This window comes from Rutidosis leptorrhynchoides, chromosome 3 (assembly GCF_046630445.1).
Source record: "Rutidosis leptorrhynchoides isolate AG116_Rl617_1_P2 chromosome 3, CSIRO_AGI_Rlap_v1, whole genome shotgun sequence".
Taxonomy (NCBI): domain Eukaryota; kingdom Viridiplantae; phylum Streptophyta; class Magnoliopsida; order Asterales; family Asteraceae; genus Rutidosis; species Rutidosis leptorrhynchoides.
In genome coordinates, this window is record NC_092335.1 from 333,706,550 (window position 1) to 333,778,638 (window position 72,089).

Here is a 72,089-nt window from a genome sequence, read left to right on the forward strand (position 1 = left end):
GAATGATATCAATAATTTCGGTCGCCAAACCTAATTTTATTCAATACCAATTTAATACTTTTTAGCGAACAAATTAGCGTTTATTATCAAAAGGTTAAAAATAAAAATAAAAATAAAAACTGTACAGACATACCTGTGAAATAGATTTCTTAGTTATATGATCTATCCCATTCATAAGATAGTCGGTTTAATTGGTTTTCCATGGCTACATAGGCGTAACCTCGAGCATTCAGTGTCTTTTCTACTAAACATATGAGCGGTCCGTCTCTGCATAAAGTAACAAATTCGGTATTTGAATAGGTTTGATTATTTGAACATTTACCTCCATGTGACCATTTTCCGCATTTGTGACATCGTTCTAGGTGTCGTGCTCTTCTTTTCGCTGCGGATTTTGATTTTCCTTTACCAAATTGTAACTTATTATCTTCGCATCTGGATTCTTTTCTAACTCCGTCCATTCTTTCTCTGATTACTGATACTATTTCACTAGGTAGTATGTCATTATTACGTTTAGTGATCAAAGCATGTAGCATTAGACCATGGTTTAGTTCACAGGCAGTCTTCATTTTGTAAAAACCTAAAAAAAATAAAAATTCAGAATGGGGGGAGAAGACTAGTTCTTTAAGGTCTGCTAGGGAAAGACCATTCGGGTTCCATTTTCGAGATTTACACGAAAACAGACAATCTAACTCTAACAGAAATACATATTATCCTTTAAAGACTTGATTCTCCCCACACTTAGTTAGCAGTGGTGTCGAAATTATGATTAACTTCGTTGTCGACTTCCATCGGACCATGTATGTAATGTTTAACTCTGTGACCATTAACTTTAAATTCCATCCCATTTGAATTTATCAATTCTATCGTTCCGTATGGGAAAACTCTTTTGACTATGAATGGTCCAGACCATCTTGATTTCAATTTTCCAGGAAATAGCTTGAATCGTGAATTGAAAAGAAGAACTCTGTCTCCTTCTTTAAATTCTTTTGAACTTCTGATTCTTTTATCATGCCATTTCTTCGTTCTTTCTTTATAGATTAACGAATTTTCGTATGCTTCATGTCTTAATTCTTCTAATTCGTTTAGTTGACTTAATCGTAGACGTCCAGCTTCATGTAAATCAAGATTACATGTCTTCAAAGCCCAAAATGCTTTGTGTTCAATTTCTACTGGAAGATGACATGCTTTTCCATAAACAAGTCTAAAAGGTGTGGTTCCAATTGGAGTTTTGTAGGCTGTTCTAAAAGCCCAGAGTGCATCCTCCAATTTAATGGACCATTCCTTCGGATTTGATCCTACGGTTTTCTCTAAAATACGTTTTAAAGCTCGGTTGGTATTTTCAACTTGTCCACTTGTTTGTGGATGATATGCGGTGGAGATTTTATGAGTTACTCCATATCTTTTAAGAACTTTCTCAAGTTGATTATTACAGAAATGAGTACCCCGATCACTTATTAAAGCTTTCGGTGTTCCAAACCTTGCAAAAAGACATTTTAAAAAGTTGACTACAACTCGTGCATCGTTAGTTGGGAGAGCTTGTGCTTCTGCCCATTTAGATACATAATCAATGGCTACGAGTATATATAGATTATTATGAGATTTTGGAAATGGACCCATAAAGTCAATACCCCAAATGTCAAATACTTCACATACTTGGATGACATTTTGTGGCATTTCATCACGTTGACTTATTTTTCCGTCCCTTTGACATGCATCACAGGATTTGAAAAGAAGGTGTGCGTCTTTGTAAATTGTAGGCCAATAGAATCCAGCTTCATAAACTTTTCTTGCTGTTAGTTGAGGCCCATAATGCCCTCCTGTTGGTCCTGTGTGACAATGGTTTAAAATTTTACTAGCTTCATCTCCAAATACACATCGGCGTATTATTCCATCAGGACAACTTTTAAACAGATGTGGATCTTCCCAGAAATAGTGTTTTATATCACTGAAGAATTTCTTTCGTCTTTGGTACGATAATACTTTTTCAAGGAATCCACAAACTAAGTAGTTTGCATAGTCTGCAAACCATGGGATTTCTTTATAATCTATCTTCAATAGATATTCATCAGGAAAGTTGTCTTGTATGGCCGATTCATTTAGAACTTCTAATTCGGGATTTTCAAGACGAGAAAGATGATCAGCGGCGAGATTTTCTGCTCCTCTTTTATCTCGGATTTCAATATCAAACTCTTGTAAGAGTAAGATCCAACAGATTAATCTTGGTTTAGCATCTTGTTTTGAAAATAGGTATCTAAGAGCAGAATGGTCGGTATAGACCACCGTTTTTGCTAGAACGAGATATGATCGAAATTTATCAAAAGCAAAGACAATAGCAAGGAGTTCTTTTTCAGTAGTTGTATAGTTCGTTTGTGCTCCTTGTAATATCTTACTAGCATAATATATAGGTTGAAATCGTTTTTCAATCCTTTGTCCTAAAACGGCTCCCATTGCAAAATCACTTGCATCGCACATTAGTTCAAATGGTAGATTCCAATTTGGTGTTATCATGATCGGCGCATTAGTGAGATTCTCTTTAAGAATATTAAAAGATTTGATACACTCATCTGAAAAGATGAATGGAGCATCCTTTTTCTAGGAGTTTATTCATAGGAGTGGCAATTTTAGAAAAATCTTTTATGAAGCGTCGGTAAAAACCGGCATGCCCTAGAAAACTCCTAACTCCTCTAACATTGGTGGGATGTGGAAGTTTAGCAATTACATCTACTTTAGCTCTATCCACTTCAATTCCTTCTTTTGAAATTTTATGTCCAAGAACGATGCCTTCTTTAACCATGAAATGGCATTTCTCCCAATTAAGTACTAGATTTGATTTTTCGCATCTAATTAGCATTCGTTCCAGATTAACTAGACATGATTTAAATGTATCACCGAAGACTGAAAAGTCATCCATGAATACTTCCATGCATTCTTCTATCATGTCGTGAAAAATCGCCATCATACACCTTTGAAAGGTTGCAGGGCCGTTGCAAAGTCCAAATGGCATGCGTTTGTAAGCAAAAGTACCATAAGGGCACGTGAATGTGGTTTTCTCTTGATCTTCGGGTGCTATTGGAATTTGAAAATATCCGGAAAATCCATCTAGAAAACAATAGTAACTATTTCCGGCTAATCTTTCCAACATTTGATCTATGAAAGGTAAGGGAAAGTGATCTTTTCTGGTGGCGTCATTTAATTTTCTATAATCAATACATACACGCCATCCTGTTACAGTCCTAGTAGGAATAAGCTCATTTTTTTCATTTGTAATGACAGTCATGCCACCCTTCTTAGGTACGCATTGAACTGGGCTTACCCATGGACTATCAGAAATTGGATATATCAAACCTGCATCTAGCAGTTTAATAATCTCCTTCTTAACTACATCTTGCATATTAGGATTTATTCTTCGTTGGCGTTGCACATACGTTTTATGACCTTCTTCCATAAGGATTTTATGTGTGCAATACGAAGGACTTATTCCTTTAATATCATGAATCTTCCATGCAATGGCTGGTTTATGAGCTTTCAACACAGAAATGAGTTGTGATTTCTCATTTTCAGTAAGAGAAGACGATATTATTACAGGTAATTCAGATTCACCATGTAAATAAGCGTATTCCAAATGGTTTGGAAGTGGCTTTAACTCTAATTTCGGAGGTTCTTCTATCGCTGATTTGTATCGATATCTGTCTTCTTCTTTTAGCATTTGAATTTCTTCTGTTGTTGGTTCATATCCATTAGCTATAAGTGTAGCTAACATTTCAGCTTCATCAATTGGTTCATTACCTTCTCCTAAAGAACATTCTCCTGTTCCTTGTAATTCTGGAAATTCTTCTAATAATTCTGCATGTGCATCTATAGTTTGAATATAATAACATGTATCATCTGCAGATTGTGGTTGTTGTATTGCTCTATCAACTGAAAAGGTAACACTCTCATCATCTATACTTAGGGTCAGTTTCTTACCGAACACGTCTATCATTGCTTTAGCCGTGTTTAAGAATGGTCTTCCTAATATGAGAGGAACTTGAGAATCTTCTTCCATGTCCAAAACAACAAAATCTACTTGAAATACTAAAGTACCAACTTTAACTAGCATGTTCTCCATTATCCCTCTAGGATATTTTATTGATCTATCGGCTAGTTGTATGCTTATTCTAGTTGGTTTCAATTCTCCAAGGTCTAGTTTAGCGTATAGTGAATACGGCATTAGATTTATACTAGCACCTAAGTCTGCCAATGCTTCTATTGAACTAAGACTACCCAGAAAACATGGAATTGTGAAACTTCCTGGATCAGATAGTTTTTCTGGTATCTTATTCAACAGCACTGCTGAACAATTAGCATTCATAGTAACAGCCGAGAGTTCTTCCATTTTCTTTCTATTTGAGATTAGATCTTTCAAGAATTTAGCATATCTAGGCATTTCTGAAATCACATCAATGAAAGGAAGATTTACATTTATCTGTTTAAACATATCCAAAAATTTGGATTGCTCGGCTTCAAGTTTCTCTTTCTTCATTTTACTCGGGTAAGGAAGTGGTGGTTGATATGGTTTAACATAAGGTTTATCCTTAACTGTGTTATCTTCATTAACCTTTTCAACTACCGGTTCTTTTTCCTTATCTTGATCAGGTTGTGGTTCTTGTGGAGTAGGAATGGTTTCATCAGAAGTTACAGGTATTTCAGGTGGTTTAAGTGTTGTGCCACTTCTTGTGGTAATGGCTTTAGCTGTTTCACTCCGGGGGTTAGCATTTGTATCACTAGGTAGACTTCCCGGTTTTCTTTCACCTATTAACCTTGCTAGGTTACTCACTTCTTATTCCAGATTTTGAATAGAAGCTTGTTGATTTCTAAATGCTTGAGCATTTTGTTCATTGGTTTGTTTCTGAGATGTGAAAAACTGTGTTTGAGTTTCAACTAGCTTTGTCATCATATCTTCTAAATTCGGCTTTTTATCATCGGTTTGTTGTGGTGGTTTGTTTTGAAAATTAGGTCTTTGCTGATTGTAAGTATTATTGGATACTTGTTGATTGCTAGGACCTTGTTGGTTGTTGTATGGAATATTTCGGTTATAATTCTGGTTTTGATTGTAAATCGGTCTTGGCGGTTGATAATTATTCTGATAATTATTTCCAGGCCTTTGGTTTATGTATGAAATATTCTCTCTTTGTTCCATTGTTAATTCAATACTGAGACAATCTTTTGTCAAATGTGGTCCTCCACACTGCTCACAACTAATTCGTATTGAGTGAATATCCTTAGTCATCTTTTCCATTCGTCTCTCCACAGCATCTATCTTTGCGGAAATGGAATCTAAGTCATGGCTAGAATCGGCTCTAGCTGCTTTAGATGATCTAACGATATCTTTTTCTTGGTGCCACTCATGTGAGTGGGAAGCAGTATTATCAATAATTTTGTAAGCATCAGTTTCGGTTTTCTTCATAATAGAACCACCAGCTGCTATATCTATGTCTTTTCTTGTAGTGATGTCGCATCCTTGGTAGAATATTTGTACTATTTGACAGGTGTCTAAACCATGTTGCGGACATCCTCTTAACAACTTTCCATATCTAGTCCACGCCTCATATAGAGTTTTATTTGGTTTCTGTGTAAACGTAACAATTTCTGCTTGAAGTCTTATGGCTTTAGATGCAGGAAAGAATTGTTTAAGAAATTTTTCAACTAAAACGTCCCATGTATCAATCGCCCCTTCAGGTAACGATTCTAACCAATCTTTGGCTTCTTCCTTTAAAGTCCAGGGAAATAACATGAGATATATCTGTTCATCCTCCACTTCTCGTATTTTAAATAGTGTGCAGATCCTATTAAAGGTACGTAGATGTTCATTTGGATCTTCCTTCGGCGCACCACTAAATTGGCATTGATTAGTCACCATGTGTAGAATTTGTCCTTTGATTTCATAATCTGGCGCATTAATGTCTGGATGAGTAATTGCGTGACCTTGGCCAGTGCGTTTAGCTCTCATTCGGTCTTCCATACTTAAAGGTTCCAGATTCTCCATAATTGAATTTGTTGAATCGGTATCACTAGATGATTCTGATTTAATGGTTCGTTCCTCAACAATCTCTGTTTGAATGATTGGTGGTTCCGGAGGAAAGTTTAGTGGTTCAGGATCTACGAACCGTTCCTGAATATTTTCCGGATTCTCAATTGTGAGGTTGGGTTCAAAAAATGGATTATCGGAAATTTGAACTGAAGTACTTGGTCGACTGGATGATGATTCTAAAGAAAAATCAACGGCAGTTATATTTGCTAAATGTCTTGATCTAGTTACAGGTGGTGAACGTACAAAAGGTGGTGAGCGTCTTGCTCGGTGCATTCACTGAATATCCTATTAGTTTTAGAAAGGAAAGAAAAATTATAATAAGTTATCCAATTAATAGACTTTTCTGATTTTGCCCACGTTTCGAATAGCCAAAAGATGCAGCAGAGGGGCAGGATTCGTTTGGTCTCAATATAATTGAGGACTGTTTGGCTCCAATAACCCGGTCCACGTACAAATCCAACTATTACTACGAACCAGAAAATTTTGATGTCTATTAATTTAACCACTTAAAATAAATTTTCGTAATTTTAAGAAATTTAGATAAGAAGTAGAATAAAAATCTATGTCCTAAAAACTAGAATAGCGAGAAATAAGAAAGAAAAAGAGTTCGTCGAAAAAGGTCGAAAAAGAAAAATGGTTGAAAAAATAAAAGGTGACGGAAAAATAAAAGAAACTTATAAAAACTTAAAAATACCTGACTAACCTAACCTTATTACTACAACTAACTTAAAATTATAATCGCAAATTGAAATTACTAATTGGAATGATAATTGATACATAGGTAAAAGGTGTCTAAAAATATTAAAGCTTATAGGAAAAACTAAATCCCAAATGGAAATAACTTAAAAAGAAACTAAAACTTAAAAAGGCGTCGCAAAATTCTAAAGCACCTAAATCTTAGTCTAAAGAAAAAGCACTTAAGGAATTCTACAGCAAAGCCTAAAAATCTAGAAGTAAAAATAACTATGGCAAAGACTAAGTTTAAAATTAAATATGAGCGAAAAATACAAATATTATGCTACAACGATTAAAAAGGGACAAAATATAAAAATATACAAAAAGTTGTAAAAAGTACAATTTTTATAAAAAATATTATTTTTAAATTATTTATTTAATAAAACTACTAATTTTACAATTTAATTAAACTAATTTAACTAAAATATAAATTAAATAAAACTTAAATTAAAAATAAACTTAATTATAATAATAATAATAATTAGGGTTAATAATAATAATAATTAATAATAATCCGTAATAAATGCAGGATTAGGGCTTTGTCGCCTGTCAGAAAATCTCCGCGAGTCGCGGTAATCAATGCAGCAAACCCCGCGAGTCGCGGGGTTCAGAATTTCAACTGACAGGTTTAATTTCAACGCGTTTTTCTTTATTTATTTATTTTTTTTTCTGTTTTTTTTTTATATAAATAAAAGATATTTAAATAAAACTTATATTTTTATAAACTAAAATAAAAATAAAGAAACTTATAAAACTTAAATATTTAACAAAATCTTAAAAATACTTATATTTTTGTTTTTCTTTTTATATTTTCGAATATTTAAAACGTATTTTTACAAAAGCGACTTTTAATAGAAGTAAACTAAAAATCTTTTCTTTTTTTTTTATTAGCGTTGTGCTTCCGGCGTTTAAGAGAGTTCCCCGGCAGCGGCGCCAAAAATACTTGATGTGTTGCACGTGGTGTACGAAAATACTATTATTTTTAATACAAAATACTACAAAATATGACACAAGTTTTATTAATTTACGGATGGGATATACCTAAACCTTGCTACAACACTTATAGGCAGTGTACCTAATCGTACAGTAGTGTAGTTTTTAGTAAGTCCGGTTCGTTCCACAGGGAAATCTTTAAACAAAGCTTAACGCTATATTAGTTTACTTTTATAAAAATACAAATACATATATATAAGTAATATTATTATTATAAAGGGGGGTTTTTACCGTTTAAAGACCGGTTTGTCGATTTTAAAACTTTAGTCGCAGTTAAAACCAAATGTAAAATAATAAATAAATACAAGACTTAATTTTAAGCGTAAAGTAAATAACGATAATGAAATTGCGAATAATAAAAGTGCGATAAAATAAACTTGCGATAATTAAAAAGTACGATAATTAAAAGTGCAATTAAATACAATAACAATAAAAATGCGATAATTAGAAGTGCAATTAAATATAAAATAAAGGAAATTAAATATGAAATAAAAGAATTATGCTTATTTAAACTTCCGTAATCATGATGTTTGACGTGTTGATTTTAGTTTTATGCCCATGGGTTAATTGTCCTTTGTCCTGGATTATTTAATATGTCCGTCTGGTTTTTGTCCATAACAGTCCATCAGTCATAAATATAAAGTGCGAGTGTCCTCATCAAATTATTCTTATACCCGAAGTTAAATATTCCAACTAATTGGGGATTCGAATTGTAACAAGGTTTTAATACTTTGTTTAATGAATACACCAGGTTATCAACTGCGTGTAAACCAAGGTTTTACTACTTTGTTAGCAATTACACCAATTACCCTTGAATGTAATTTCACCCCTGTTTTAATTATTCTAGTGGCTATTAATCCATTCCCGTGTCCGGTTAAATGAACGATTATTCGTACATATAAATACCCCGCCCATCGTGTCCGATCGAGTGTATATGGTAATTTATAAGGACGCCCAATTGTAAATCTTTATATTAACATTAACAAACTATCATTTAGTTAAACAAATATAAAGCCTATTAATAGCCCATAGTCTAATTTCCACAAGTGTCGTTCTTTTGTCCAAACCCCAATTATGGTACAAAGTCCAATTACCCAATTTTAGTAATTAGCCCAACATCATGATTACTTCGTTTTAAATAAGCATAATAATAACTTAGCTACGAGACATTAATGTAAAAAGGTTGAACATAACTTACAATGATTAAAAATAGCGTAGCGTTACACGGACAGAGTTTCGACTTACACCCTTACAATATTCGCTAACATACCCTTATTATTAGAATTATAATTAAAATTAAAATATAAATTATAAATATATATATATATATATATATATATATATATATATATATATTTTACGTATGAGAAGAAGAAGAAAAAGATGGATGAAAATGATCAGAATTCGGTTTGCTTTATAGGGAGTTTCAAAACTGGGGGCTCCGCGACTCGCGGCCATTTTGGCCTTCAAACTCCGCGAGTCGCTGAGAATGAAATTACAGCTCAGTCCCTTGGAGTCTTTCTCTGCCGACGGTTTTTATTTATAAATATAATATATATATAATTAATATAATTAATTATATATTATATTATATTTATATACATAGTTAACTTGTAATTTTTAGTCCGTTGCGTCGAGCGTTAAGAGTTGACTCTGGTCCCGGTTCCGGATTTTCGAACGTCCTTGCGTACAATTTAATATCTTGTACTTTGCGTTTTGAATCTTGTACTCTTGTAATTTCGAGACGTTTCTTATCAATAATTGGAACCTTTTTGATTGTCTTTTGTACTTTTGAGCTTTTTGGTCGTTTGCGTCTTCAATTCGTCGAATCTGTCTTTTGTCTTCACCTTTTATTATTTAAACGAATATCACTTGTAAATAGAACAATTGCAACTAAAAGCTTGTCTTTCTTGAGGAATAATGCTATGAAATATATGTTCGTTTTTAGCATTATCAGGATCTGAGGATCGGCAACGACGGCAGGTGAGGTGGCTGATGAGTCTGTGTCGCTGTCCAAAATGATGACAGGTGGAATATCCGACATTTGAACAAGGAAAAATAACTTTTTCCATGTCAGTATGTCATTAAGCAAGCACGTATTAGGCAAAGTAACTACGACAGTCTAAATCATGTGTAACAGTAAGTAGCATGGCAATAACGACAAGTATCATGCAATCAAAAACAGATAATAGCATGCAGTAGTGAAGTCATTTAGTAGCATACGGCATATAGCAGTAAAAGTAAGCAGCAGCATGCAGCAAATTCCGCAGAAACAAGTAAACTAGCAAGTTGTAGATTAGTCCTATTAGTGAATCCTACTCGGGTCGGTCCAGACTCACTAATGCAACCTAATTCCCTACAACCAATGCTCTGATACCAAATGTGATGCCCCGTACAAAACCATCGTGTACGAATCATCAACAACAGGATCATTACCAGGTCAAATACTATATGCGGTTTCAAAAGAAGTTTGCATTCATGATAAAGGGTGACGTCATAAGCAACGTCAGTTGTTTTACAACCAAAAGTACGCTTCTATGAATAGAAGCAAAGATAATAGTACGTGACCCTTAGGTCATTACAAATCATTGTTCAAAAGTAATTGTAACAACCCAAACCAACCCTCGACCTTACCACGCGAAAATACAAAAATAAAAATAAAAATTCTGTGCAGCATACCCGCGCGGCGCGCCAGGTAGGGGCGCGGCGCGCCAAAGTGGACTGTCCGGAAAGTTTTAAATGCGAAAAAGATTGACTAGCTCCCGACACTTTTAGACGAAACGCTTTTTACCATACATCCAAATATGCAAAACTAACCTGTTTCAAACATAAAATCAATGTTTTACAAGCGGGGCCCACACGACCCAAATTACAAGTTTAGTACAAGTTAAGAGTTTCGACCACCAAAAAGTTTAAGTTCCAAACTACACAATGAGCATGGCGTTTGGGATTAAACTACCCAACTATCGGTCAAACTCCAAGAGCTACTAAAGCCAAAAGCGCCCCCTAGCATCAAGCGGGATCTCTAGTCCAAAACGATGCCCTTACCCTTGTCCAAAACCGAACCTATAAAATGGTAAACAACGAGAGGGTAAGCAAAGCTTAGTGAATGCAATAATTATACGAATACATATATAATTATACCTACTTGCATACACTTACACACCAAACCGCAAACACGCTAGCATACACATTTAGCTTATCGTCACAATAACAAGCTATAAATCTCCAATACCACAAGCTAGCATAACAACCGCATAAGAATATAACTCGAATAATATAATATGCTTACAACACAAATAACCATGGTTAACCAATAGTACAAGGGAACGGCGCTCGCGAAAACGCCATCGGTGTTCACAACATCCGTTAGGGCACTTAACACCTCGCACCACTAACCCCTAGGGTGGCACCTTAACACCTCGGCACATCACCCCGAGTGGCATCTTAACACCTCGATGCATCACTCATAAATTTACGGAGTGCGTCTTAACACCTCGACACTACACTCCTAGGTGGCATCTTAACACCTCGATGCTACACCCGAGTGGCATCTTAACACCTCGATGCTACACTCTTCACGTGAAACATGGTGTCTTAGCACCTCGACACTACACATTTCACGCTACAACAAATAGATACATTATATACATACGCATATAATTATTCCACTCACCTCAAAGTCTTGTGAAAAGATACCCGAGCTTGCAAGACCTCAAAGTAATGTACCTATCATATTATACACATCATCAAATGCAAACTCAAGTCGGTCAACCAAACCCTTTCACCATTCTAAGCCATTTTGACCCAAGGTGCAATTTCAACCCATTTGCACCCTTAACCCTAAATTGGGTCAACACACACCAAAACCTTAATCATTCGTCAAGATGGGTTTAAAACACATTTAGGTCACAAGGCTAACTCGTTTTCATACTTGCTAGGCCACTTAGGTCATTAAAGACTCATTTAACCCATTTCAAGGTCAACACACCCATTTGGGTCATCCATACCCAATAACACCCATTTACATACTATTAAAGTGTTCTAGCAACTAACTAACCAAATTTAAGACTCAAAAGTCCAATCAACACATTCAAACCCTAGGTTAGTCATCAATGAGCCTTCATAACCCATATTCACCCAAAATCCCAAAATACTAACAAAATGGGTCTTTGGTTCATCACTAGCCCAAACCCTAACCCTTAAAGCAATTAAAGTAAGAAATTGGGTTTTATAACTTACCAACACAATCACCACGTAGCTATCGACTAGATTTGAATGGAGTGAATGAAGCTCCAAAACTGATCCAAGGTATTAAATTCGAGCTCCAATGTGTTTTGACCAAAATGCCCTCAAAATATCTATTTTAAAAGAAGAGGAGAATCTGTCGCAGACAGATGGCGCGGCGCGCGACATTGCAGTTCAGAATTGTTTCTTGCTTTTAATGTATACAACAAAACCCCGTTTCAAGTATCGTACATTACTCGTATATACACTACCAATATTCGGGTCTTACAACTCTCCCCCACTTATTCGGATTGTGTCCTCGCAATCCAAGCCGCATGACACGAGGGAAGATAAACTAACATGAACTCTTCGGGATCCCAAGTGAACTCGGAACCTTTACTTCGTCGCCATTGAACCTTAAAGGTCCTCACCTCCTTATTCCTCAACATTTTCACCTTCTCGTCAAGGATAGCAATCGGTTCCTCGACATATTCTAACTTGTTGTTTAGCTCGATCTCGTCTAAAGGCATCCATGAGGAATCATCCGCAAGACACTTACGGAGGTGGGAAACATGAAATGTATTATGGATCCCTGCAAGCTCTTCGGGTAATTCCAATCGATATGCAACTTCACCAACACGAGCTAAAACCTTGAACGGCCCAATAAACCGAGGAGCTAACTTTCCCCATTTTCGAAATCGAATAATACCCTTCCATGGCGAAACCTTAAACATCACCATATCGCCTTCTTGGAACTCAATCAATCGCCTACGTCTATCGGCATACGACTTATGCCTATCTTGAGCCTTCTTCAAATGTTCCCGAATCAAATCGATCTTGCTATTAGTCTCTAAAACCAAATCAGTACTCCCGATCTCTCTTTGACCCACTTCTCCCCAACAAACGGGAGTTTGACACCTACGCCCATAAAGCATTTCGTAAGGTGGCATCCCGATACTAGTATGATAACTATTATTGTACGAGAATTCCGCCAAAGGCAAATGCTCATCCCAACTACCACCGAAGTCAATGATGCACGCCCGTAGCATATCTTCCAAAGTTTGATGCGTACGTTCGGTTTGACCGTCCGTTTGAGGATGATACGCCGTGCTCAACTTCAATTGCGTACCCATATCTTCATGAAACTTTTCCCAAAACCGAGATGTAAAACGGGTATCTCGATGCGAGACCACTTCCTTGATAAACAACTTAGCCAAGGCCTCCGATGATATCACTTCTTTAATGGGAAGAAACAAAGCGCTTTTTGTCAATCGGTCAACTATAACCCAAATCGAATCGAATTGGGTTCTCGCCATTTTAGGTAACTTTGTAATGAAATCCATGGTAATGTGCTCCCATTTCGATTTCAGGATTTCTAACGGTTGCAACTTACCATACGGCTTTTGGTGTTCGGCTTTTACTTGTAAACACGTGACACATTGCTCAATATACTTCACAACATCACATTTCATGCCCGGCCACCAATAATCTTTCTTCAAGTCATGATACATTTTCGTCGCACCCGGATGAATGGAATATTTTGACTTATGTGCTTCATCAAGTAGCACCCATCGGTAATCACCCATCTTAGGCACCCACACCCTTCCTTGAAAAGACAATAACCCACGCGAGCCCATAGTAATAAACTTCGATTGGCCCACGATTCGCTACGCATGCTTGTTGTGAACATACGCCACAATTTGGATCTCACCAAGCTTCTCAAGAAAATCTTTGGTAATAATCAAACGTAACGATGCTACTTTTATCACCGGATGTTGACTCTTTCGACTTAACGCATCCGCGACAACGTTCGCCTTGCCCGGATGATAAAGTATTTCACAATCGTAGTCTTTCACCACATCCATCCATCTACGTTGACGATAATTCAAATCTCTTTGAGTGAAAAGATGTTTCAAATTCTTGTGATCCGAATAAATCGTACATTTGACACCGTACAAGTAGTGGTGCCAAATTTTCAACGCATGCACCACCACCGCCATCTCAAGATCATGAGTCGGGTACCTCGTTTCGTGTTCCTTTAATTGTCGAGAGGCATAAGCGATGACTTTACCCCTTTGCATAAGAACACACCCAAGCCCATTTAAGGAAGCATCACAATAAGCCACCATATCTTCAACACCTTCCGGCAACACTAACACCGGAGCTTGGCACAACTTCTCTTTCAACAATTGAAAAGCAGTTTCTTGCTCGTTCACCCAATTAAACTTAGTATTCTTTCTCGTTAATTTCATCAATGGAGAAGCAATCTTAGAAAAGTCTTGGATAAATCGACGATAATAACCGGCCAATCCGAGAAAACTCCGGATTTCCGTAGGCGTAGTCGGTCGTCCCCAACTCTTCCCCGTCTCGATCTTCCCCGGATCTACTTGAATACCGCTTTCGTTCACAATATGACCAAGGAATTGAACTTCACTTAGCCAAAATTCACATTGGGAGAACTTTGCATACAATTTCTCCTTTCGTAGCGTCTTCAATACTTCACGCAAATGACGTTCATGTTCGTTCATACTTTTCGAATAGACTAGTATGTCGTCGATGAACACTATTACCGACTTGTCCAACATAGGTTGGAACACTCGGTTCATAAGATCCATGAATGCCGCCGGTGCATTCGTAAGACCAAAAGGCATCACCACAAACTCAAAATGCCCATACCGCGTTCTAAAAGCCGTTTTCTCAATATCTTCCTCACGGACCCGCATTTGGTGATAGCCGGACCGTAGGTCGATCTTAGAGAAATACGTTGCACCTTGAAGTTGATCAAATAAATCGTCAATCCTAGGTAATGGATAACGATTCTTGATCGTCACTTTATTTAACTTGCGGTAATCAATGCACATACGCATACTACCATCTTTCTTCTTCACAAATAACACCGGAGTGCCCCACGGCGAAGCACTCGGTCGAATGAAACCCTTCTCGAGAAATTCTTGAATTTGATTTAACAACTCTTGCATCTCCGTTGGCGCTAAACGATAAGGAGTTTTAGCAATGGGGGTAGCCCCCGGAACCAACTCGATGCGAAATTCAACTTGTCTTTCCGCCGGAACACCCGGTAACTCATCCGGAAAAACATCTTCAAACTCATTAACCACCAGAATTTCACGAATAGGTGGTGGCTCATTACGAGTATCAACAACATGAGCAAGGAAAGCCATGCCACCGGTAACAACATAACGACGTGCCCGTGCAAAAGTGCATATCGGCACCGGTCTCCTTCGCCTATCACCATGAATAATCAACTCTCCCCCACTTGGGGTCTTCACACGAATAAACTTATCATGGCATGCAATATTGGCTCTATAATGATCGAGCCAATCCATACCAACGACAATATCAAAGTCGCCCAAGGTCATTGGAATAAGATCAATTTTAAAGGTTTCAGCACCAAAAACAACATCACAATTTTCACACACATCAACCACTAGCACCGTCTTGCCGTTCGCTATTTCGACTTCTACCAGACGACTTAACTTAGCTAACGGTCTATCAAGTTTAGGCACAAATCTAGGAGACACAAACGACAAATTTGCACCGCTATCAAAAAGAATCCTCGCCTGATTAGAATTAACCATGAAAGTACCTGAGACAACTTCGTTCGATTGTTTGGATTCATCGTTAGTCATCAAGTAGTTGCGACCCCTAGCCGTACCCGCCGCCTTCTCTAACCGCTTCACATTATCATTTCGCAAATCGGGACACTCCGGCTTCTTATGCCCCTCTTTGCCGCAATTAAAACAAGTGATTTTATTTCTGGAAGATGGTTTCGGACACTCACGAGCCATATGACCCGGTTGCCCACAATTGTAGCACGTATAAGAAAACCCGCCGGTAGTGCCCTTCTTCGCACTATTGACACTTTCGGCCCCCCTCTTGCTCTTGCTCTTCTTGCTTGAGGTGTTAGAGTAACTAGAACCTTCAAACTTTCTTTTGGAAAACATGAAGTCACTCTTTCTTGGAACCTCCGGCTGAAAATCCCGAGCCAACTCGAACAATTCATCAAAAGACTTAGCCATACCCCGACTAATCTTTCCCTTGTACTCATCATTCAAAGTACGGTAGAAATCCTTCATGAGCTTATGATCATCACCAACATATTTCGGGCAAAAACGAGTCTTTGCCAAGAATGTAGACTTGAGGGTAACCAAATCCATGGAGCCTTGTTGCAAATGGTGCAACTCGTCCCGGATTCTACCGAGGTCGAAAGAAGTTCGGTATTCTTTGAAAAATTATTTCTTGAACTCTTCCCAAGTCAAGCCCATACATTGTTCTTCACCATACAAGTTGATTTTATCGTCCCACCACAACTTAGCTTCTTCGCGTAACATGCTAGAACCATACCTCATCTTCTTTTCGGGAGGACATTCCGCGATACGGAAAGCTCCCTCAATATCGGAGATCCAACACGTACTTTTTAAAGGATCCCACACCCCATTAAACATCGGGGGTTGAGCATCCTTGAAGTTCTTGTAGTGGAAGTCCCGCCTTCCTTCACCTCCTTCACCGCGAGGATAGATATTCCTAGCGTTAAGGGCCTCTTCGATAGTGGCCTTCATTCGTTCATTAATTAGATCGGTTATTTGCTCATCAACTGAATCTTGAAAGACCTTTCGAACGTCCGCAAGAAAATCTGCTTTTAACTTCTTAAAGACGGCCTCGACCTTGGTTGAGAACTCGGCATCCTCGCTTGTACTTTCGTTATCATGTTCGGGACCGTTTCTCGTCTTCATTCTATAAAACGAATTAGGTTAAACCACAAAACGGAAGGACAAATTACATATACACATACACATACGCCACACTACTCCATCTCGCTCAACAATCGTCGTACATTACTTGTTTGACACGATTTGCACTCGTAGTAATGGTAGCTAGTCATTACTACGCGAGCACGTTGCGTTAACTCGCTAGTACAACGTCCATCTCGCTTGATGATTGCTAAACACAACACAAACAAATAGCGCATGATTAGTTCACATAAACCTATGCACTAACCATCCCGATCCGACCCAAAGTCCTACAAGTCCCGCATAAACGTGCACACAAAAAGTCTAAGTCTAGACGCCTATTTCAAGTCACCTAAATCCCTTAGACCATGCTCTGATACCACTTGTAACAACCCAAACCAACCCTCGACCTTACCACGCGAAAATACAAAAATAAAAAAAAAATCTGTGCAGCATACCCACGCGGCGCGCCAGGTAGGGGCGCGGCGCGCCAAAGTGGACTGTCCGGAAAGTTTTAAATGCGAAAAAGATTGACTAGCTCCCGACACTTTTAGACGAAACGCTTTTTACCATACATCCAAATATGCAAAACTAACCTGTTTCAAACATAAAATCAATGTTTTACAAGCGGGGCCCACACGACCCAAATTACAAGTTTAGTACAAGTTAAGAGTTTCGACCACCAAAAAGTTTAAGTTCCAAACTACACAATGAGCATGGCGTTTGGGATTAAACTACCCAACTATCGGTCAAACTCCAAGAGCTACTAAAGCCAAAAGCGCCCCCTAGCATCAAGCGGGATCTCTAGTCCAAAACGATGCCCTTACCCTTGTCCAAAACCGAACCTATAAAATGGTAAACAACGAGAGGGTAAGCAAAGCTTAGTGAATGCAATAATTATACGAATACATATATAATTATACCTACTTGCATACACTTACACACCAAACCGCAAACACGCTAGCATACACATTTAGCTTATCGTCACAATAACAAGCTATAAATCTCCAATACCACAAGCTAGCATAACAACCGCATAAGAATATAACTCGAATAATATAATATGCTTACAACACAAATAACCATGGTTAACCAATAGTACAAGGGAACGGCGCTCGCGAAAACGCCATCGGTGTTCACAACATCCGTTAGGGCACTTAACACCTCGCACCACTAACCCCTAGGGTGGCACCTTAACACCTCGGCACATCACCCCGAGTGGCATCTTAACACCTCGATGCATCACTCATAAATTTACGGAGTGCGTCTTAACACCTCGACACTACACTCCTAGGTGGCATCTTAACACCTCGATGCTACACCCGAGTGGCATCTTAACACCTCGATGCTACACTCTTCACGTGAAACATGGTGTCTTAGCACCTCGACACTACACATTTCACGCTACAACAAATAGATACATTATATACATACGCATATAATTATTCCACTCACCTCAAAGTCTTGTGAAAAGATACCCGAGCTTGCAAGACCTCAAAGTAATGTACCTATCATATTATACACATCATCAAATTCAAACTCAAGTCGGTCAACCAAACCCTTTCACCATTCTAAGCCATTTTGACCCAAGGTGCAATTTCAACCCATTTGCACCCTTAACCCTAAATTGGGTCAACACACACCAAAACCTTAATCATTCGTCAAGATGGGTTTAAAACACATTTAGGTCACAAGGCTAACTCGTTTTCATACTTGCTAGGCCACTTAGGTCATTAAAGACTCATTTGACCCATTTCAAGGTCAACACACCCATTTGGGTCATCCATACCCAATAACACCCATTTACATACTATTAAAGTGTTCTAGCAACTAACTAACCAAATTTAATACTCAAAAGTCCAATCAACACATTCAAACCCTAGGTTAGTCATCAATGAGCCTTCATAACCCATATTCACCCAAAATCCCCAAAATACTAACAAAATGGGTCTTTGGTTCATCACTAGCCCAAACCCTAACCCTTAAAGCAATTAAAGTAAGAAATTGGGTTTTATAACTTACCAACACAATCACCACGTAGCTATCGACTAGATGAACGACTTTATAACTTGCACCAAGACCCGATTCAACCTCTTTCACCCTTTAATGGAGCTTTCTCTCTCAAGGATTGCACTCTCTCTCTAGAGTTTAATTGGAGAAGATAAGGTTGTTGGGAATGGAGTGAATGAAGCTCCAAAACTGATCCAAGGTATTAAATTCGGGCTCCAATGTGTTTTGACCAAAATGCCTCAAAATATCTATTTTAAAAGAAGAGGAGAATCTGTCGCAGACAGATGGCGCGGCGCGCGACATTGCAGTTCAGAATTCTTTCTTGCTTTTAATGTATACAACAAAACCCCATTTCAAGTATCATACATTACTCTTATATACACTACCAATATTCGGGTCTTACAGTAATCAAGTTTGAATGCAAGATAAAGTGTTTCATGCGGTGGCATCTCTATAAAAGCGCAGCGGAGTCTATAAGGCATGACTAGTACAACAGCGGAAGCAAGCAACCTTAAGCACCTGAGAAAACATGCTTAAAACGTCAACAGAAAGGTTGGTGAGCTATAGTTTAAGTATAACAGTAATGTAAGGTAGGTCACGAGATTTTAGTGTTTCAACAGCGTTTCAAAACAGTATGAAAAGTATATGTATAACCGTGGGTACTTGGTAACTAACTTAACGTTTATCACCCCCTAAAAGTACACTTGGAGAGTGCGTATGTTTACGAAGCATTAAACACCCGTTAAATGCTAGCGCTACTAGCCCGAGTGGGGATGTCAAACCCTATGGATCCATATCTAAGATTCGCGTTCACCGGTTCAAAGACCAATGACTAAACGTTACCGAGCTAAGGGGAAAGTTTATGCCGTTGTATAACCCACACATATATAAAGTTTAAGTACTCGTGCCTAGTATGTAAAACGTAAAATGCGTATATATTCTCAGTTCCCAAAATAGTTAAAGTAAAAAGGGATGCTATAACTCACAGTGGAAAAGTAGTAGTAAAGTTGACTCGGGAAAAGTAAGCAAGTACGTTTGTCCAAAAGGTCCTCAACCTAAGTCAAAAGTTATTAAGTCAGTAAATCGTCCCAATAGGTTTAAATGTATGTAAATTAGGTCTTAAGTATCATCATCATTCATCATCAAACAAAAAGTATAAAGTAAGTTTCATTCTAGAAAAGAGTTTAAAACAAAGGCTGACTTCGATCAGTCGCCACGGCCTCTATACAAACTGAATTGAGGTGGGACCAGTGGAAATGACTCCGTATATGAGTCCTTTAGTTGCTATAAAAATTCCAGAACCAAACTCGTCTTCGTTTGACCGTGGCGACGGTTTAAGTGCGAGTAGGTCAGAATTTTCAGCACAATGTTAAAAGGACATAGTGACGTTCGGAGGGCCATACATCCTAAACCGTAACTCGGATTAAGACGAGTCTTAAACGAAAAATTATATAATAGAACAGAACTAATTGAAAATCAACTTTATAGTAGTCCAGGTATTCTGATCAGACCCGAAAAACAGTAGGTTTAGTGTTCCGGTGGGTTCTTGGTGCTCGATGCTCATCACGGTTCTCATCCTTGATGCATATAGCTTCAAGTGTACAACACGTTGATGTATTTGCATCATATTTACCAAGTTTTGAAAATAATAACACAAGTGTAAGTCTAAGATAAGTAGCACAACTCAATTAAGTGTTGCAAGTAGTTTGATGAACCAAAGTTACATCAAGATCTTAGATCCGACACGTACATGAACTCTAAAAGTAATATTAAGCTACAAACTTGAAAGTAAACTAAATAATCAAGATCTTAAGTTGTAGAACATAGTTCTTAGTTAGATCTTGAAGATCCAAGACTCAAAAGTCTAGATCTATAGTTACTAAGTTAAATCCTAAGTCATAACACTTGAATCTTTACTTTAATGAAACCATAAGTTATGAAACTTAGATTCTCATCTTGTAAAGTATATGTAAGCTCATAAGCTCTTGTTCACAACAAAATTAGAAGACCATAAGCTATAGAAACTTAGATCTTTCATAAGTATATGAAGTTATAACTAGAAAGTTATACTTCCATGTTCTTGAACTTATAAAGTTAACTTTTGTTCAAGAAAAATGAGATCAAGATTAACTAGTAACACTTGACCACTCACAACAAGAATCACGAATTTAAATATGTATAAAATGAAGAAATAAGTTAAATTTACAAGTAATAAGTTCATGGTTGTTCATACTTTAAAGATTCAAGCCAAAGCTTTGATCCTTAAGAAAGTAAACTTTAAGTTTACAACATGAACACAAGTATGGTTTTTACAACTCATGAACTTTCATTCTTTAAAACATTAAGTGTAGAACCATAACTAGAAAGTTTAGGTTCTTGTATGTTCTTGTATGGACAAGATGATATGAAGAACAAACTAGAGAGTTTGATCCTTAATAACTAGTAAGTAAACAATAATAACAAAAGAACAAGTAATTAATCAACAACAAGAACAAGTAATGATGATGATTATGATGCTTAGGTTTCGGTTTTTAGAACAAGAAAAGGAAGAAAACAAGGTTTTGTTACTTACAATTTTGAGAGAAAAAGAGAGTGAGAGAAGTTGCAAGTAAGAGTGTGTGAAAAAGTGAAGTAAAATGCTAGCAATATGTAACAAAAATTTGAAAATGAACTCCCTCACCCATCCATCAAAACCGACGGTTTCTAAGGGAGCCAAGGGAGGGAAAAGTCCACTAGTCACTTGCATGTATTTAGCTCAAAATGGTATAAAGTTAAGTTGTTATGGGAAAGTGTTGTAATTGTACAAGTAACTAGTCTCCTTACAAGCTAATCAATCTAGTTTCATCTAAAGGTGATACTTGCATAATAAGATGGGCTAACTTAGTCCATTAAGTGTGTAGGGTGGGCTTCTAAGTCCATGTACATTTATAAAGCCCAAGTATGTAAGTAAGTAACAATTAGATAAACAAAGTCCAAGTAATTAACTAGTAACCTTAGTTAATTAAAATGATCAATATTAATTAATCATGAATGCAAAAAATATTCTAAATATTATTCGAGAAAAGTTCGTGTGTCACAAAGACGAGTCGGGACATGTAAAGTCATGTACGTTAACAAGTAAATGTAATAAAATACATTCATTAGCACGCAAGCATTAATAATAATTATTATTAATTAAAAGTTGGAAAATTCCGGGTTGTTACATCGCTACTTGGTTTCACTGTATTGTTCGTACCTTTAGGTGGCGCCATTTGATCAAACCAAAATCGTGAAGGTTAAATAGATTTCGGGTTTGAGTGCTTGACTTGTGAAAAAGAGTGGATCGAATGTTTTAACTCCAATAATTGTGCGAAACCTGATTTGAAATTTGGATTTCAATGGTGTAAAACAATCGATGAGATTAACCTTATTCGATCGGAATCGAATAAGTTAATATCTTAAGGTGAGGATTAATTCCGATAACGACCGGAATACTGATCGGAATTGTATTAACGACTGGAGAGATGTTACTGTAATTAATTTGGACAGAGTAACATTAATGCATCCAGGTTGTTGGGTAAATGATCTTGTTTGCGTATTTATAGATGTTATGAGGGAATGGTGACGTGGCACATGTCCCTTTCATGGTTGTAACAAACTTTTCCAATCCCGAGGGGTGACGTGGCACCCGTCCCTTTCATGGGAATAATCGAGCAAATCCTAATAAACTTTCCTAGATTCGTGGGCTGACGTGGCGTACAGCTTGTTTGTATGTTTGTCCCGGGATCGAGTACTCGTTCCGGGACAGTGCACTCGTTCCGGGATGGAGTGTCTGCTTCGGAACAACGCACTTGCTCCGGGACAGCATGCTTGTCCCGGGACGTTATCCTTGTACTGGGTTAGAACACCAAACCGGAAAGTTGTGGTAGTTCCTGTAGTCTGGTGGTCCCGACTAGGTCATTACGGGTGAATGCCTTGATCAATCGGGAGGGTTTTGCCTCGTATTTACACCAAGTGTTTCTTCACGGTGTCTGTCATGACCTTGCATAATTGTTGTCGGTTTATCAGCAGGCTTATTTGTGTGTTAATATAATCCTTATCTTCTTAATGCCTTTGTATCCGGCTCGGTGATGCCGGTAGCGTGCATGCTTGTCCAGGCTGGATTCTTACATGGCGTTACCGGCTAGCCGTTGTCCGACGTGGACCTTCCCGAGTGCATACGTAAGTTACCTTCTGGTCAGGTTACTGAGGTGATGCCGGGAAGGCGTTCTTTTCCAGGATTGGCTACGCCGGGTAAAACTCTAGCCGAGATGTTACTTATTAGTGTCTTTTTGAGACGGATCATTATACGTATCATCAATTACCATGGCATCATAACCCAAAAAGTAGCACTTGACCACTCTACATTACACTTATAAGTTATAACTATTATATGCTCATACCCACTTCCATCCGATCCAATATCCCTTATAAAGTTAAAAAGGGTGGTAGGGCCAAACCCAAAACCTAGAACTTTAAGAATCAAAACCAGTGCTTTACCAAACATCAAGAACCTCATCAAATCTCCCCCAAAAACCATGATTTAATCAACTGAAAACCCCTATAAAAAATGTATTCCCAGTTACCCTAAAAGGCCATTTTCCTTATATTGTTTTTGTGTCTAATTATCATCCCACTTGTTAATTCTGCACCAGACAACTCAAATTTAGTATACAAAGGATGTGCAAAGCAAACTTTTCAAGACCCAAATGGGGTTTACTCATCTGCACTTTCTGCCATTTTTGGGACCTTAATTCAACAATCTTCAAAAGAAAAGTTTTTTAAGACAACAAGTGGTAGTGGGCAAGCTTCAATTTCTGGTCTTTTTCGATGTAGAGGTGATTTAAGCAATCTTGATTGTTACAACTGTGTAAGCAGATTACCAATTTTAATGGACAAACTTTGTGGTAAAACTGTAGCAGCAAGATTGCAACTTTTAGGTTGTTATATGCTTTATGAAGTTTCAGGGTTTGCTCAAATATCTGGAATGGAAATGATTTATAAAACTTGTGGGTCCACAAATGGTGGTGGGGTTGGGTTTCAAGAAAGAAGGGATTCTGCATATACATATTTGGAAAATGGTATTGCAAATGGGAATAGTGGATTCTATACAAATAATTATGAATCTGTTTATGTTGTGGGTCAATGTGAAGGTGATTTAGGGACTTCTCATTGTAAAGTGTGTTAAAAGTGCTGTTTAAAGAGCTCAAGTTGAATGTGGGAGTTCTTTTTCAGGACAAGTTTATTCGCATAGATGTTTTGTTAGTTTTAGTTATTATTCTAATTTGTGTGATTTGTGTCATGAGATATGGAGAGGTCATGGTTCCATCGTTAGGGATGGATGACATGATTTTTTTTAAAATAATTGAATATCAATAATGGTGTTATATATTGACCCTATAGGGAGGTTTTACCGGATTCGTTCACGGACCTCTACCCAGGAACACTGCCCGAATGGATGTGTTCCCGGTACCGTCGATCGGGTTCGGGTTTCCGCCCGAACGTGTGTGATACGTGCAAATGATGAGAGTCGTTGAAATAACTGATCTACTGATGTCAAAAAATCGCCGTTCAAAAAAGAAATCCGAAAAAATCATCATCTTCTGATTCATCTCCATATTCATCATTATCATCATCATCTTCATATTCTTCACTATCTTATTTTTCATCAGGTATGACTAAATAAGTGATTAATGTCATGTTTATAATTTAGTCTTTAACTAGTTGTGGAGCTCTCGCTTCGCGCGCTCCGTTTTAAATGCGAATTAAAAAAAAGTCTTGATCTTTTTTGTAAAAAAGAATTTTTGTCGACATTTAATATTGAAGGGTTGTTCCTTTTGTGAAGTTGCTTCTTTTAGCGTTCGAGTTTTTTTTTTTTTTTTAAGTTAGTTGATCTATTTTGTAAAAAAGAATGTTTCTCGACATCTTTTGGTAGCATTGAAGGGTTGTTCCTTTTATGAAAGTTGCCTCTTTTATCGTTGAGGAAGAAAAGAAAAAAAAAAAGTTAGTGATTTTTTTGTAAAAAAAAAATAAATAATTTTTGACATCTTTTGGTAACATTAAAAGGTTGGTTCTTTTACGAAAGTTGCTTCTTTTATCGTTGGAGACAAAAAAAATATATACTGTAGCACAGTAGTGGCCCATGTGGGTCCAACTGTTTGAGGGCAGCGTACAAGTCAGTAAAGCGTGGTGGGTGTTATTATTCGGTATTTTTGGTTTTAGTAATGAGATAAATAATAATTTAGAAGTTAGAGTATAGGTATAAAGTGGAGGGTTTGATTTGTATTTTAATGGAAGTTAGGGGTTAGTTTGTGAAAAGCGAAAATGTAAATAGTGCTATTCGACTCATATAAGACAAATTTTGTGTAATAGATAATACTCCCTCCGTCTCATTCCAATAGTCCACAGATAAAAAACACGCAGTTTTAGGAAATCCCACTAACTTCATTTCTCCACCAATGAAATATTTTCTCTCTCCAGATTCACCAATGAAATATCTTCTTTTCTTTCTATTTATGGAAGTGGACTATTAATTTGTGACAGCCCAAAATGGAATACTGGACTATTGGAATGAGACGGAGGTAGCATGTTAATTAATGTTAATGTTATAATCTAAGTTTTTGTTATTGTGGAGACAGGGTCAAATACTGAGAAAACAGTGGCAATAATCTGAGGGGCAGCAGGAATTGGGTTTATAGTGATAAGTTTACTATTTGTTAAACATTTAGCAAAGAAACATGATAGTAAGTAAAAGCTGGAAACTTGATTAGCAGAATGGTTTAATTATATTTTTTTAAACCAGTTTTACTAATTTACCTTTATTTGGATTAGATTATTGAAAGGTGGATGAGATTGGATTTCTTCTAAAGAATCAAAGTCCAGTTTTTGAGATGGATTCTTTCATTGGTCTTTTCCAAAACCATTAGGCAAATAGTTTTTTTTGGTTATATATTTTGGTATATATAGAGTATAGGGAGAGTATATTTGTTTATTTGAAGATGGAAAGAATGTTTGTCAATGGTGGAAAAGATGGAAGAAAAGAATGTTTGTGAGCAATTTGGCCCTTTATGGCTTAAAGCCATGTAACCCATTCCATCTTTTTCTCCAATATTGCCTTTTATAAGAAGATACATAATCTTTTACCGAACTGAAAATAGGAACGTCGAGAATCACTGTGAATTCGAGTATATGATAGACACTTCATAACATTGTGAAATGGATTCGAGTATATGATTGATACTTCATAACATTGTGAAATGAGAACGAATACGGGTTTCTAAACCAACCCCGTTTCACCCTTTAAAAGAACCCAAATTTCGAGGATATGATGTATACAATTTTGTTACTAACACCATGAAGCAAAACACTAGTGAGATAACGGCTAGGGTTAAGAAGGGGGTTGGTTAGTGTGTCCCTAAGAAACCAGAGTTTCATTCAAGTTCTCTCAAAATAATAATGATCGACTTTGATTGTTGAATGTCATATTCATTCCTTGCTTGAAACAGTAATTAGTTGATTTTTTTTTTTTTTTTTTTTTTTTTTTTTGCCAAAAACAAATACGGAGTAACTTATATTGAACTTAGGCCTTTCACTAATAGTGAAAGAGCCCTTCGAAATAAAGGATACAATACCAACTCGGACAACGTCTCGCCCAAAGAAAGCAAAACTAAAACTAAGCTACAACCCAAAAGAACTAGAACTATCTTGGGATGAGCCGTAACAACCGAGCAACAACACCACAACAACAAACTAACCTACAATGTCACACAACCCAAAAGAACAATAGAACTATAATTATAAGTACCTATGCATATGATTTTTTAATATTATGTAGGGGCTAACCTACGCCCAATTGTACCACGCTCCTACCACTTCTATAACCACGCCCGTATTTAGGAAATAAGTTTTTAATGTATAAAAATACATTTAATCCTATATATATATATATATATATATATATATATATATATATATATATATATATATATATATATATATATATATATACTAAAAGTCGTTAGATCTTTGATCGTCTTATCAAGCCATAAATGACAAAAGTTGTGCGGCCTTCTCACACACGGATTTTTCATTTTTCACCCCTCAACTCTAACCAACTTACAAATATTACACCAAACTTTAGGGAGTTAATACGTAAATTCCCTAAATTAAAATTAAAACTCCACCCGAACCCTTCGAGAGCCCGTATCTTCCTCCTCGCTCCGAGTTAAATTTGACCAACCATTCCATTAAACTCGAAATATTTTCACGAACAAAACGAAACTAACTACGTTCGAAACGGACACTTTTTAAAAAACGCTAAAACCAACGACAGCCCGTATCTTCCCGCTCGCCACGCGTTTTCCGACAGCACTGTCAGACTCGAAATAATTTTATGACATACTAACTACGTTCGGGACGGACACTTTTTAAAAAACGCTAAACACAACGACAGTCCGTGTCTTCCTGCTCGCCGCGAGTTAAATTTTTTCGCCAGCACCGTTAGGCTCGAAATAATTTTATCAACAAAACGAAACTAACTACGTTCAAACCGGACATATTTTAAAAAAACGCTAAAGAGGACGACACCGACAACGACGCATAACATATGAGCCGTTTTCCCTTCTGTAAACTAAACTGCGTTAAATATGAATACGCCGGCCGAAAGCCCCCGCCGCATCGCGCGGGCCGGACCCGGACTAGTTAAAAAGAATGAGCAAGTTTCAAAAAAAAAAAAAAAAAAGGAATCTACAGGTACTCAATTGAAGGGGCAAAAGAAAATTTACATAAAGCAGCAACGCATGCAAAAACATGTTCAATGTTATACTCAATACCCAAAACAAAAGCATTCAACAGAAATCTTTAATCCTTGATTTCTCAATGAGAGCTCAAATATGAAATCATAAAAAAATATTCAAAAACGTGAAAGCTAAGAAAAATTACGAGCTCGTGCTCAAACACTAATATACCATAACTTGAATATGCATGAAAAAAACCCTTTAAATTCAAGAATCCGAAAATTATTCAACGAAAGTCAAGCCTCTCTTAATATATTGTAAACAAGAAAAAGGTAAGTTCAGAGCGTTCTCGACTTTCAGTGATTTTGAAATAAGATCATTCAAAACGAGATCATGTGTACTGTTCCTAAAACCCCTAGAAACCACAAGAGATGTATTACAAACCCAAGGAGCGTTAACTGTAAACGCCAAACCACATTCACTTTCAAAATCATCTAATAACACTTTCTTGTAAGCCTTGCATACTTGAGATACATACTTACCCATTGGTAATAAACATTCTTCTGAATTATCAGCATCTGAATGAAGATTTACCACTACAGTTCCATGTTCAGGATGAAGGCGTTCGCTTAAAGCTTTAAGAAATAGAGAATCCGGGTCCCACAATTTGTGAGGAAATATGTCCTCACCATCATACGCATCTACAAAGACCATGTCATAAACGGTCGTATTTTTTGTCATGAAATGTTCTGCGTCTGCTTCATACAGGTGTAACCTCTCGTGAACACCTTTCCATAATACTTCATCTATAAGATCTGGTTTTGAGTGTGAACGCAGTCCAGATTTGTTCATTGTAGAGTATGCGGGAAAGCCCATTGCTTGAGTTGAAGCAAAGATAACAATGGGGTCGATTTCTACTATATCAATTATGGCACCTGAGTAAATCCACATCAGAATGGCTTGGAAACTTGGAGTTAAATTTGCAAGGTTGCAATAATCATTACTCGAGGAGTACCAGTTGTAAATTTTTATGAAGGCAACTCGGGGAGTACTAGGATGTTGACCAAGTTTGACCTTGACCGATTTTGGCCGAGTTTTGACCACTTTTGAAAATTTTCCGAGTAATCCCGAGTTTTGACTGTTTTACGAGTAATCCCGAGTTTAACCGAGTACTCGCCGAGTAAATCCGAGTTCTGCAACACTGAAAACTTGAAAAAACTTGTTCTATGGAATTTGGTTTCATAATTTATAGTTTTTTACAAGCATCATAAAAATCAAGACGGAAAAACGGGTGGGTTGGCTTCGAGTTTATTATAACAAATATGTAAGTGGTCAAAGTAAGTTTGAAAGCAAGATACATAATATCAGAAACACGAAGATTAATATAGCATATATCTATCTAACCTGGAATTTTGGAAGCCAAAAATAAAGGTAAGCTTCCACCACCATGACCGATGCATAAAACCTTCAAAGTATTCGTCCCGTACACACAACTTAGCAAATCATAGTTACATAAGATGGAAGCCAGTCCAGCAGATACCATACTTTTAAGATCTGAAATTGAAAATAAATTTAATAAAAATGATAGTTCTAAAACAAACCTAATACAAAGGTAGTTTTAATGGAGATTACATGGAACAGCTAAACAATGAGGCTCTTGTCTTAAAAATACAGAACAAGAATCTGATTCCTTATAAGCCAACATAACTTTAGCCGTACTTTGTCGAGTCACATCATTAAACCGAAGTGTACGCCATTCATACCCAAGAACCCTGAAACGCGCATTTGGTTCACCTCTTGGATGTAGCTCTGCATAGCGTTGGGATAGCCAATTTTCAGTCTTGTACCACTGACTATTATTCTATATAGACAATTTTTCAAGAAAAAAAAATTAGCAACTTAAAAACCTCAAAAGATTGTCTAACAAATTACTATTGCAAATTACAATTTACATTACACATAAATCTACATACACATGTACAAATTTTTTAAGAATCGTAGGCTGGAGCCTCACTCTTAAATGCTCAAACTCAACTTAACGAACTCAATATAAGCTTTACTCAATCAAGCTCAAGTTGCTTAATTTTTAAAGATCAATTTATTAGCACCTGGTGCCAAGCAGCTTAAACATCATATCTATTCTATCTACCTTGTATACTAATTTCATAATTTAATAATTATAGAACAAACTGTACGTATAAAAACGAAATAAAAATATACCGGTCTGGAAGAATGAGAAGACACAACTGAAACGACACCGTTTCCGTAATCGGAATGAGAACTAAAAACGGTGTCGTCATCGTCGTTGCCCCACCATTCCGTTGAATAACACCAATCGCCTTCATCTTCAATACGACGTGAATTGGAGGTAATTAATCTTCGAAAAAGATATCTTGATTCTAATTTCAATTGAAGATTTCTATTTAGAAGCATTTTCATGCGATTCAGAATAATTAACTGTAAAACCCTAAATCCTAACTGGTTTAAATTTGAGAAAAACGCTAAACCCTAAACGTTGATCGTCGTAATTGTTGGGTATTATTGATTTACAGTATTCGACTCATAGTTTGAGATAATTGCTTTAAGCTCCTCTTATTTGGGATAAATTGAGGCTATTAGCAACCCCTTTCGCTTGCTTTTACTTTTCTTTCACTAACATCAGTGTTAACAAACCAAGCTCAAAACGAGTTATTCGAATTCGAGCTCGTTTATTCAAGTTCGAGCTTTAACGAGTTTGAACTCGAGTTGAATTCAAACTCGAGTCGAGTTTAAACAACAAATATTGTTCGATTACTTTCACGAGTCGAATATGAAAAAATTAATATTTGACTCGACTAGCTCGAAAACTCGTTTTATAATCGAACGAGTTAATCGAGTCTATGTGGCTTGAATATTTTGTACGATAGTTTATGACTAAACACTTGTCAAGCCACACGAGCCGAGTTGATGTAGAAAAATGCAATGTTGCAGCATGCAACAAGATTTGACTCATGAACACATGGATAGATTCCCCATGTTTTTACCACCAACTTATAATATATTTTTGATATAATCTTGATTTTAATAGTACTTATATACTCCATATGTCTCATATTTATTATTCTCGGATAAAAAAAAATTAAGTAAAAGAAAAAGTGCTGTCACATTTACTTTTTCTTTACTTTACAGTTTATTTCATACTTTTGACCAACATTTTTGTCCCCTTACTTTTTACCTACATTTTTGTCTGATATGCATAAAGTAAGGGTATATAAGAACTTCACATTCTTATTCTTATCTATTAATAGAATTGGACCATTAATCTGAGATATCCTAAAAAAAATACTGGACAACAAATTAGAGACGAATGGAGTATTATATATTATCATCTTATGTTTCATTGTTCCAAATGAAAATATAATATAAACTACCACACTCACTATCACCATGACCACCCACTACCACCACCTACCACTCACCACCACCCACCACTCACCATCATCCACCACTCACCACCACCATCTACCATCACCCACCACCACAACCCACTCACCTCTACCAACCACCTACCACCATCCTTTACTACACCACCACCTAGCACCATCCACTCACCACCAATCTCCACCTACCATCTACCACCAAGACCACCCACCTATTAACCACCTTTACCCACAACTAACCACCTCCACCTCCACCCACCACAAAACCACTTACATCTCCACCCACCACCCTCAGTCACCCACTACCACTATCTAACACCTACCGCCACTACTCATTCACCACGACCACCCACCCATCAACCACCTCTACCCACCACCAACCACCACAAAACCACCTCCACACACCACCTCCACCCACTACCACCAACCCACATCCACCCACTACCACCAAACCACATCCAACCACCAAACCACCTTTACCCATCATTAACCACCATCCACCACCACCATCCTCCATTCACCACCACTACCACCACCAACACCTGTTGTTCCGATTAACAACGTGAAGTTTGTAGGGGGTGAATACAATTCTTTTTGTTAATTAAGAGTTTTTAACAGTTTAATGATATAATTAATAATCAATTAAATTAGATTCATAAGTAATTTTCAACGTTATTCTTTTATTGTTATAATCTCAAAGAATCACTGTTATTCTTTGGCGGAATTGATAACCGATTGATATCGATTACACCTACATAGCTTTCGAACGAATTACGCTTATACAAGGTTTAGACTCTATCGATTTAATACCCACACCACTAAATATTACAATAGTGAGATTCAGCTAGTTACGGAGATCCAAAAAATCGTGTAAATAGTCTATTATCTGTTGGTACAAAGGATGTTTGTACTTCACTCGATAATTGTGTCAGAGAGCACATGGCTTCCTTTCCTCTTCGATAGCTATTTGCTGGAACACCCAAAATGGTTGGACATCCTATTAATAAACAAATGGAATGTTAGTTTCCCTAGGCGTTGACAAAGTGTTAACCATGAACTGCGCATGGTTTAACCTTTTGCATTCCTTAGTTGTCTTGTAACGTCACTTGTCAGCCGCCAACACGTGTCATTTTCTCCTCAACTTAGTCTTCGATGTCAGTTGAATAATACTCTTTGATGTAGAAAACACGGGATCCGATTATGCTTGTAATGGAGCATAATTTGTCTAAGTATTGAGTGCTGCTCTAGCCTAGTGTTGGTTCTTCATGTGTCGGTTCATCTATTCATCTTTTGCTTCAACATACATCCTACACTGGTTGTGAAGAACCTTTGAATCTTTAACTATCTTGTGCTGATAGTGAAGGCAGTACACAAACTCACTAAGACACATCATTCATTGTTGTTCCTATACTTGAAAATAATTAAGTAACATGTTGTCCTGCATATAACAGATAGTGTTCATAATCATGTTTTGTAATAATTAAATCCTTAATTATACGAGCGGTGTTCTCAGTCCTGAACCACTGTCATCTGAATAACACAACAGTAAATGCACAACCATAATACAGCTCCATAATATCTTCCAACTAACCATAATGCCTAGAGCCATCAACCCCAAGTGTTGTAATTCCCTCTATTTTGTGTTCCGCGTCGTTCATCGCGACTGCAAACCACATATCTGACACCATTCACATTGCAAGCAGTGTAATACTTTGAGGTACCCATCGGTCCTTCAGCTAGAGAGATCGTTGCTATACTTTGATTAGTCAGCTAATCGCAATTCACGTATCTATTAAATAATATATATATATATATATATATATATATATATATATATATATATATATATATATATATAAAGAGGGAGAGAAAGTTTGAATAAAAATAGTTATTAAATGTGTGTGTGTGTGTGTTTATATATATATATATATATATATATATATATATATATATATATATATATATATATATATATATATATATATATATATATATATATATATATATATATATATATATATACGAGTTTACCTTTTGGGTGAACCAACGAGAAAAATATGTTTTTATGTCAAGATTGGTATTACAACAACAACAACAACAACAACAACAAAATTCAATACCACATAAGTCACTACAACAAATGTGTATTTATAGGACCTTTTTTTCTGGGACCTAGTAAAATAGGGTCTTAAAAGACCACACAATATTTAGGGTTCCATTATGATATACGCTTTTAGAGTGAGGTCATAAAGAGCTATTTAATGGGACACATTATTTTTTTTTGTTCTATTATCTTATATTTTCATAGGACACTTAGAAAGTGGATCCTAATAAAGGAGCTTATAAGACATTTATTTATTAGTGTCTCATTATGTGTTTATGTAATAGGATACTTAATATGAACATCATTTGAAATAAACCTTTAGAGGCCATTTATTTCCGAGAGTCTTATTATATTATAACATATTAGGACATTTGGTACTTATGTCCTATAAATGTATGTTATTAGGACACTTAAATTGTTAATATGATGGATGGTTTTTTGGGGTCCTAATTATCATAAGAGTTAATATGAGATAATAGGACATTTAAATTGTGTATCATATAAATGGACTTTATAAGACATTTAAATGTTGTTGTCTCATTATTTGGTAATGTAATAGGTCACATGATATGATGGTCATATGAAATGTACTTTTGTAAGACGTTTATTTGTGTGAGTCGTATTATAGTTGAACATAATAGGACATTTTCGTATTATAGATGAACATAATAGGACGTTTAGATTCTTTAATAGGACTACTTAGTTATTTGGGTCTTAATTATCATATGATTTTATAGGACACTTTAATTGTGAATCATAAAGTTGTACTTTATAAGACATTTAATGGTTTAGTGTCACATTATGTGTTAATTTAATAGGACACTTTATATAAAAGTCATATGAAATAAACTATCATAGAACATTTATTTGTCGTAGTCGTATTATATCATAAACTAATAAGACATGTAATACTTATGACGTAGCATTGTAAATTTTTAAGACACTTTTATTCTTTAATATGACTGATTAGTTATTTGAGTCTTAAATATCATATGATTTTATAGGACACTTTAATTGTGAATCATAAAATGAAATTTTATAAGATATTTAACGGTTTAGTGTCACATTATGTGTTAATTTAATAAGACACTTTAATTGTGAATCATAAAATAGAACTTTATAAGACATTTAAAGGTTTAGTGTCGCATTATGTGTTAATTTAATAGGACACTTGTTATAAAAGCCACATGAAATAAACCATCATAGGACATTTATTTGTCCTAGTCGTATTATATCTTAATCTAATATCTAATAAGACATCTGATACTTATGTCGTATCATTGTAAATTTTCATGACACTTTGATTGTTTAATATGACGGAGGATTTTTTGGGTCTTAATTATCATATGATTTCATATGACACTTTAATTGTGATTCATTAAATGAGACTATATAAGACATTTAGTGGTTTGATGTCACATTATGTGTTAATTTAATAGGATACCTTATATCAAAGTCATATTAAAAAAATACTATCATATGACATTGATTTGTCCTAGTCGTATTATATCGAAACATAATAAGACATTTGATGTTTATGGCATATCAATGTAAGTTTTTATGAGGTGTTGATTGTTTAATAAGACGAATGAGTTTTTTTGTGTCTTAATTATTATAAAAAGGAGTTACAAGAATTGAATTTGGTGATCTTAGGAACATTGCCGGATAGTACATTTTATATATAAAAGCATCGCTAGTGGAGTGGATGGTTTGTTATGTTTGCCAAAAAGTTTGACCTTGGCTCAAATCCAGGCCTATTCCTTTTTTTCCATAAATTACAGGCACCAAATACAAGAACAAACTGGGCCAACCATAAAGCGTACTTCTTTATGATCAAATTAAATATATTATTTTGTTAGAGTTACACAAAGTTTAATCTATTCTCGGTTTCAGTTTGTTAAGTTACACGAAGTAAATTATTTGCTTTCTTGGTGTTTGGATCAGGTTATCAGCCATCAAGTACGAAAAAAGAATGGAATCAATTTTATTTATATTCACATAGCAGATGCTTCACAAAGAGTTATAATAACAAATTAAAATCAACATACTAAGAAATGTAACATCTTATCATACTCATTACAACTCTCCAAAGTTAGTACAATATATATACTCGAGCCTTAACTAGCAAAGACATAAACATATGTAACACGATTAGTCGATCCTCACATTGATCTCTGCTTATTTTAAAAATAAAAATAGAAATACAAACACCTAATATTATGCAACTTGCAATCATTACCGATTATACATGATCATCAGAGGCGCAACAGAACACTTAGTTCTATAATGACTAGTCTGATTGCACCGACTACAATGCACGAACTGTAACGAGCTGTCTACCTTCTGATCGAACCCTCCTCTTTCTCAGTCTTCCAAGTGGCCGAAGTGATTTGGGCGGGTTAATAACAATTTTCATTACACCACTTTCACCTTGATTAACCATTTCTTTCCAAAGCGTTTTATCGAGAACTGGATGAATTGTTTGTGAATACGCTTTCCTATAAGTTGGAACTTTAAAACAACTTTCAGTAAACCGATGAACATTTTGTCTACGTACACAAAAGAAGAGATGCAACTGCACGAGCACATGGTAGCCCGTAAAGCTGCCATCTTCTACACAAACAACAACGGTTCCTAATATCAACAATATTAGTTCCTTCATGCGAAATAACTTCAAATTCAGCCTTGTTCGCTCTAAGAACCTGATAAGTTCGGGATCGATAATTAGAAAAAAACACCATCATAGTGAGGATGTTATATATCGATATGTACCTGGAGTTAACTGGAATGGCGTTGCTAAAGTAAATAGTTTAGATGATGGATCTATGTCAACATAGGTGTTGATGTTGAATGATTGATTTAGAATGAACTCTGGTATGTCGCTACTGTTGCCTTGGTTGAACCAAAGTTGGCCACAGGTTCGTTAGCTAAGGCACGTAGCTGAGCATGTACATCTACAAACATCATCAATCTTAGAAAATCATATATTGGAATTTAGAAGAACCCCTACCAAACATAAGCTACTGGCCCAAATAATAAAAACAACGAAAATTACCTGGCGCATCTGAGGTTGTTCCTGACAACGCAGATACTACCACATACTAACAATGCAGCTGATGTCCTTTTCTGTTTATTACAAATATAGAGATGATCATATTGATTCCGTAATTGAATAGTAATTGCAACATAAATTTGCAGATTTAGAAACACTTAAAAAAGTTAATTTTTTTATAATAAAAAACAATCATAAATACATTGTTTGTCACACACTAAGGTTCAACACCATCGATTCACAAATCAACAGACTGAATTTGACTTTCCAATTAAGTTGGACTATGCAGAAGTGTTACAAATCTTTATCAAGTAGATTCGTTGCAGAATCGAAATAATCATGAACAATTTCCATATCATCTGCATCAACAAAATGTCTATTATCAGCATCTCATTTTTAGCCTAAGTTTTACACTTCACCCCATTTAACTTGTTGAAGGCAAAACATGGTCCACCTTAAACCATACTTAATATATGTAACATCCACTTTAAAGAATCCTTTTTATATCTTAAAAATTAACATAGTAAAACTTATATAGAATCTGTCAATTAGTTGACTTTAAAAACGACATGTGAAAACACGAATGACCATTATCATACCGTTTTGGGATATAAATAAAGACTAACATTTAGAGGCAGCAAGTCTATGTAGAATTTCAAAAGAACATTTTTGTGTGGTACACAAAAGAGGTACTTACATTATATGTGCTCTTACAATCGGAATATATTCGGAGACATACCTTTAACCCTTTGTAGCCGTAAATTTTTCTATCATCTTCAAAAAAAAGTACTTAAGTCAACATCTTCAATGGGAAAGCTTTCTGGAGATCACTTCATCTTCTCCAGAGACAACAATGTTATATATTATATACATGTATTTATACAGAATAGAAGTTCCTCTATTTCGTTTAGAGTTTTTTAGAGTAGAAGTTCCTCTTGTTCTCCACTTTTGTGGTTGTTCGTCGACTTCATCGTCACTAAATTCATACTCTTCATACTCATAAAGCTATACTGTAGTGACCCGAACTTTTCCATATTTATATATATTAATTGAGATTGATATTTACATGATTAAATGTTTCCAACATGTTAAGCAATCAAACTTGTTAAGACTTGATTAATTGAAATATGTTTCATATAGACAATTGACCACCCAAGTTGACCGGCGATTCACGAACGTTAAAACTTGTAAAAACGACATGACGATATATATATAGATATACATATGGTTAACATGAGATTATGATAAGTAAGTATCTCCATAAGTATATTAACAATGAGTTATATACATATAAACAAGACTACTAACTTAAGGATTTCGAAACGAGACATATATGTAACGATTATCGTTGTAACGACATTTAAATGTATATATATCATATTAAGATATATTAATATATCATAATATCATGATAATATAATAATTTAACATCTCATTAGATATAATAAACAATGGGTTAACAACATTAATTGAGATCGTTAACTTAAAGGTTTCAAAACAACACTTACATGTAACGACTAACGATGACCTAACGACTCAGTTAAAATGTATATACATGTAGTGTATTTAGATGTATTAAAATACTTTTGGAAGACTTCAAGACATATATCAAAACACTCATACTTAACGAAAATGGTTACAGTTACTTTTCCATTCTTTTCTTTCATCAAAATATATTAAAAGTGTTGTAAATATATTTTAAACATACTTTGATATATATGTATATATTGTTATAGGTTCGTGAATCAACCAGTGGCCAAGTCTTACTTCCCGACGAAGTAAAAATATGTGAAAGTGAGTTATAGTCCCACTTTTAAAATCTAATATTTTTGGGATGAGAATACATGCAGGTTTTATAAATGATTTACAAAATAGACACAAGTACGTGAAACTACATTCTATGGTTGAATTATCGAAATCGAATATGCCCATTTTTATTAAGTCTGGTAATCTAAGAATTAGGGAACAGACACCCTAATTGACGCGAATCCTAAAGATAGATCTATTGGGCCTAACAAACCCCATCCAAAGTACCGGATGCTTTAGTACTTCGAAATTTATATCATATCCGAAGGGTGTCCCGGAATGATGGGGATATTCTTATATATATGCATCTTGTTAATGTCGGTTACCAGGTGTTCACCATATGAATGATTTTTATCTCTATGTATGGGATGTGTATTGAAATATGAAATCTTGTGGTCTATTGTTACGATTTGATATATATAGGTTAAACCTATAACTCACCAACATTTTTGTTGACCTTTAAAGCATGTTTATTCTCAGGTGAATACTAAGAGCTTCCGCTGTTGCATACTAAAATAAGGACAAGATTTGGAGTCCATGTTTGTATGATATTGTGTAAAAACTGCATTCAAGAAACTGATTTCGATGTAACATATTTGTATTGTAAACCATTATGTAATAGTCGTGTGTAAACAGGATATTTTAGATTATCATTATTTGATAATCTACGTAAAGTTTTTTAAACCTTTATTTATAAAATAAAGGTTATGGTTTGTTTTAAAAATGAATGCAGTCTTTGAAAAACGTCTCATATAGAGGTCAAAACCTCGCAACGAAATCAATTAATATGGAACGTTTTTAATCAATAAGAACGGGACATTTCATATACGACCCAAAAGCATAAATAAATTACACTGTAATGAAATCTATAAAATGATACAAATCAAAAGCATGGCTGACCCAAAAGCAAAACTTAACATTATGATGAAAGCTAAAAAATTTTAGTGGGAATTAACCCAATCCTGTTCTATTTCGACTTAAATCTCCATAGTAACTCGAATTTATGAGCCAAACAACACAAACAACTGTAAAAATGACGAAACCAAATGTTAGGATATACCTTCGTTCCGACGTCAATCAACTGCAAAAATTGATGAAAGAGGCTGATGTGGTCTTGAAACAACTAACGGTGGCGGCTGTAGATGGTGCAATCAGTAGCTAGGGTTTACTTTGGGCCGATATGGAGATAGATGATATTATTTCCCTAAAAATTGAACGATTTTTTATTGTTGGGATAAGAGCTTGAATTTTGGGAGATTATATTTCCCCAACTTTCTTTTATTCTTCCCGCTATACATTTCATTTTTTATATTCTAAGCTCTTTTTATTTTATACTGCGGAGTACTAAAGTTTATATCAGTACCAACAGTTACCGATTAATTAATATTTACAAATAGATGGTCAGCCGCGCATTCCATCAGCCACCTGCATATATCTTGATCGTAGTGAATAATTGTCCATGGCTACAAAACAATACATCATGAACCAAACTCGAATATCCAAACCAGTTTTGAATATCTGAATCGGAGACAAATATCCAAATCGAAACGGAATATTCGAATCGGATCTGAATATTCGAACCGGATCCGGAACTACTATGACTTGATAGGATGTATAATTATGTCATAATAACCTTGATACAATATCATTATATTAGGACCCATTTTCACGGTACTAAAGTAAATATCATTATATATTACGACCTATTTTGTGGTTTTAAAGGTTTAACATATTTATATTAGGACTTTTTTTTAGTGATACTAACCTTAAAAATCATTATATTAGGAACTTTTATGTGGTACTAACGTAACATTTATGCATATTAGGACCTTCTTTTGTAATACTAGTATAGTATATCTTACTTTTTAGGACATTGTTTCTCGGTACTAAACTCGTATATCGTTACATTAGGATCCTTTTTATTGGTACTGATGTAGTATTATTTTTATAATAGGACTCTTACTTGGGTAATAAGATACTAAATACTTATAATTGGACCATTTTTGTTAGTCCTTAAGAAATGTAAAATTTTATTAGGACCATTTTGTTGGTACTAACGTAATCTATTTTCACTTTTTGTGACCCTTTTAAATGTCTCAATATCAAAAAAGTGCTCCTAATATGTACTTTTAAGGATCATTCTACGTGTTTGTTAATCATATTGTAGGACCCGATCATTGATTTCATAATCTTATTACCTTTTAGGACACTTTTTAGCTTCTATACTTCATACGACCGCCATAGATGGTACACACCTTCGGTTGGTCCTATAGGACGAAATGGTCCTATAAAGTGACATTATAGGACCAATTTGTGTGTCCTATATGTACACTTTTGTCGTAGTTAGTGGTGTATGGGGAGGTGAGATGTAGACAATCATTCTCCTATCCGAGAATAAAGGCAAGTCATTTCTCCACCCAGAGTGAAAACACTCTTAAAAGTAGAGAAAGTCATCACTCTCTATTCGACGGATAGAGAGATTGCTTCCGAGTGGACCTCTGGCCAATAAGTAGGAAAAAGTTTTTAAAAAATTAATAATAAAATTAAGACACCATGAAAATGATAAAATCAAATTTCCATGGATTTTAAATCCTACCTGAAGTTTAATTTAGGCTTTAAGAGTCAGTCAAGTCGCCAATAAATCGACGCATGCTGTCGAATTAATAACTAGAGCTGTTAAGAATTGTTTAAAAGAATTCTTAGTATAACCAACGTTCACAAAGTTAAGTCACTCAAAATGCAATTTGTACTAAAATGACTTAGTGTTATGTTCGTCGATGTTATAGCAGTTGTTGAGTACATACTAGTGAAGTTTAAGCTGAACTTCCTGGGTCAAACATTTGTGCACACATCTACTGAGAAGTGTACATAACATTTTGAACACATGGAACTCACATGGTGTAACTGGTCTATCTTCATATCTGTCAGGACGATTAAATCTCATTTGTACACCTTTAAGAGAATCAATTATCATGAACCTAATGTGTGTTAATTTGGCCAAAAGTCTAATGAGGACATCCAGTTGCAACCATGATATAGCTCAGTTAGGGTAGACTCAATTAAATTCTCCAGACCAACACTCAGAGTTGCGAACATGTCAATCAATAACTTAACACTAAAATGAAAAACATCAGAAATATGACCCAACTACTAATTACCATCAATTTCACATATCTAGATTGATGTTTTTCAATTTTGAGTTCATCTTCATGCTTATTCTTTTTCCTTAACAATTCAGGTATAATATGCACGACCCTATGACACATGGGTGGATCATCCCAAACTATCGAACCACAACTTGAGAACTACGAACTAAAGATGAAATTAGTTTGTGATATAATATTTTATTACAGAGCACATATGTTAAACATATATTTTTACCATACCGGATAATTAGGACAACCATAAAACCGACGTACTAGATTTCAATTTGACCAAGATGTGTGGAAAAGAACAACTTCACCACACTCACAATATACCTCCAATTTGAATACAATGTAAAGATGAAAATTGTGAGGTTGAGGTTAAAAATGTTAATAATGGTGTTTAAATATATAGAAATGTTCAGCAAAAAAAACCCATCAGACCTTTTTCGGACGACATGTCGTCCGGGAAAGTAACCCGGGAAAAACTTACCTTTTGGAGACAACAAAATTTTCACAAGGAAAATATTTTGGATCCAAAATTATAGTGTTTTTATTCCGGACGACATGTCGTCTGACATAGTTGTGCGCTTAATTTTTTTTTTACCTTTTGGAGTCAAATAATTTTCACCGGTGAAAAATAAAAAAATGAAAGATACTTTTAGGGATGACATGGGGTTGTCTGGGATAAAATGGTCAAACTTTTCAGAAAAACTGACCAAAAAAGTAGATTTTTTGTCATTTACTCGACTTTTCGAACAACATATAATCGCCCGGGAAAGCGTCTTCGGCATTTTGCGATTTTCTTGTAGTGCGTGATCAGTTATGTTGGTTCGAGTAATATCTTAATGTCTTTATTATTGTGTAAACACCCAAGTGTCATATATGTCTCCATAGGTAGTTAGATTAATACTAATATTATAACATGTTTATTTTTGTTGGGCTAAAGTTTCGTATACTATATATGGTTTATGGTTAGTTATGTATGAAGAAAAGGTAGTCATCTATTGAAGTTTTAGTACACGTTTACTCACTTTATTCATATATTGAATATCTTTATCACAAGATCACGGTAAAGAGTACTCAATTGAACGATATGATGATTCTAATGATAACTCCATTCAACATTATTATAACGAAGACGCGGTATTGAGCATTAAAGAATCCCTCCATGTGTAGGTTTCCTGATTATGCATCTGTTTTCTTCACCGCGATTTATCAATGTATATGTACTTGCCTTTATACCTTCCTTGATAACTCTTAAATCAAAAGATGCAAATCGATTTTATATCAATTTTGTAGTCATATTAAGTATCTTTGTATTGTTAATAAGCATGTCACGTTATTTTTCGTAATGTCTTAGGTGATTTTTTTAGCTAGCTTAGTGTAGTGAAATGCTAAAGTATTGTTTGATTATATAATCATGTGTCAATTACATGTTCCATTATCTACTTTTACTTTGCAGTGCTTAAATTTTCCAAAATTGCATGAATTAGGAAGAATTCCTTTTCATGATAGAGAAATTGTTAAATCCTTGAGAGAAAGCCTCAATGTTTCTGGTGTCTTTGACACTAAGTTATTTTTTATAAGTTCACAGTATTTGATCTATGAACACCAGACTCTCAATTGAACAATAAATAAGAATTATAAGTACAAGAATTGAGAGAACACGATATGAAATATATGTTTGATAATATTGATCGTGCCAAAAGATACATCGAATGAAAAGCACACGTCCCTATTTATACAGATCAAAACCAAATCTGGAGATTTGGTTTCCAAAACTACTTTGCTACAAATAAGAAAAAGATAAACTTAAAAACCAAACTTATACGCTAATAACTCTAAAGTCAATCTTCTGGAGATAAACCCGAATCAAAACAAATCTTCTTAAAAGTTAAACATATCTCCAGAATATTCATTAGCTTAGCCATCAAGAAATCTAAAACCGTTGACTTCAGTAAACACCAGAGTCTGCAACTTCAGACTCTACATCTCCAGACTCTAGAATCTGCAAAATACTTTTTGACTCATCAGATCATAATTTCCAACAATCTCCCCCTATCTGATGATGTCAAAACAACCTGTTCACCTACTTCTTCAACTTTGCATACTCCTTTTCAATCAGTTTACACTTGCTCTTCATAAAATGAATTTTCTTCAACATGGACAACTTGCTATACAAGTGATTCAACAATTGTACCCTAAAAGGAAAAGTTTGCTCTGTCTCACATCTGGATAATAAACTGATCAACATCTCAATGCTAGCTCCTTCAAACTGATCAACCCTAACAAACATTCTTTGATTTTCATTTGTCTTAAACATCAAACCATCCAAATACTCAACATACTTATCATCAACAAACTCTAAATGTTCAGGAACAGCATACCTTTCAACATGTCTCTTAGCTCTTCTCTCCTTCATCTCTAAATCAAACATTTCACAAAATACCTCATAATCCTTAAAACTTATAAACACTTCTTCAAATACCAAATGTACCAGCATATAAACTCTCTTCAACACTTCTTGCATAATAACTTGATCATCTGTCTACTCCTGGATACACACAGCTATGCCTTTCCACTCACAGAAATCCAATCGAACAATTTGATTCAATTTAACTCTTAATCTTCTATCAGGTAAATGAGTCATGGTTAGCAATAAAGTGACACCTTCAAATTCAGATTTATCAACCTCAACCTTGACAACATCACCTTCATATCTTCTGAAACTAAATCTTTTGTTCATCTGAGCTCTTAAATTACCTTGCATAGCAGCAACCACAACAGCACTAGTGCTTCCTTGAACATAACCAACACCACCTATTTGATTATCACCAGCAACAACCACCTGAGTAACAACATCAACCATTTGAGTATCAACACCTCTATCAGCTATATTCTCCCCCTCAGCCTGATGCTCCCCCTCAACTTGAGCTCTCTTAGATTGCTCCCCCTCAATGCCTTCAACATTTGATCTTTTTCTTTTCTCCCCCTTTTTGACATCATCTAAAGGGAGAGTAGATAAAAACTTCCAAATTTCAGTTTGTTGATCTTGAAGAGACTTAACATCAGAAGCAAAACCTGTAAAACATTCTTTAACTTCATCAACACCTGCCATTTTCTTTTCCAAAGCTGTCAATCTGTCAGCAATATTTGTCACACCCCCTGCACCACTTGTACCAGCCACACCCTGTACATCCCCAACCATCCTCCTTACATCCATCAACTCATTTTTAGAAGCAAAATTATTATTCAAGTGGAGATTAATTTTATCAAATTGAGACTGCACACCAGAAAGCTTGTCATCAAACTTTTTAGTCAAAGTGGTCAAAGCCTGATTCAGGCCAACCATATTGACTGGTGCCTCAGTCTGTGAAGTGTTACCAATAGTTAGGGGTAGGGTTGGCATGTCCTCACAACCTTCCTGTTGAAAAGTAGGGCGATCCTTGGACATAGAAGGATTGGAGGCCTGTATTACACCTTGTGACATAAGTGTAACATTGGCAGCCTATGCAAGTAAGTGTAAGGAAGGAATATTTGGAGTGGGTAGTGGCAGACTTGAGTCTGAGGTAATAGTAGGCTTGGCCATTGTAGCTGGTTTTTGGATTTGGTTGTTTGAGTCCAGGATTGGGACTTCTTCATTTAAGTTAACTGAGTGGGATTCTTCAGCAACTGTAACATGGGTATCCAAGTTGACTATCCTATCAGGTTTAGGTTGGGTCAAAGTACTCCCCTCACCAACCTCTAGCAGAGGTGATGGAGAAGCACTAGTAGCACCTTGCCTAATGAATTGTTGATGTGAATCCATAAGTGCTGAATCATCTAGGGTTTCAGTTATGGTGATGTTCTCAATATGAACTTGTGAATTCATAAGGTTGGTTGATTGGAGATTTTGTTCATTAGCAGTGGGAGAAGGTGGGTTAGAATGAAGTGGGTTGTCCTCACTCATACCTTCAGCCTGCTCTATTTGTGAAAAAACATGGGGTGGAGTTTCGGGGGGGGGGGGGGGGGGGGGGGTAGAATCTGATTGCTCAGACTCTATGATAGGTTGACCATTGTTGTGATCTTCTGCAGACCATGATTGCTCAGACCCTGAAGAAGATGCCCTTGCAGATCCTGATTGCTCAGGAACTATAGGTTGGTCATCATGACTAATATTGACCCATTGCATCATAGCTGGTGTGAGAGCAACTTCTTCATCATTGAAAATATGGCTGTGAAACATTCGTGTACTACACTCTGGAAAAGCTGTATACTCATACACACGAAACACCTTAAGCCCATCATATAAAGATGGAGTCATGGCTTGTTCAATCATAAGACTCAAAATCCTGATAAATGGCACATTATGATCCCTAGGAGTCTTTTCAGTAAGAACTAACAATTCATTAAAGTACAAATGAGCAAAATCAATATTTCTTCCTGTTACTATAGCATGAAACAAATAAGCCTCAAAATCATTAATCTCAGTCAAGCTCCCACACTTAAAACTCAAGCTTCTAAGTACATTAGACAACACAAACATCCACCTGGGTGAAAACATACTTATCTTAACAGATGAGTCAGTCAAAGGTTGACCAACCAAAGTAAAACAAGACCTCACAGCAGACCTTGATACGATTCTAACAAAATCATCTCGCATAGGAAGATTCAAAGCCAATCTTAAATGATTTTCAGTAAGAACTAAAGTATTTTTACCATTGCGATAAGTGCCAGTGATTGTTCGAGCTTCCCTGTTTCCAACACAAGTATACCAGAATTCACCTAACAACTCTGGAAACATAGTCGTTGTTTTAAAGAAAGCATCCTTCAGAGGATGATTTCGCATGAAGTGAACCAACTCTTCATAACCTTCGTTAGCAAAGTTTTCAGGAATAGAATCACATGCAACTCTGTTGTTAGCCGAAACCATCACATCCTTGTTTCCTTTGATTTCTGTAGCTCGAACCATGTTAGCAGTGGGTACAAGAACGAATGGAATGAACTTTGATCTTGCCATTTAGCTTTAAGAAAGAAAGAATTTTGAAGATTGAGGGAATTTTTGAAGATGATGATCGAAAAGAGGGATTAGGGTTTTATAATTTGATATTGATTTGAAGAAGAGGAGGGATTAAATACTCCTGACACAATTTCAAAAAGTTACTTTTAACCCCCAAAAGAAGTTACCTTTTACCCCCTTTAAAAATAACCCTTTTCACTTTAGACAAACGTAAGTAAAAACCAAATAAGGAAACAAATATTTCACAAACTTACGCCAGTAGAGTAAATCTTTCCAGACTCTGAATAATATGATGTCACCCAGACTCTGAATATGATGTAATCCAGACTCTAATTTTTTTTTTTTTCAACAACAGTTTAGGGAGTATCATCACTGGACAACATTCCAGTTGATGGATTTAACATTCCAAGTTGTCCAAGAAGATAAAAATGCCTTTCTTCGGGAAGTGTTTTAGTGAAAATATCTGCCAATTGATCTTTAGTACCAATATGCTTTAAAAATACTTTGCCCTTCTCAACACAATCCCTTATAAAATGATGCCTGATTTCAATATGCTTGGTTCTGGAGTATAATACTGGATTCTCAGTAATAGCAATTGCACTTTCATTATCATACATTATTGGAGTTTTGGTCAATGATAACCCAAAATCCAAAAGTTGATGTTGCATCCAAAGTAACTGAGCACAACAACTTCCTGCAGCAACATATTCAGCTTCTGCTGTGGAAGTGGCCACAGAATTCTGCTTTTTACTAGACCAGCTGACCAATTTTCCACCTAGCAATTGACATCCACCAAAAGTGCTTTTTCTGTCTAATTTGCAACCTGCATAGTCTGCATCTGTGTAACCAATTAGATCAAACCCTGAGTTTTTAGAGTACCAAAGACCCAGGTTAGGGGTACCTTTTAAGTACCTAAAAATTCTTTTCACAGCTTTATAATGAGACTCCCTAGGATCTGATTGGTAACGTGCACAAAGAAATGTAGCAAACATTATATCAGGTCTACTAGCAGTTAAGTATAGTAAAGATCCAATCATACCTCTATAGGTTGATTGACAAGTGAGTTTCCCAGATTCATCTTTATCAAGCTTTTCAGAAACACTCATTGGAGTTCTTAAAGTAGAACAATTTTTAAAACCAAATTTAGTTAACATGTCAGAAATGTAGTTACTTTGGTTAATAAATATGCCTTCAGAACTCTGTTTAATTTGCAACCCAAGAAAATAGTTTAAAGTACATAAATTGCTCATTCTATACTCTTCAGACATAATGTCAGAAAACCATTTTCTTAAGTGTGGATTAGTAGACCCAAAAATAATGTCATCAACATAAATTTGAACAAGTAACACATCACCTTTGTCCTTTTTGATAAATAAAGTCTTGTCAATGGCTCCTCTGGAAAAATTCTTTTCTAGAAGAAATGTTGACAAGGTATCATACCAGGCTCTGGGAGCTTGCTTCAGACCATACAATGCTTTCTTCAATCTGTAAACATGCTTAGGAAATTTCTTACTTACAAAACCAGGAGGTTGTTTCACATACACCTCTTCTTGCAATTTACCATTCAGGAAAGCACTCTTTACATCCATTTAAAACACCTTGAAATCTTTGTGTGCAGCATATGCCAGAAACAGTCTAATAGCTTCAATTCTAGCAACAGGAGCAAAAGTCTCATCATAATCTATTCCTTCTTCTTGTCTATACCCTTGAGCCACTAACCTTGCTTTATTTCTAATCACAATACCATCTTTATCAACCTTGTTTCTGTAAACCCATTTAGTGCCAATTGCAGTTTTACCATTAGGTTTTGGAACCAACTCCCATACATCATTCCTTTCAAATTCTGTCAACTCTTCAGTCATAGCCTCAACCCAATCATTGTCAGCCAATGCTTCATATACTTCTTTGGGCTCAATTAGTGAAAGAAAACAAGAAAAGAAGCAATAGTTTACAATAGCAAAGTCAGACACAGGTGTCTGAGAAGAAGAGCTAGGTTTAGGAAAACCAGTAGGATCCACAACATAATCCTCAAGATGCTTTGGATGAACTATATTTCTAGATGATTTTCTAGTAGGAACAGCAGGATCCAAGGTGGTATTTGATGATTGATCACCCTCTTGAATAACAACAGACTCATCTTCTTGTAGAACTTCTTTTGTATGACAATTATCTGCAGAATCATTTTTCAACCCAGACAAATTAGGTTCATCTGACTCAGACTCTGAATCCAGAGTCTGAACACTATTTCCAGAAATTAAATTTGATAATTCACCAAGTGCATATTGCTCAGTGCTGGATAACTGATCCATTTCTATAGAACTTTCATCAAAAGAAACATTAATGGATTCTTCAATCTTCATTCTCCTCTGATTATATACTCTATAAGCTTTAGATACAGAAGAATATCCCATGAACACACCTTCATCAGATTTTGGCCTTATCTTTTCAAGCTGATCTCTTTGAATTAAAATATAGCACTTACATCCAAATACATGGAAGTAATGAATTGTAGGCACCTTTTTATGGTATAACTCATAGGGAGTTTTGCCATGTTTCTTCACAATCAAGGACCTATTTTGAGTATAACATGCTGTATTAACTGCCTCTGCCCAGAACCTTAGAGCAACATTTGATTGACATAACATGGTTCTGGCTGCTTCAATAAGGGTTCTATTTCTTCTTTCAGCAACTCCATTTTGTTGTGGAGTTCTAACAGCAGAGAAATTTTGATCAATTCCAGACTCTTCACAAAAGTCAATTAATGTAACATTTTTGAACTCAGTACCATGATCACTTCTCAACTATTTAACAAGAACACCTTTTTGAACCTGCTCTCTCTTGATCAAATTGATGATTTCTTCAGGAGCATCACTTTTTGCAGTTAAGAAAATAACCCATGTAAATCTAGAATACTCATCAACAATCACTAGAGTATATCTTTTCCCACCCAAACTACTAGTGTTCATTGGACCAAATAGATCCATGTGAAGCATGTGAAGTGGATCACTGATAGTAGCCAGGGTTTTTGAGAGAAACTTTGTTTTGGTCTGTTTACCCATAATACAAGCATAACAAGGCTTATCTTTCTTGAAAGGTTGTTGAGGCAGACCTCTTACAAGCTTCTTTTTGGAAAGCTCATTAATATTTTTGAAATTGAGATGAGAAAGCCTTTTGTGTCACAGCCAATTAAGTTCAGGGACAGTCTGAGAGTACAGACATGTTTCTATTCCAGCATCAACAGAATCTAAATCCAGCATATACACATTTTGAAATCTCCAGGCTACAAGTGTTGGTCTTCCTTTAGGATCATAAATAATACCAGATTTCTTTCTTATTCTGATTTCACAATCTTCATCAGCAATTTGGCTTACACTTAGCAGATTATGCTTCAGCCCTTCAACTAAAGCAACCTTTTTAAATGAAACACTTCCAGCTATAACAGTACCATAACCAATAGTCTTTGCAACTGAATTATCACCATATCTTACAGAAGGACCTTTTTCTTTAACAAACCCTACAAGATGCTCTTTGCATCCAGTCATGTGTCTTGAGCAACCACTATCCAAATACCACATGTTACCCTGTTACACAAGACACAAAATAAGAGAAAATGGTTAGTTTTTAAGGGGAACTCACTTTTCAGTGGGTTCAGTTGGAGTGCTCTTCACTCTCCAAACAAAAGCCTTGTTTCCAATCCAAATCAACTTGTCTTTAACAGATTGTAAGACACTTTTATTTTCACAAACTTTGGGTTTCCAAATCTTCTTAATTTTCTTAGGAAAACAAGATGTTCTTTTAACTGAAGGTTTTTCTTGGCTCTTGATTTTTTCATTGAGCTTAGAAATTTCCTTTTTGAGTTTTTGAATTGTCTTAGCTTGTTTTGGCTTTGACCTTCTTTTAGTTAACACTTTTGGATCTGGACAAGTGTCAGTTTCAGAGGATGATTCAGAGTTGTTATTGCAACTTGACTCTTGGGTGTCAGACTCTAGGTCAGAACATACACTATTATCTTGAGAGACTAAAATGCTAGAGTCTGAAGGTTTCAAAAGTTCAGACTCGAATGGATTTTTACTTTCAAGTATTATAGTCTCAGAAAGTTCAACTGGATCTAATGACCTTACAAAAGCATTGGTTAAAATCTTTTTGTCACCATCAAATTTTACGAATGTGTTTGGTAGAATGTCACGTTTGAATACACTTGGATCAACTTCCACATTATTATCTAATATGTAGTTTTCACCTAGTATAGCTTTGACATCATTTGGAATTTGTTTGGCAATAGCATCAGAATTCTTTTTGGAAGATACACACCAAGATTTACAAATTGATTCATAGTGTTTTGACCTTTTCATCGATCTTCCTAATTCAGTATTTAATCTTTTAGTTTCTTCTGTGTATGCCATTTTATATGTGTCAAGTTCTACCTCACATTTTTTTAAGATTTTAATTTCAGCTTCTTTGTCTTTGATAGTGTTTTTAAGATCAAAAATTTGTGTTCTTAACCTATCAATATCATCTAAACACCATTGAAAGTCAAGCAGCAAGTACTGAAACATTCTCACTTTTTCATTATCAAGATAGTTCACAAAGTTTTGTACCTTATAAGCAGAAACTTTATTACAAGTAGAGTCTTTATCCATCTTCTCAATAGCTTTTAGATCTTCCTCAAACTTGCTAGAACTACCATCAATTAAAACCATAAGACACTTATCTTCCTCTTCATCAGATGATGAGTCTTCATCTTCCCATGCTTCTGTGTACAAAGCCTTTTCCTATTCTTTGTTCTTTGATTTTTCTGCTTCACTCTTTAACTTCATGTACTTGAGCTTTTACTTTCTTACTTTGTCAACAGACTTGTTGGTATTTGAACCTCCTTCACCCTTAAACTAGCAATCAGCAGCTATGTGTCCTATCTTGCCACACTTAAAGCATTTAGCTTTCTTTGGATCAAAAGTACCCTTGCCTTTACCCTTCTTATAACCAAACTTTTTCTGCTCAATCCTTTGAGTCAAAAGAGCCATCTGAACTTCCAAATCTTTGATCTCCTCATCTTCATCAGATTCACTATCATCATCAGAAGTTTCATCACTTTCAGATTCAACTTTGCTAGAGTAACTAGAGAACAATTGCTTATTCTTCTTTGCGGTAGCCACTAATGCAGCTTCTGGATCTTTAGCAGTTTTCTTAGCATTGATCTTGTTCTTTAATTGAGTTTCCTCAAAGTTTGACAGTATGCCAAACAATTCACTTAACTCATAGTTATCTATCTTTTCACTGATTACCATAGATGTAATCACAGATTCAAAGTTTGAGGGTAACAGTTCAATAAACTTTTGACACAACACTTGTTGTGTTTTCTCTACCCCAACACTTTCAAGATCATTTATCAGAACCTGAAATCTTGAATGAAGATCACTCAAAGATTCTTTAGGCTGAACAGCAAAATTTTCATAACATCTAATCAGATTCTTTTTCTTCTGAGTCTTAACAACAGTGACTCCTTCATAGTCATTAAGCAACATATCCCACATAGCTTTAGCAGTCTTGGCATGACTGATCTTTCTGAGAATTGGAACAGTAACAGCATTCCCAATAATACTCCTTATTTTGCTATCTAGTTTGTACTTGATAGCTTCTGCTTTCGTCCACCTTTCTCTTGGTGTTTCACGAAAATAGGCAGGTTGAGCAGCAACAGTATCTGTGGCAAGAACATCAGCTATCATAGAACCAGGAATAATAGGTCCTGTTGTAAGAACATGCTCAGCTTCTTCATGAATAGATCCTAAAAACCATAGGACTTTCAATTTCCAAGTTGCAAAGTCTGTGCCATTGAATATTGGCACACCTTTTCCAGCCATAACTGGAGTAGGAATGGTACTGGTAGACATATTTATAAAAATATGGATCGTTTGTAAAGATTACCGTAATAGGATTTACACCTTACCCGCTCTGATACCAGTTATAAGTTCACAGTATTTGATCTATGAACACCAGACTCTCAATTGAACAATAAATAAGAATTATAAGTACAAGAATTGAGAGAACACGATATGAAATATATGTTTGATAATATTGATCGTGCCAAAAGATACATCGAATGAAAAGCACACGTCCCTATTTATACAGATCAAAACCAAATCTGGAGATTTGGTTTCCAAAACTACTTTGCTACAAATAAGGAAAAGATAAACTTAAAAACCAAACTTATACGCTAATAACTCTAAAGTCAATCTTCCGGAGATAAACCCGAATCAAAACAAATCTTCTTAAAAGTTAAACATATCTCCAGAATATTCATTAGCTTAGCCATCAAGAAATCTAAAACCGTTGACTTCAGTAAACACCAGAGTCTGCAACTTCAGACTCTACATCTCCAGACTCTAGAATTTGCAAAATACTTTTTGACTCATCAGATCATAATTCCCAACATTTTTATAAAAAACAATGATTCTTTAAGCCTTTTAAACATGAAAAAAAAAAAACCAACTCATAATTCTTTCATTATTTTAAGTTTGAGTAGTTGATATCGCTTGTTAATTTCAAATCTTTAATCCTTTGATTATTTTTAAATCTTTTGATTTCTTTCATTTCGGTTCTTAAATAGGAGCATATAGTTAAAGTTGGAAATGATGAAGTATGTGAAGAATCTCCCTTGAAACAAGAATTTGATTGCCACATGACAAGATCTATGGCTAGAAAGCTTCACAATAAAACGACTCCCGAATTCCCGAGTAAGTCTCAAAGTAAACTGAGATCTGGCATATCACACAGTGAGATTTAAAAAAAAAAAGTTCTAATTCTACTTCATGTTTAAGAGAGGAAAATAGAGTTATTTGGAAAGAAGATATAGAAAAACCATATGTTAAAGCACGTCTTTGTAGCAGAAAAGAAAGAGGTGGTTCGAAGGTAATTTCATGAAAGAAAGTCGGTGAAGTCTTAATATGAACCCTTACTCGTGAGTTTGAGCATAAATAGATGAAAAATTATTATGAACAATTAAAGGCAAAGTATCAAGCATGGAAGATAGAGTGATGGTAATGGTAACTATTCTTACTTTATTTTATTATCCCTTTTAGTTTTCAATGTATGTATCATTATAAAAATGTCAACAGGGTGTGCTACATTATACTAATAGACGGGGTGTGATACTTTATAATAACATATTTAACTCGGTATCAACAACATGATGTATATATGTATAATCTGGTTCAGTGTAATTTTTGTACGAAAACATATCAAACTGAAGTTATTGATTTGGCTAAGTAGTTTACTCAGACCCCTTAACACTCTTCAATATGTATTTTTGTCAACATTATGATCTACAAATGTATTTATTGATTCGTATGTTCACAATATGTAGGAAAACAAGAACTTAAACAACTCTTTGATGATGTTGATCATAATCTATATAAACAACTCTTTGATGGTGTTGATCATGTGGCGGTTGAGCATGTAGAAGAACAGAGTTTACAAAAATGACAGATTCATCTCAACTTAAAAAAAGTAAAACAAAAGTCAAGGAACCAATGTCTACTTATGAACCCGTTACCATCATTTCTTCTGAGGATGAGTCCCCTACTCAACAAATGGATGACACATCCTCCATTCCCATACACGCACCTTGCAATTCAACTTACCTTGTGCATCTTCCAACTTACCTTCAGTTTCTTCACAAGTTGAATCTACAAGTCCTGTCCCAGCTATCCATACACAGGTCCCTGACACTAATGACACCTCATCACCACCCATACAAATTGCAGGCGTCCTATCTTCGATGACTTCAAAGTATTCTAAACTCGATCAACCTTTCATCGATGAGTGCCTAGCTAACCTGGATGAGTTGATGGAAATATGAACATAGTTTGTTGTATTATGTTGCACTAGTCATTTTTGGTGAATATATCCAGAAATAAGGACACTTTGGATTAAGCTAAAACCATAAAGGTGCATGATGTGGGTGAAGAATCTTTTTTTCATTAAAGGGCTAGCTATATGTAATATAACCAACATTTTGTTCACCTCTTTGAACCAACATTCTACCCAATAACTGAAGTACACCATTGTGACATATAGCTAGCCCTTTAATAATAATAATAATAATAATAATAATAATAATAATAATAATAATAATAATAATAATAATAATAATAATAATAATAATAATAATAATAATAATAATAATAATAAGATTCTTCACTCAAATCATGCTTCTTTCTGATTTTAGCTTCATCTAAACTATCCTTATTTTCGGGTATATATTCACTAAAAAAATGGCTAGATGCTTCTTTCTGATTTTAGCTTCATCTAAACTATCCTTATTTTCGGGTATATATTCACTAAAAAAATGGCTAGTGTAGCATCATACAACAAACTATGATCCGTTTTCCAACCTAAATCGTCTAGTTTAGCTAGACACTCATCAATGAAAGGTTGATCGATTTTAGCATTTTTTTGTAAGCACCGCATATAGGACGCGTGCAATTTGTGTGGGTGGTGATGGGGTGTCATTAGTTTTAGAGACCAGTGTATGGTTAGCTGAGATAGGACTTGCAGATTCAACTTGTGAAGAAGCTTAAGGTAAGTTGGATGATGTAGGAGGTGAGGTTGAATTAGGAGGTACATGTATGAGAATGGAGGGTGTGTCATCCATTTGTTGAGTAGGGGACTCATCATCAGAAGATATGATGGTAACAGGTTCACAAGTATACAACGGTTCCTTGGCATTTTTATTTTTTTATTTTTTTAAGTTGAGATGCATTTGCCATTTGTTGTAAACTTTGTTCTTCTACTTCCTCAACTGCCACATGATCAATACCATCAAAGAGTTGTTTACAAAGATCATGATCAACACCATCAAAGAGTTATTTACAATTCTTGTTTGCCTACATTTTGAATATATAAATGAATAACTACATTTATACATCACAATGTTGACAAAATACATTATAAAGAATGTTAGGGGTTTGAGCAAACTACTTAACCAAATCAATAACTTCAATTTGATAAGTTTACTTACAAAATTTATACTGAACCAAGTTATACATATATCCATCATGTTGTTGACACGAAGTTAAATGTTTTAGTAAAAGTAGCACACCTTGTCAATTAGTATAAAGTAGCACACCGACCCTGTTGACATTTTTATAACGATACATAAAAGGGATAATAAAACCAAGTCAGAATAGTTACCTTGCACTCCATCTTCCATGTTTGATATGTTCCCTTTAATTGTTCATAATGATTTTTCATCTATTTACTCTCAAACTCACGAGTAAGGGTTCGTTTTAAGACTTCACCGACTTTTTTTCATGAAATTATCTTCAAACCACCTCTTTCTTTTCGCTACAAAGATATGCTTCAATATTTCAAACAACTCTATTTTCCTTTCTTGAACTTGAAGTAGAATTAGAACTATAATGATTTTTTCAAAATCTCACGGTGAGATCTGCTAGATGTCGGTTTACATTGAGACTTACACAGGAAGTCGGGACCATCAAATTCTTGTGTCAAGGAATATTCTTCATATACTCCATCATTTCCAGCTTTAATTATATTCTCCTGTTTAAGAGCCGAAATTCAAGAAATTAAAAAAATTCTTGAAAAGAAATTAACGGATTAAAGATTTGGAACTAACAAGTTATAATACTTAATCAAACTTAAGATATCGAAAGAGTTATAAGTTGATTTTAGTTCAAGTTTAAAATGCTTAAACAATCATTGATTTACACAAAAAAAAAATTTGTTAAAGACAACCGAATACATTGAGGATTTCTCTTTCTCTCAAGGATTGTAAAAGTGTCGTATTGTGGAAATTATTTCTTCCAGATTCATGCATTTTCGCAAAAAATAAGCATTGCATAGTAAAAGTACAAAAAAAACTTGTAGTTAACAGGCATGAATATATAATCAGACCATAATTTAGCATTTTACTAGACCAGAGGCTACAAATCTAGATAGCTAAAAAATAATCACCAAAGACTTTATGAAAAATAACAAAAATAAAGATACTTCGAATGACTACAAATTTGATATAAAAAAAATCAATTTGCATTTTTTGATTTAAATGCTTGAAACAAAGTTATCGAAACAAGTACATAAACATTGATAAAATGCAGTAAAGAAGATATACAGAAGCATAATCAGGAAACATACACGTGGGGGGATTCTTTACAAACGTTACTAGCTTTATTGCTCAATATTGTGTCTTCGCTATCTTTAGAATATTGCGGTGAGTTATCATTAGAATCGGTATTTCGTTCAATGGAGTCTTTCATGTGATTAATTTCCTGAAAGCCGGATTGCTCGGGAAGGTTTTACCGGCTCGTATTCAGTATCCAGGCCCGACCCGCCTGCCCCTCAGGATGGTTTAAGGTTCGGATCCCTGTAATGCGGTTCGGGTTTCTGCCTGAAAGTACGTGCGTGCATGACAAATGAGATCGATGCCAACAACTTACTTTAAAAAAAAAAATAGGAATAAAGTGAGTAAACATTTTACTAAGTAACATAAATCTTCCATAAATGACTACTTTTTCTTCATATATAACCACATATAGTATACGAAACTTTGGCCCAACAAGAATAAATATGTTAAAATATGAGAGTTGATATATCCAACATTTAAATTGATACTCAACTAATGCATTAATAAGTTGTACTGTACAAATCGATACAACTAATTAATGCACAGTTTTGGTGGATATATCAATTTGAAATGTGGATATATCATTAGCCTGGAATATTACTATTTCTCTACTTATTGAGACACGTAATATACCAAACTTGTAGATTTCAAACCGGCCACACTTGGGTTGTTACTAAGAAATATTGACATAAGATATTAGTAATCTACATTTTGAGACATACTATACGAAACCATACTATATTATACAAAACTAGTGGGTTTAAAATGTACATTTTGGTTTTTACTCTATAATAACGACATTAATTAACATTACTCACAATCTACTTATTGAGACACTTTCCGCAGCAGATCCTTCTAATTCAATAGGAGAAAGTGTATAAAAATCCTCTCAGTTATGAGGAAAACCCAAACCAAACTGATCAATCACTTGCAAGTGTAAAACATACATTATGATAAAAGAAACACAGTAGAATAATTGCAATAATAGCATACATGAGTATATATAGTAGATCAATGGTGGATAATTGTAATGCATACATCAACACTTTTAAGCGTTAGATCTTTGATAATCTTGAAATTTTGCAAAACGATATGCATGCCATCAACCATGTCCAAAGCGTGAAAGTCGAGTCTCTTAAGAATTGATGCAGAAGAAAAGGGCTCAACCCCATTCTTATGAGTTGCATCAACAATATATGCGTACACATAAAATATTGGTCCAAAATTTTGTGATGAAAACCATAATTTTCCCGATTGATTGAAGTTAGTTAGCCATCAATTATCCAATGTTAAAGAATTCGAAAAAGTTAGGTTTATATTAAAATGCTCTCTTCAACTTCTACTGTTCCATTGTCTTCTCCATCTGATTCATCGCCGGCGCCTCTCTCCGGTAACCACTACTAGTTCTTTTCTTGTGTTCTTTTTATTTTCTTCTTTGTTATCTGCATATTCGTTTTATATCTCCATCATGTTTCGCATCCCAACCTCTCCTTTTACACCAAACTCCTCCAATCGCCGCCAATATAAACCCGTCAACACCTGCAACACCACCGGCCATATACAATACAGACCCATTAATGAAGGAATCTGGGTTCAGGTCCAAAACGGCAATTGAAAAAATCAATCTCCAACTCATAACCTATCCAAACAACAGAACCCTAATCGAACACCTCATAACCCTAATATCACTAATCTCAATTCATCCTCTAACCTTATTTATAATCGGTTCAAACATCGCGAATCTGCAAGGAAACTAGTTAAACAATTCGGTACTAAGAACCCTAACACAACACCACCCCTTAAACCGATTGACAAAAACCGAATCACCTCATACTTGTTCTTCAATTTCCCTGACAATTGGTCTTCTGTGGATTTATGGACAATCTTCAAAAGCTATGGAAATATACATGAGGTCTACATTCCTAAGAAAACTTTAAAAAATGGCAAAAGATTTGGTTTCGTGCGATTCATCGATGTTCCCGAATACCATAAGGACTCGTTGGCTAGAAGGCTCAATCTCGTTGTTGCTGGCGATTATTTACTTAAGGTTTATAGAGCTAGGGACAAGAAACCAAATGATACCACCGATCCTTCCCCTCAGCCTTTCCCTAAACATGACAACACACATATCCCTAAAGCCAACATCTCCAAAACGATTGACAAACGTAGTTTTATGGAGGCCTTAAAGAACAAAGAACCTAACAGCAGCAACACCCCTTCGATTAAGGTAAGCCCGAATGATTCTTTGCTAGATTTACTTGGTCATGCGGTTATTGGTAAGGTTAAGGATCTTGAATACCTTGAATACTTTCACGAGATTTGTCAATTCGAAAACTTAGATGGTTTCACGATCAAATACCTTGGGGGTCACGACATTATGCTTGTTTATGATGATAAACGACCGGCCCTTGATATGCTTAACAATCAAAGTCATCCTCTATGGAATTGGCTCGATGATATCACTCCATGGGACCCCGAAGAATATTCTACTTCGGGTCGTCTTGCCTATGTTAACATCTTTGGGGTTCCGATCACATGTTGGTTAGAATCTACCTTTTGTGACATCGCAAATAATTGGGGACAAGTTATCGACACTATTAATTGCTCTATCTCCAACGAAGACAACCAAGATTTATCCCATGGTTCTGTAATCATCAAAACCAACGATTTTAAGCCTATCGATTCCCATGCCATCATTTATCATGATGATTCAAAACATACGCTGGTATACGTCAAAGAGGTACAAAATTTTTCAATGTTTAATTACCACGATGCTACACCTTCTGATTATTCCTCGAGCGGTGATTCGGATAACATTGAACCGATCTCGGACGAAGAATCCAACATGGACGATGAAGAATCGATTGATGGAAACCCTCCTAACGATCAACCGCAACAAAACAATGATACATCACACACCAACAACATCTCTGATCAAAATTCTTTGACTCCTCACTCAGGTAATTCTAAACGAATGGAAACTAATAACCTCGGCTTTATTAAAAAAGATGTATGTTGCAATGATCTGAAACAGCCCAATAATATTAGTGACTGCAGCATTAATTTTAATAAGGTAACCCCTGAATCACAAGGTCCCGTTCCCTCACCTTTTCCCAAAACTCAATCGGTTACACCTCCAACTATTCCATTCACCCCTTCTGCTCAACCCATTTATCCAAGCCCTCCTGCTGAGCACAATCCCCCCAGCCCATTACCCTCTCAGCCCGATAATCTGCATAATCATGAATCAAGCTCTGATTTAAATTCTCCATCTAATTCTAACCTCCAACATAATGATGATCATAACACACCTATGCCTGATTCGTTAACTAATAATCCCCCATCACCAAAACAGTCTCGACATATCTCCCCTATGAATCTCATGCCTGATCCACCACCAACCCATACCGCCACCAGATCCTCCAACCCATTCAACCTTAATGAGCTTCTCCACACGGGTAAGTGCAAACCGAAAACCAAACAAAAGCTCTCCGATAAATTTAAGCCGAAATTGATCCCTAAAGAAAAAGATCATCCTTTTAAGCGTAGCATCAAAGATGATTTACTTAAATCCAAATCCTCGACCCGTACCACCACCGAAGCACCCATCCCTAATCCTAAAATCCGGCCTAGATCCAACATGTTGTACATCAAGCATCTCGCGAGAAGCGGCCAAAAACTACGTTTTTCACAACTCTCAAAACGTTGTAAATCATCGTCTATTAATGAGGAAATGCAACGGGTCATACCCATGTTTCTGCCACTGCTCCTAGTCGTGGTTTAAACAAAAAAACAGCAAGTTCATCTAATGACAAAAGCTTGGACACAAATGAATTCGGCCACAACGTCGGCATCCAATGGAATATTCGGTAACATCTCTCCTTTTCTTTTCGTGTTTTATCTTGTTTCTTAATGTGTACGATATCTCTTAACATTCGGGGACTTGGGCAATTGGGTAAAATTAATTGGCTCAAACGTATTTGTATCAATGAGAAACCTACTATACTTGGGCTACAAGAAACTAAATGTGAACACACTCGGGATAACATCATTGAATCATTCTGGGGAAACTCCGATTTTAAATTCGTCCAAAAAGATTCGATCGGGGCTTCTGGGGGCATCCTCACTATTTGGGACTGTAAAACATTCGTCTTCGATCACGCTATTGAAGGCTAATTTTTCCTTGCAATTTGCGGAACATGGGTGGGTTATGATTCTAAGATTGCATTCATAAACGTATACGGTCCACACTTCTCGTCCAAAAAACAAAGACTATGGTCTGAGTTATCATCCCTTTTAAACTCCCTCACAATTCCTTTCATCATATTCGGTGACTTTAATGAAGTTAGAAAAGCCTCGGAACGCATGAATTGTGATTTCAATCAAATATGGGCTACCAATTTTAATAACTTCATTAATAACTTCGGATTAATTGACATCCCCCTTGGTGGCAAAAAATTCACCAGAATATGCATTAAAAGAATGAAATTCAGTAAGCTTGACAGATTTCTAGTTTCAGATGAAGTGCCAAAAATTTGGCCAAACATCTCATCCAAAACTCTCGACCGTGATCTTTCTGATCATTGCCCCATTCTCCTTAGGAACACATACTTCAACTCTGGTCCTAAACCCATTCGTGTCTTTAACACTGGGCTTGACCTTAAAGACGCTGATTCGATCATCGCTCGGGCCTGGTCTATCCCTATGACTGGAAATCGCCCAGACTGTATCCTCCGTAACAAATTGAAAAATGTCAAATTGGAACTTAAAAAACATAGTGCTCAACTTGATAATCTTGATACTCAAATTCTTGATCATTTAAAAAATATTAACGAATGGGAAGCCTTAGCTGAAACTAGACCACTATCCGAATCCGAGAAAAACAATTGGCTTGAAGACAAATTTTCATACATAGACAAAGAAAAAAAGAAAGCTAACATGTTAAAACAAAAATCTAGAATTAAATGGGCCCTCGAAGGAGATGAAAATTCGAAATACTTCCATAATTTCATTAAAAAACGTAATAACAAAAATAATTTACATGGTTTATCTCTTAACGGTACTTGGATTGAAGATCCCAATGTCATAAAACTTGAAACATATCTTTACTTCAAAAATCTATTTAAATCCAACAAACTTAACAACCATTGCCCTTTTGATAATGCACCTCACCTTGAATTCATCTCGACACAAGATAACCTCTTTCTTGAATCCGAATTCCATGAAAAAGAAATTTGGGATGCCATCCACGATTGCGAAAGCTAGAAAGCACCGGGCCCTGATGGTTTTAACATGAAATTCTTCAAAAAATACTGGGAGCTCATAAAACACGACCTCATTAAAGCATTAGACTGGTTCTGGTCTAACTCCGAAATATCCAAAGGCTGTAATGTATCCTTCTTCACCCTCATTCCCAAAAAACCCAATCCTATTGGTTTGAACGAATATCGTCCGATCTGCCTAATTGGTAGCTACTATAAAATCCTTACTAAAATCCTATCTAACCGTCTTGCCAAAGTCATCCACAAGGTCATTGGGGCTGAACAATCAGCCTTCCTCAAAGGTCGAAACATCCTAGATAGCGTGCTAATCGCAAATGAAATCATAGACGAACTTAAACGAAAAAACGTAAAGGTCTCATTTTCAAAGTCGACTTCGAAAAAGCTTTTGACTGTATCGAATGGGACTTTCTGTTTAACACCATGCACTACATGGGGTTTGGCAATAAATGGATTAGTTTCATTCGTGCTTGTCTCTCTTCTTCTTCTATCTCCGTTTTAATCAATGGCTCTCCCACTGACGAATTTTACCCCGAAAGAGGTATTCGCCAAGGTGATCCAATCTCGCCTTTTCTTTTCATCATCGTTGCTGAAGGCCTTAACATCCTCACAAAGCGGGCCTTATCATGTGGTCATCTACGTGGTATCAACGTTGGTCACGACAATATTTCTGTCACCCATCTTCAGTACGCTGATGATACTATTTTCTTCGGAGAATGGAGTAAAAGAAATGCTAAACACATTTCCAAACTCCTTAAATGCTTCGAGAAAATATCTGGTCTCAAAGTTAATTTCCAAAAAAGCAAACTTTACGGTGTCGGTGTCTCTCCCCAAGAGATCGAAGATATGGCCACTTATATTACCTGCTCTTCTGGCACCTTTCCCTTCACCTACCTTGGGCTTCCCATTGGTGTGCCGTCATCCCACCCTTCCTCCTGGCAACCAATTGTCGAGAAGTTCGACAAAAGATTTTCTGACTGGGCGGCCAAATCAATCTCTTTCGGAGGTCGATTAACACTCATTAAATCTGTCTTAAGCAGCATACCACTCTATTACTTCTCCCTCTTTCATGCTCCCTCATCCATCCTTAGCCTCCTAGAATCCAAAAGACGCAAATTTTTTTGGGGTGGGTCATCATCTGAAAATAAAATAAATTGGATAAAATGGGATCAAATTCTATTACCCTATGACAAAGGTGGTCTAAATGTTGGGTCTCTCTTTAGTAAAAACATCTCATTACTTTGTAAATGGTGGTGGCGCTTTAAAAATGAGAAACATGCACTATGGGTAAAAATTATTACAAGTATTTAGGGGGTGGGGGGTGGGGGGTTGGAATCTAACGGTTCTTGCAGGATTATTTCAGGTCGCACAGTTTGGAATGAAATCATTAAAGCCGGAAAAATTGCAGACAGCACAGGCGTTTCATTTTCCTCATCCATCACAAAAAGTCTCGGGAATGGCAGATCCATCAATTTTTGGAATGACACATGATTCGGTTCGGAGCGTCTTAGCACACTTTTTAAGAGATTATACATGCTTGAGACACATAAAGATGCTTCTATCGCTGATAGAATTATTCATTGCAATGGATCCTCATTTGGAAATTGGTGTTGGTCAAGACCCCCTACTGGGCGTGCTACAAACGACCTCATAGAATTAAACAACATTATATCCTCCATAACCTTATCCGACAGACAAGACTCCTGGAAATGCAATCTAGACCCCTCAGGAATTTTCACCACCAAATCTTTAGCACTTCTAATCAACTCTCTAAAGTTAGGGGGTAACGCTTTAAATTTATCGATCTCTCGTAACAAACTCCTTCCACAAAAAGTTTACATATTCATCTGGCGAGCCATTCAAAAAAAGATTCCGGTTCGATTCGAAATTGACAAAAGGGGCATTGATCTTGACTCCACTTTATGCCCTTTATGTGAATTGGATATTGAAACTACCGAACATATCCTCATTTCTTGCCCCAAAACGGCACTCACTTGGAAACTTGTTCTCGATTGGTGGGCCCAAGATGTCTCTCTAATCTCCAATCTTAACGATGCCATTATTGTTAATCAACCGTTCGCCACCAACATCTTCGGCTCTTCATTATGGCAAGCAACCAAATGGGTTGCTTGCTACATAATTTGGAAACATAGAAACCTGAATGTTTTCTCCAAAAAAACGTGGTCCCCTGGATCGATTCTCTCCGAAATACAAACACAAAGTTATAGCTGGATTTCTAAAAGAACAAGTAAAAAGAAATTAATCGAGTGGCATCAATGGCTCATAAATCCGTCTTTCTTTGTTGCTGATTCTCCCCAACGTGTCGGAATTGGCTAAGCCCAATATCATATACGTGTAACACACGGATGCCATTTCTTCTATTTGAGGGTTTGATTAATCGGCGCTAGATCGTCACTGTTATCCTCTCTAGTCCGGCTTATTTTTTCAAGTTCTTATTCCCTCTTTAGTTTTTCTGGTATTCGTTGGTTTCCGTATTTTTTTTATCTTTTTAGCCTCCTTTTTTGTATTTCCGGTTCATCATTGTATAGTTATGTATAGGGCCTTGTAACTCCAATTTATTTAATGATATATATTCTTGCTTTTCAAAAAAAAAAAAAAAAAAAAAAAAAAATCAATTATCCAATGTTACCTGTTTGTTAGTTTCGCAAATATTAACATATTACTGGCCGGATTCAATCATTGGGATATGAAGAATTTATGAAAAATAATAAATAAATAAATATTTACAGTTGGAATGAAGTGAGAACAAGTAGATAAGGTATCATTGGTGCTGTTGATAAAAGAAACCATTGGATTAATTTAGATATTGCAATTTAGAAGAAAGCTAGGGTTTTGTTATTAGCACACAGCTTAACTAAAATCTAACACACTAATATTACGGAGTATCAGATGAACACCTTCTTATTTACGTGAATTAGGTTTCTAGAAGATTTGTGTAATTAGGGTTGTAAAACTTGTGAGTTGTGATGAAGCTTACAAAAGATGAAGAAATACGATGATGATGAAAGATGGAGAAGATATGACATGATAATTCAGAAAAATATCATAATTGTAGCATATACCAACACAAAAAGGAGATGTGTGAGATTTCTTATGGAAAACTATAGATATTGTAATCACTTGAATCCAACAATTTGCTTGAAATCCAATGGACCAATCAGAGCGCGACATGTGGCGCGACAATCACATGTGACTGAACTTTATTTTTTTTTCAAAAAATTTTAAACTAAAAAAAATGTTGTAATGTAGCTTTTATAACAAAAATAATAATAATTGTGATGAAAATTGAAAGAAAGTAGTGGGAGAATAAATGTAGTTCATTTATTCTGACCAAGTTAAGTATATTAATATGTTTATAAAAACAACGACAATTTTCTTACTCGATATCTGTGGTTCCACGTGTCATTAAACTAAATAACTTTCGCATGTATGTTCACTTAATACCTAAAACATATCATTTAACTGTTTAGTTTAAACAAACCCGTAGTTTCACGGGTTATTTCACTAGTTGAAATCTATAATTCTTAAATATCCTTGTTCTCATGTATCAAGTATATGTGCATCTTTTTCTTTGGATAGTTAGCAATATATGCAACAATACTACTCAATTGTTGAGTATTTTGCTACATGGGCCTCTCAATTTTTTCCACTTCCTCATTAAATATATATTGGCCTAATTCATCCCTGACCATGCTCTCAAATTCCGATTCTAAAAGAAAGGAAAAAGTTCGTCCTAAGTCAACTATATTACATAATGGAATGGACATTAAGAAAGGAAAGAGAGAATCTTTGTAAAATTTGTAGACAAAGTGGTCATAATCAAAAAACATGTAGTTCAAAGCCTAGAAGGATGCATTGTGAAGTTTAGTTTTCTTTTAGTTATTTGAGTAAGATAGCAGCTGAGCTTTTGTTACCAGCTTGGTATTTCATTTTAGTGACTATCATTTCTTGTTTTGTTACCACCTTATTGGTGCAGCTGAGGTTTTGGGTAGTTAATTAGTATCTGGTGGTTGGTTTTTGTGGGTTTGGATTGTAGCTGTTTATTTGTATTGTGACTTTTGTTTTATTGGATTTATCTAATCTAATATCCTTAAATGCAACGTCCTTATTGTGAAATGGAATTAAAATGAAAAATGATAGAAGCATTATTTGTATGGTTGCTTTGATGGGAATCAAGTGGGTTCATGTTGTATTCCATGTATGGGATGCAACAATGTCGGTGGGACATATATGGACATAGTAATTTTACTCTCTCTTTAAAATAAAAAATAAATTAATCTCATAAATATTATTGAAAATACAACATTCCTTTAAATACTTTTTAAATTGACCCTCATCCCTTAAAAAACTCTACAAATGTTGGCTTTCATATTGCCAAAAGATTCTAAAATATGAATATGGATATATGTGTCATCAAATTTAATTATTAGAGGACATGATGGAGAAGCACGTCTAAATTAAAATGCTTCATCGATATCCTATTAGAAATTGAATTCAAGAATTTCATTGAAACGTTCCATATAATCCATTATTAGGTTAGATGTTTAGTTAAAACGAGTATTACGTCACCCACGCAATAATGTCACAAGTTTTTTGGCTTATATTTAATGATGCAGAATTACGATTGCATATGCTGCCAAATTCACAAGTTAGCAGTAACGAGTCGACTTTTGTTTTAGGTTTTGTACAAAATAATAGGTAGGTTATGTTGTTTTTGTAGGAAATCGCGTATGAAACTGAAATGAAAACAGAAACAGTAAATTAATCAAACCGTAACCAAAGTGGAACCGGGTTTGTGTTTAACACAATTCTCTTAAGCAGATTCTTCCTCTATTTTCAGGGTACATCGGTCCAAAGTAGTGCAGTGCCGGACTTGAACACTTAGCCTGAAAAATAATCAAAACGCGAAGACCTTGTTGAGTTTGAGGTTAAATTTTTTTTGTATGTTTGGTGGTTGTTATGTTTGTTCATTTCTACGATTCTTCTAAGAACTTGGGCTCCTTTTATATCCACATAGAACATCTTGAAACTGCATGCCATTTAAGACACCCATTGAATCGCAATAAACAACCACTAAATGATACGTAGTTTTTTTTTTTTTTTTTGAAAAGCAAATAATTCATTAGAACCACAAGGAAACAATTACAAATAAGGAATGGTTGCAAAGTGGGCAACCATTTACATCTACAAGACTAGCATACTACATACTACACTAGGAAACCATGCACGAAACAATACACAAGGAAACAACTACTGTTTAAGCAACAAAGAAGAAAGGAGATCGCATGGGTTCGTAATCCAATTTAGCCACACATACGAATGTTTTTTGTCTCTCGTAGCTATCCATTCGAACGACTTGGATTGGATCTCACTAAGCGCCATCGGTGTGTTCCAAGTTTGGTTTTGAAATACGGTTTTGTTCCTAAGGCCCCAAATGTGGTATAATCCAATCCAAACTATTGCTTGCCATAATATTTTACCCTTCTCCGACATCGAGCTTGCATTTTTCCCTTCCAACAAATCGCTTAAATTGGTGGGGTTAGAGTTGCGGATCCCCCACCATTTAAAAACCCGCGTCCATAAGTCTCTGACCTTGTCGCATGTAGTGACCCGACAAAATCGTCATTGATGGCGCCGTCTACTTAGGTCCCGTTACGTGGTCATAAGTCTTTAAAACAACGTTTGACCAAAAATATGTCGCATTCATTTCAAATATAAAGATTGTTTCAAAGTTTACAAGAATAGTTCAACCACAAGTTACGTTACAACGTTATAAGTACAATTGAAACCTATACGACACAATTTAAAAGTAGCCAAAAGACGCTCCATGTATGCATATATACTCGACATCCAATGCAAGTATCAAAATAATGAGCGGAAGCATGTATCACAAGACATTCAAGGACCTGAGAAAAACATAGAAATCTGTCAACGAAAATGTTGGTGAAATCATAGGTTTAAATAAGTAAGTAAGTAAGTACAAATGAACCACAAGATTTATATAATTGAAATAATAGTAAACCATTCTAAAATTTGTTATCACGAGCACCCAATTATCAAGGCCTAACTTTCCATCCATAGAACCCCATCACAATAGTGTTAGAACATACACTGTTTCTCGAAAATATATTTCATCCGAATAACATTAGCGAACCGTCCGAATGAGGGTTTATCAAACCCATATGGCCATACAACATAAGTTCTCGCTTACACCCGGTAAGTGTAACTAATGATAATCGAATTGAGGATTTTTGTTCTAACTCGTATGTAGAATGTTTGTTTTCGTACTTGTGTTCACTTTGTAAAATGAAACGTTTATGTTTTCTCATCCCAAATGTAAGTTTAAAAGAGTAAAGGTGGGACTATGATCTCACCTTGAGTGCACGAGTAATAAAGTACTTCACAAGTAAACGTGTGCAAGGACAAATGCTAGTCTTGACCTAAACAAGTAGGTTGTATCAATAACGGTAAACACGATGGGTCAAAGTTGTTCAATTAGTCCTATGGCTCGTTACGACTCGATTACATATAGCATGTGAATCACGTTGCCAAGTTTCATGCATGATTCAAATATAAAAGCATGTTAGGATGATTTCATAAGTAGTTGTTTAAGTTTAAACAAAAGTCAACTTTGGTCAAGTCAAAGTCAACGAAAAAGTCAACACGTTCGGGTCGGGTCTCGGACAATTTTTCTGAGGTTTTTAATCATATATGAGCATGTTAGAACAAGTTACATGTTAAATGGAGGTGCGGTTAAGCGGGAAAGATTGTGAAAATAAAACAAAACAAATTTTTGGGCCTGGGAAGTGCGCGGTGCGCGCAGGAGTGCGCGACGCGCACTACAACGTGAAACTAGGTCAGCATTTGCACCTCTACATGTGCGCGGCGCGCTTTCCTGGAAAAAAATACTGTCTGCTGAAATTTATCAAGTCTCGAACCAAAACTCATTTTAAAACAACTAGTGAACCGTAGACACTTAAAATGCATATCATACATCGTTGAAAAGGTAATTTAACGAGGAACACAACTAAACACATTTTATCAATTAAAAACATCATTGAAATAATCGAATTTCCAAATTGAATGCTCAATTAATGCTCATCATTAATACTTCAAGTTCATAAATACACATTTATGATTCGGGAATTAAATGCATATATATAATACACCGTTTTGTAGATAATTATGCATATAATACCACTAAACACTTACAAACCACATTGCAAAGCATTTAATGCATCAAAAATCCATTTTACTTCTATCAAACCCTAACTCAAAATCACAAATTTAACAATTATGTTTATGAAGCTAAACCATGCCAACCTACATACCAAATTGAAGCTAGTGATGCTAGGAACACATTTAATACATGCACTTTTAACATCTAACAACATTTAAGCAACCAAATCTCAAAATCAAACACATCCATTTCAAGTTTAAGCTAGTTACATCAAAATGACAAGAACAAGCATATAAATCATATATTCATGTTAGACTTGAGCCATAGACACTAATTAACACTTTTATAAGTTAAAAACATCAAGAACAAAGAATCTAGTGATTTTAGAAAGTTACCCAAAAGTGATGAAGTTGGTATGGAATCGAAGAGGAAGTTGCAAGGATTCCAAATATGTAATTTGTTTTGTAGAACACTTGCTAGATCGGAAATAGATGATGAATCTTTGAATTGGAGTTTTGAGAGAAAAGTTGAAGTATTGAAGGAGAGAAGGAGGTGAATGAATGGATGAGAGTTCATGGTTGACTAGTTGTCCTAGTCAAGAGTTTGGTCTCTTGACAAGTTTAGTCCCTCAAGTTTAAAGCGGGTGCATGTATTAACCAAACGAATTACCTACACGAAAAATTTTAAGACGCGTTTTAACGGAAGATGTTATAATTATATAACAGACTTTAAATAAGTAAACAGAAAAAGGCGGGATGTTACATTACCTACTCCTTAAAAGAAATTTCGTCCTGAAATTTAAGTAGGCGTAGCAGTCGTTGTTTCTTCCTCGAGATCTTGCGTTTCCGAGTTCGCGAATAAATGAGGGTATTTGTTTTGCATTTGATCTTGACTTTCCCAAGTAAACTCGGGTCCTCTTTTGGCGTTCCAACGGACTTTAACGATTAGGATTCGGCTTTGTTTTAGCCTTTTGACGGAGTTGTCCACAATTTCAACCGGTTTTTCCACGAAATGAAGCTTGTCATCAATACTAAGCTCTTTGAGAGGAATGACGAGTTCGGGTTCGGCAAGACACTTCTTTAAATTTGACACATGGAAAGTAGGATGAACGGAGCTCAGTTGAGGTGGAAGATCTAAATGATAAGCAACGGTTCCAACACGCTCCAAGATTTCGAAAGGACCAATATATCGTGGATTTAGCTTCCCGCGTTTTCCAAAATAGATTACACCCTTCCAAGGTGCGACTTTTAACAGTACGCGGTCACCGACTTGAAATTCGAGGTCGTTGCATCTTTTGTCGGTATAGCTCTTTTGACGACTACGGGCCGTCCTGAGCCTCTCTCGGATTTGAACTATCTTCTCGGTTGTTTCATGAATGAGTTCGGGTCCGGTGATTTGTGTGTCGCCTACTTCGGCCCAACAAAGGGGAGAACGACATTTGCGGCCATATAACGCTTCAAAAGGTGCGGCTTTAATACTCGCGTGATAACTATTGTTGTAAGATAACTCGGCTAGTGGGAAATGCTTTTCCCAAGCTTTTCCAAAATCAACAACGCAAGCTCGTAACATGTCTTCCAAAATTTGAATTGTGCGTTCGCTTTGTCCATCGGTTTGTGGATGATATGCAGTGCTCATGTCTAAATGCATCCCCAACGCTGCTTGTAAGGTACGCCAAAATCTAGAAACAAAACGGCCATCTCGGTCAAAAATAATCGATAAAGGCACACCGTGACGGGCTACGATCTCTTTAATGTAAAGTTATGCAAGTTTTTCCATGTTTTCGGTTTCCTTCATGGCTAGGAAGTGCGCGGATTTGGTGAGACGGTCTACAATAACCCAAATAGTATCATAACCGTTCGCCGTTCTTGGTAGTTTTGAGATAAAATCCATCGTTATTCTCTCCCACTTCCATTGTGGGATTTCGGGTTGTTGAAGTAGTCCGGACGGTCTTTGATGTTCGGCTTTGACCTTGGAGCAAGTTAGGCATTTTCCAACATAAGTATCGACGTCCCTTTTAATGTTCGGCCACCAATATTGTTCCTTAAGGTCGTGGTACATCTTATTAGCACCGGGGTGAATCGAATATCTTGACTTATGGGCTTCGTCTAGAATAAGGCTTCGCAAGTCCCCATAACTAGGCACCCAAATTCTTCCGGCAAAATATCGAAGTCCGGTCTCCTTAACTTTGAAATGAGAGGTGAGGACGTTCAAGTGTTCGAGAGAGATGTTTTCATCCTTGAGAGCCTCGTCTTGGGCAACACGAATTTGACTGTTGAAGTTGGTGTGTATGGTGATGTTTAAAGCTCGAACACGAAGAGGCACCACTCTTTCCTTTTGACTTAAGGCCTTGGCTACTACGTTTACCTTCCCGGGATGGTAAGGAAGCTCACAATCATAATCGTTTAAAGTTTCAATCCACCGACATTGTCTCATGTTTAGTTGCTTTTGGTCGAAGATGTGTTGGAGGGTTTTGTGATCGGTGAAGATAGTACTCTTGGTTCCATAAAGATAGTGTCTCCACATTTTAAGTGCAAAGACATCGGCTCCAAGTTCGAGATCATGTGTCGTGTAGTTCCGTTCATGAATTTTTAGTTGTCGAGAGGCATAAGCAATGACTTTCTTTCGTTGCATCAATACACACCCAAAACCATGCTTCGAGGCATCGCAATATACAACAAAATCATCATTTTCTTCGGGAAGAGACAAGATAGGAGCGGTGGTTAGCTTTGTCTTCAAGATTTGAAACGCGGACTCTTGTTCGATTGCCCAAATGAATTTCTTTCCCTTGTGAGTTAACGCGGTTAGAGGACGAGCAACCAAAGAGAAATCCTTGATGAATCTACGATAGTATCCGACGAGACCCAAAAATTGACGAATGTGAGTAGGAGTAGTAGGAGTCTCCCATTTACTAATGGCTTCGATTTTTGCGGGATCGACTTTAATACCTTGATCACTTACAACATGACCAATAAATTGAACTTCCTTTAACCAAAATTCATACTTGGAGAACTTGGCATAGAGTCGTTCTTGTGTCAAGAGTTCAAGCACAAGTCGGAGATGTTGTTCGTGCTCTTCTTCGCTTTTAGAATAGACCAAAATATCATCGATGAACACAATAACGAATTTGTCGAGGTATGGTTTGCACACGCGGTTCATAAGATCCATGAACACCGTCAGTGCGTTAGTGAGACCAAATGGCATTACAAGAAATTCATAACTACCATAACGAGTCCGGAAAGCGGTTTTGGAGACATCTTCCCCCTTAACCCTTAATTGATGATAACCCGAGCGGAGATCGATTTTTGAATATACACAAGAATCTTGTAGTTGATCAAAGAGGTCATCAATGCACGGAAGAGGATATTGGTTCTTAACCGTCAATTTATTTAGTTCACGATAATCAATG

The 72,089-nt window shown here is 35.8% G+C and overlaps 3 protein-coding genes, 1 long non-coding RNA gene and 1 pseudogene across 5 annotated transcripts; 3 read left to right on the top strand and 2 right to left on the bottom strand.

Moving 5' to 3' along the window:
• The first annotated feature begins 22,932 nt into the window (after nt 1–22,932).
• On the top strand, nt 22,933–25,853 carry LOC139901137 (plasmodesmata-located protein 2-like; annotated as a pseudogene).
• A 1,920-nt stretch (nt 25,854–27,773) lies between these two features.
• Nucleotides 27,774–30,003, bottom strand: LOC139897517 (uncharacterized). The gene is made up of 4 exons (XM_071880214.1): nt 29,757–30,003; nt 29,169–29,397; nt 28,941–29,090; nt 27,774–28,471 (listed from the first exon to the last, which is right to left on the bottom strand). Exons 1-4 carry the CDS (start codon nt 29,973–29,975, stop codon nt 27,819–27,821), a joined length of 1,251 nt encoding a protein of 416 aa, XP_071736315.1. The 5' UTR covers nt 29,976–30,003; the 3' UTR covers nt 27,774–27,818.
• Nucleotides 30,004–35,137: 5,134 nt separating this feature from the next.
• On the bottom strand, nt 35,138–37,572 carry LOC139897518 (uncharacterized). 2 transcript variants are annotated; one of them, XR_011776625.1, is made up of 4 exons: nt 36,314–37,572; nt 36,115–36,185; nt 35,832–36,013; nt 35,138–35,761 (listed from the first exon to the last, which is right to left on the bottom strand). It is a non-coding gene; the product is annotated as an uncharacterized lncRNA (long non-coding RNA). The 2 variants fall into 2 exon arrangements; XR_011776624.1 differs by having other exon boundaries at nt 36,115–37,569.
• A 23,113-nt stretch (nt 37,573–60,685) lies between these two features.
• Nucleotides 60,686–61,468, top strand: LOC139901138 (uncharacterized). Its single transcript, XM_071883876.1, has one exon. The coding sequence runs from the start codon at nt 60,686–60,688 to the stop codon at nt 61,466–61,468; it is 783 nt and encodes a 260-aa protein (XP_071739977.1).
• A 1,547-nt stretch (nt 61,469–63,015) lies between these two features.
• Nucleotides 63,016–63,819, top strand: LOC139901139 (uncharacterized). The gene has a single exon (XM_071883877.1). It carries the CDS (start codon nt 63,016–63,018, stop codon nt 63,817–63,819), a length of 804 nt encoding a protein of 267 aa, XP_071739978.1.
• Nucleotides 63,820–72,089: the final 8,270 nt, after the last annotated feature.

What these genes read in the sequence shown, in the direction of transcription:
- LOC139901139 (XM_071883877.1), top strand. Translation starts at nt 63,016, where the DNA reads ATGCTTGAGACACATAAAGATGCTTCTATCGCTGATAGAATTATTCAT.
- LOC139897517 (XM_071880214.1), bottom strand. Translation starts at nt 29,975, where the DNA reads ATGAAAATGCTTCTAAATAGAAATCTTCAATTGAAATTAGAATCAAGA. An exon ending in TCATTGTTTAGCTGTTCCAT is followed by an intron (nt 29,091 to 29,168) that starts GTAATCTCCATT and finishes TTTCAATTTCAG; the next exon opens with ATCTTAAAAGTATGGTATCT. An exon ending in TTTGGCTTCCAAAATTCCAG is followed by an intron (nt 28,472 to 28,940) that starts GTTAGATAGATA and finishes GGATTTACTCAG; the next exon opens with GTGCCATAATTGATATAGTA.
- LOC139901138 (XM_071883876.1), top strand. Translation starts at nt 60,686, where the DNA reads ATGAAATTCAGTAAGCTTGACAGATTTCTAGTTTCAGATGAAGTGCCA.